The sequence below is a fragment of the Pezoporus flaviventris genome, unplaced genomic scaffold (assembly GCF_033815535.1).
Source record: "Pezoporus flaviventris isolate CSIRO_AGI_PZ_B2104156 unplaced genomic scaffold, CSIRO_AGI_Pfla_v1 ptg000007l, whole genome shotgun sequence".
Taxonomy (NCBI): domain Eukaryota; kingdom Metazoa; phylum Chordata; class Aves; order Psittaciformes; family Psittacidae; genus Pezoporus; species Pezoporus flaviventris.
In genome coordinates, this window is record NW_026892555.1 from 8,826,703 (window position 1) to 8,898,204 (window position 71,502).

At 41.7% G+C, this 71,502-nt stretch overlaps 1 protein-coding gene and 1 long non-coding RNA gene across 4 annotated transcripts; both read left to right on the forward strand.

The window, feature by feature from the left end:
* Positions 1-3,326: 3,326 nt before the first annotated feature.
* On the forward strand, positions 3,327-44,542 carry CYRIB (CYFIP related Rac1 interactor B). 3 transcript variants are annotated; one of them, XM_061447721.1, is made up of 13 exons: positions 3,327-3,407; positions 15,803-15,839; positions 27,058-27,140; positions 28,176-28,258; positions 34,013-34,134; positions 35,800-35,905; positions 36,931-37,067; positions 37,719-37,796; positions 37,890-38,006; positions 39,138-39,217; positions 40,185-40,311; positions 41,080-41,150; positions 43,738-44,542. In XM_061447721.1, exons 4-13 carry the CDS (start codon positions 28,186-28,188, stop codon positions 43,799-43,801), a joined length of 975 nt encoding a protein of 324 aa, XP_061303705.1. In that variant the 5' UTR covers positions 3,327-3,407; positions 15,803-15,839; positions 27,058-27,140; positions 28,176-28,185; the 3' UTR covers positions 43,802-44,542. The 3 variants fall into 3 exon arrangements, with proteins under 3 accessions (XP_061303705.1, XP_061303704.1, XP_061303703.1); XM_061447720.1 differs by lacking the exon at positions 28,176-28,258; XM_061447719.1 differs by lacking the exon at positions 27,058-27,140.
* Positions 44,543-62,054: 17,512 nt separating this feature from the next.
* On the forward strand, positions 62,055-64,745 carry LOC133266297 (uncharacterized). The gene is made up of 2 exons (XR_009742305.1): positions 62,055-62,704; positions 63,320-64,745. It is a non-coding gene; the product is annotated as an uncharacterized LOC133266297 (long non-coding RNA).
* Positions 64,746-71,502: the final 6,757 nt, after the last annotated feature.

The window sequence follows — 71,502 nt, forward strand, 5'->3', positions numbered from 1 at the left end:
AGCTCTCTTGACAGGTTTTATCAAGTGAACCAGATTAATTTAGATCATGTACAAGGAATCATTGCCTTGATCTGGAGGGATCTTCCAGAGGGACCACATGTCTGCAGCTTTGTGTGCACCTTCACTTCAGCACATGTCCTATCCATGTATGGTGCTCCTGGTTGTTCCTGGGCAGCACACCTGTGCAGCAGCCCCTTTCCTCTCTGGTTCCTCCTGTCGCACTAGGCTTTACTCTCTGCCTAGCACTGGCAGATTGCATGGTTCCTCTGTGTGTGGATGTTTCCATGACCCCTACTGTACCTACTGCTGCACTGCCAGATTGACTTTTCCTATCTGGAATTGTCATGCAGGTGTAGCTGTTGGCACTCACTTCCCTTTCTCACCTGAAGGCCAGTCTGCAGGAATGGGTTGTCAGGGAGGAACTGCAGCATGGGAGATGGAGTAATGCAGAGCAGTGTGGGACTGCAGCAACACGAGTTGCTGCACTGCCAGATTGACTGATGATAGAACTTCTGGTGTGAGCAAGCTCTCCTATATCTGAAGCACGCACTATTCCCAATTGGAGTTAATAAATAACTGTAAAAAGAGTGGTCTAAGATTCTGTCCTCCTGTAAGACTTAAGAGTTATGTTGAAAACCTGTATTTTTAAGGGACATTCCTACACTATGCAACCCTACTGAGCAACAAATACTAAGTCCAGTGTTTGAAAGCTGAGATGTGGCACAAGAAGAGAACCTGTTCACAGCTGGAATCCTTTCTAGGACTTTGGAGTAATTAACAGAGGATTACTGTTGCACTGCTGCACTGCCAGATTGACTTTTCCTATCTGGAATTGTCATGCAGGTGTAGCTGTTGGCACTCACTTCCCTTTCTCACCTAAAGGCCAGTCTTCAGGAATGGGTTGTCAGGGAGGAACTGCAGCATGGGAGATGGAGTAATGCAGAGAAGTGTGGGACTGCAGCAACACGAGGGTCTCCAGCAGCCTTGGATCCTGCTTTCAGAAAAAACAAAATCCTGCATTTCACATAGCTATGAGGAAGTTTAAGCGTTCGAATGTGGCAGCATGATGATGTGTGTGTTGGTTCGGTGGAAGCATAACACAGTTTTTCTGCTTAATGAAATGATCAGTCATGTTTGAAAAAAATAACAAATCTATTCTTTGGTACTGGATAAGAAGCTTTTCATACTGCAGTGTGGCAGGGGAGAAGGAAGTGTTTTTGTTGAGTGTGTTGAAGGAAATTGCATGTGTTGAAATTGCATAAATGGTCACTGGCCCAGAAGCACTTTCAGCTCCTGTCACCAGGCGCTGCTGCTCTGCTCAGGGGCTTCCTGAGCAGCATGTGGGTCTGAGACCTCGTGGCTTCTGCTCACAAGTTTTCAGCTGAATTGTTAACTTTGTACAGTTGCTGGGCAAGAGGACAGTGGATGAAAGGGACTCAAAATAAGGTGGTGGAACAACTGTTAAAACAATTCCTGTGCTTTAACAAAGTGAATAAGGTGTCTTTGGATGCGTTTTAGGTTTCCCTTTCTACAAGAGTAGTAGTGCTTCATCCAACATTTACTGGGAAAAAAAACCTGAAACACTGATTTGCCAGGCACCACCTTATCTTAGATTCTGCCTTGACACAAATTAGCAAATGGAACCATTGGCTAATATAGCTGTCTTTTTGGGTTTGCTTTTGAACTGTCTGGTGCAACTGTGTGCTTCAGTGTAGCTGTGAATAGCATCCCTTCATCTTATTTGTCAATTCAGTTTTGCATAGCAACTCTTGAGTCCTTTCCTCTTCTCTTAGCTGGGCTGTTCAGGTCACAAGTTTTAATTTGTGGAGAGAGGAAAACAGAATGGGTGGTTTCTTTTGATGATAATTTTCACCATGACTAAAATCATTACTGCAAAGCTCTTCCCCTTCTGTCTATCCTTCCCAAGCTGGGACAGATCAGGAATACTGAGGCTTTTGTGATAAGGAATTTTATTGCCAAGCAGCATATTTTTGTTAAATGCTTGTTAATCAGGATTATCTGATGTAAGAGGAGCTGCTGGTAGCTGATTAAATACAAATAAACACTGGATATTTCATGCCACTTCAGCTGGATCTGCAGTGACATGACAGATTTCGTATTTCTCAACCAAGTTCATGCTAAAACCAGATGTGTTGCAGAAGGTGCTTGACTTTGCTATAGAAGCAAAGAATTGTAGTACAAAATGAGAAGATGACTCTTCAAAAGAAACCTTGAGATGTGACAGTGACATAGAATCATAGAATAGTTAAGGTTGGAAAGGACCTTAAGATCATCCAATTCCAACACCCATGCCATGGGCAGGGACACCTCACACTAAACCATCTCACCCCAGGCTCTGTCCCACCTGGCCTTGAACACTGCCAGGGATGGAGCATTCACAGCTTCCCTGGGCAACCCATTCCAGTGCCTCACCACCCTAACAGTATGGTGGAATCTGGCACCAGGAGCAATACCTGAAGTAGGAGCAGAAGTGGTTTTACCGGAGACAGGTTAAGTGACAACCCTGCAGTATTTATAATAGCTGAAATCGCTGAATCAGAAGCAGCCTTCAAAACCCCAGATGGAAAAGGCTTAGGAGCCTTTCCCCACAACAGAAAGGTGCCAGTTTTGGCCAGTTCATTATCTAGTAATTGTACTAAAAAAAGGGAGACTGCTTGCTGTATAAACCTACTCCAAATGAACTTAAACACCCTCTGAATGCCTGCGGTAGATCTCGGTGCTGCATTGCTGTAGGCAGTGCTTCTCTGTCTGACCATACAATTTTCTAACCTTAGTTTTGAAGCAGAAAATCTCAGAAATCCTGGAGTAAGCTCAGAAATACAAAATGTGCCATTGGCCAGGTTCGTCTTTAATTGATGAGAACTGTAGCAGTGAAGCATTTTCTTCTGTGTGCAGTGTATGACACTGTAAATAAAACTTGAACTGAGACCTACTTTTTTCTGCTGCAACTCTGTAACTTGGCTCAGTAACGCAGAGATGTAATGCTCTATTTTTCTTGTGCTATAAGTATATGTAACTCGGTAATGCTGCGATGCAATGCTCTATTTCTGATGCCTGTGGTCATGGGCAGCCAATTGCCTTACCGACTTACAGAAGAGTATGTAAGGATGTCTCTCCATTTGCTTGTAATGTCACTGCCATAAAATCAGAAGTGTTTTTGAAATGGGCATGTCTAATTTGCATTCCTAAAGAATTATGTAGGTTCCTTGGCACTGCAGGCTTAACTTTGATTTACCCCTGGCACTGGCTTATGTTGTTGAAGTACCGTGTATTGTTTGTTTAATGGGATTCTTCTGTTTGTTCAGGTTGTGAAGACGAGCTGCTGCACTGAGAATCTGAAGAAATCTGAAGTCTCTGTTAAGACTGCAAGAAGATACTACCAACTGGTAAACACTTCCTTAGTCTTTGCTTTGCAGAACATTTCTTTGTTTTCCATAATATTTTAGGCCAAGGAGCACAAAGTATTTTGATCTATTGAAAGCAAGAAGTAGTTAATAGAGTTTTTTCCTATGATGAGCTGTAGCTTGCCAGACAAAAGGCTCAGTAGCAGTGGATGACATGGGGGTATTTAAGCAGCAATACCAAGTGATTACATTCCTACTTCAGCAGTAGGAGAGGACTAGTCCCTTTTTTCTGTGGTGGGATGTTAAATACTTTCTCTTTGCCTTCTTTGCTGAGGCTAATACAACATGTCTGTACCTCTTACTGTATAAAGACTCTTTGAAGTGTGATAGTACAAACACTGATGCTTCAAATCTAATCCTTCAGAGCCTCTAGAAAGAATAAAGAGGAAACCTTGAAAAAAATGTAGTTTAGAAGTTGAGCATCGCTAAGCATGCTGATTTGGGTGACCAGGTGCTTTGGAAGATACCATTAATGTGCTTGTCTTATTCTATGGGTGTTTGCCGCATTATCTTCACTGAAAATAATATATGATAATAAAACTAAGGATGCATCATAATCCACAGGTATTCAAAGTCCTCTGTAGTTTGCCTGTAGGTTTAGAATGATAAAAAGATCATCAGTGAAGAGCTGTGACTGCTTAGTAACATCTTTTACCTGCCCATAAGTTAAAACGTAGAGCAGCTACCTATTACAAGGCAATCACAAGAAAACAGGAGAATTGGGAGATCTGAGTATGTCTTGACACAGCTAAATCATATGCACATTGATAGTAGGTACCAGATTTACAGCTCACTTCTCAGATACTTAATGTTGTAAGTGAAGTAGCAGTTTTCAGTATGGGGGAAGACATCCCCAAAGCTGTAAATTGAATATCCATTCAGTTGTCATCTGTGACTGCACCTCACTATATACCTTCGGTAGAACTTGAATCCTACCCTTCTGTTTACTGCTGCCATTTGAGCTACAGGGCTAAGTAAAATCCTGTGAAGAGAGGGTTCTTAACCTGGAATGGGAAGATGCAGCTGGGACCAAGGATGAACGTGGAAAGTGGCAGCATTCTAAGCCAACAAGGAAACATTAAGCTTTTATAACCCAGATATTTGCAGATGCTTGGTTAATCTTCGCATGCCAGTTAATTTGCCTAGATGTTAGAAGCAGTTGAGGATAACTTTGTGAAGCTGTGTTGTGTAGCTGTTGCTAATAACCAGGCTTCACAGAGAATATTAAGATACTTTGTTCTGTTGCTTTGACAAATACAGATTAATGATAGGAAAGTTTTGAAGGCTTGTGATGGTCAATAATGTGCATCTGTCAGCAGTGGCATAGTGAAAACAACGTCTGACTTCATGCAGTCTTTTTCTGTATAAGGATGACTTGTATAGTACAGCTATTTGTGAGCAATAATTTCAAGAGCTTTGTTGCTTAGCTCTGTAAAATAGCAACTCCTGAAACTAAACCGTGTGTGAGACACCTTCCCAAATACCCAGTTTGAAAATGCATGTTCCTCAATTTGCAGGAGAAAGAACCTGTCATGTAGTATGTCACAATTTGAGGTACCAAAACAGTGTATTACCAACTCAAGTTTTGAGTCACATTGTAATTACCTGATAGTAATTTTTAGGTTAATCTTTTGGACTATTCTGATCGTATGTGAATAAATAACGTGTGTCTGTCACTGAATTTAAGTGCATAGCTTGCCCCATACAGAAAGTTGAAAAGCACTTTAGCCTAGTAGTGAGGGGTCCTCTGTCCATTTCACTGCTTCAGCTCCTCTTCTCACCCCATCATCCCCCCATCTGCCTTTGAGAGAAATCTTACAGGATGGGTGTGCTGAATGAAACTGGGTAAATCTAGTAGCCCTTTGTCTGCAACTGTGGTAAAGTATTTGTCTGAATTCAGCACTTCCTCTTGGACCAAGAGCTGAGATCCTGCTGTGCTGTGCTGCATTTTAGACCTGAGCCACGTCTCAGCTCAGCCACTTAACTCTGGAAGTATGCTGAAAAGATAATGTGACAGAGGGACACTGCAGACAATGTGTTTGGGTCTTGTATGATGGGTACTAAAGTGAGAAATATTAAGCCCATTGGACCTTGGTGTGGTGCAGAGTAGCCCAAATGGTTGTACAGGATGTGCATGCCTATCTTAGAATCATAGAATGGTTTGGGTTGGAAAGGACCTTAAGATCATCTAGTTCCAACGCCCCTGCCATGGGCAGGGACACCTCACATCAGACCAGGTCACCCAAGGCTCTGTCCAGTCTGGCCATGAACACTGCCAGGGATGGAGCATTTACCACTTCTTTGGGTAACTTGTTCCAGGTGGTATTTATTTTGGTTATGATGTTTCATTATCTCAGAAAATGAAGGACATAAAACATTTTTAATGTTTTCCCAATTTTTCTTGCATTAGCTTTTTCATTAAGTTAATTTGTATGGGATTATTTTTGCAGACTATCAGTCATTCAGAAAGATCTTGATAATTATCTCCTGCTTTGGCATATAATCTTTGGTAATTATTCATTCTTATTTTATAGCCTTATCTCTCATGTGCAGCTTGAACTTGTCTGCATGCTTGAAGCTTTAAAATCTTGCCGTGCAATTTAGGATTGTTCTCCTGTAATGCTGCTGATGGGGAGGTGTTTAGAGCTGATTAGTAGGTTGTGGAGTCCCTGTTCCAACACAGATACTGCAGTGTTTGTGGATTAACAGGTTTTGCATTTTGGGCTAATTTTAATAAATATGGAAACACCTTCAGTATTGTGTTTGCAAAGTGGAAGCAAATGCATAGCTGTCATTTTCTTACTAAGTTTGGGAACTCTTTGTTGTGGCTTGTGTAGCTCTTTGTAAGAGCAGCATTTGTCTGGCTGACACATCTTTAAATGTTCTGCTTCCTTGTGGGGAGAAACTTAAAAATCTCTTTGGTAATGATTTCAGGCTTTTAGTGCAAATTCCTTCATGTGTCTTAGAGCACAAAAAGTTTATTTCTAGTTGTCCCCATCCCTGTGTGCCTGCAGAAGGTTAGAAGTAGAGATACTCAGAAGAGATACTGTGTTGAGTAAGGCCACATTGTACATGCTACATATGGGCTTCTGTAGGGCTTTCACTGTCTGGGAAAGTCATATAAAGTCAAATGGTGCTGCAAGAAATACAAAGCAAGGTTCTGTTTTGTTTTGCTCAATGCCAAAGGTTTCCTTTATTGAAGAAGGAAGTAAGTACTTAAAAATGTCCAGCTTTTAGTGTGTGCTTCCAGGCTGGTTTCATTTGGGAAAACCTGTGTAACCAACATAGAACGTGATGAAGATGCTTCTGAGCAACTTGAAAAGCTTTTACTGCAGAGCCTGCCAGATACCAACAGCATCAATGAGGTTATATACTGTAAATACGTGGGGAAAACTGAATGTCTTTGACAGCTGAAGCCATTTGTACTTCCCATTTGTGCCACAAGTTAAAAGCCATCTCCTTTGGTTGGGTTGCTTGAAATATATTGCTGTAGGTTTGCCTATAAATTCTATTTGCAATTCAGCAGAGCTTCTTGAGGTGCTCTGTTGTCTGTGTGAAAGTGGTTATGTTGTTATATGAAGGTTAAGTACATTTTGTGCTTTTGACACTCACTATATATTTTTGTAGGAATTCTGAGCATTTTACTGATATTCTACCAGCATGCATTTATTTTGTATTAATGCCCGTATCTAAGCTCAGAAAGAGGAAGGCTGGCAGGTTTTTAGGCCAAACTGAGCTGTCTCCTATACTTTCTTGGGGCTTGTTTAACTTGGCTGGCTGTAGTGGCATGGGAATAGATTGAGGGGCTAAAAGCTTTTGGGCAATCCTGTGGTTTTTAAAGTCTAATAGTACATAATAGCAATGAGTGTAAATATTCTGCCTGTGCTGGCACAATGTGGTGTGGTATCTTTTTCTCTCACAAAGGCCATAAAAATACTTAAAACCTTGACTGAAGATGGGGGTAATCTGCAGGGGATCAGTGTCAGGGTTTATTATAATCAAACAAAATTCAGTGTAGAGCTCTTCCAAACTCTCCTTCCCTTACATGCAGTAGTCCTACTGCAACAGTTAGTAGAATAAATGTGAAAACTGAGGTTTGAATCTGTTTTAATGGCTCATTTAGTAAAAATTCTCTTCTGCATGAGACTTCATCCATGACAATTTGTTTATAAAGGTAAAGCTGCTGTTTTTCCCCATGAGTAAATAATTGCTCAGGACAACATGAACTGTTTAATTCTGTTTGGCCAATGAGCCTTCAAACCAAAGGCATTCATCAAAGGGTTGTTTGGACTTTCTGAAAAGTCACTTTTAAACAGACCAGGAAAATATGTAAACTTTTCTCATCAGAAAGACATCTGACCTGAAAAGCTCTGTGTGTTGGGACAGGTGACTGGACTTCACATTACGTTTTATGTGGCCTGTTCTATTAGGCTTATGTCAGATATTACTTATTTCATTTCCTGACCTACAGAAGGACTTGTAAGTGCTTGTTAAAGCACATTTTTGGGTTTTATGGGTCTTTTTTATTGTTTTTTCTTTGTTTGTTTGTTTGAGTTTGTTTTACCCCTGCAGGGACTTGGACTGCTAACGTGTAGTCCTGCAAATCTGGTTAATACTCAGCTTGCTGCTTGACCACATATCTGCAGTTTTATTACTTAGAATCATAGAGTATCTCAAGTTGAAAGGGACGCATCAGGATTGAGTCCAGCTCCCTGCTCCTCACAGGACTGTCTAAAACTAACCCAAATGACTGAGAGCATCATCCAGACACTCCTTGGGCTCTGACAGGCTCACTGCTGTGACCATGGCCCTGGGGAGCCGGTTCCAGTGACCATCCACCCTCTCAGTGAAGAACCTTTTCCTGATGTCCCATCTGAGCTTCCCATCATGCATCTTGGCTCCTTTTAGCTCATTGTGGAATCAATTTTGGAAATTATTAGTCAGAAATAGTGTGCAGCTGTTGTGACTGAGTATCACTAAATTTCATTGCAGGAATTAAGGCCTTGTTGTATTACTTTTAGGTGTGGGGCTTTTCCTGACTGCTGAACAAAGCTGTTGAATACATGTGGTCCCTTGGAGCTGGGCCCAGATATCTCTTGTTTTTTTTACCCTTTTTACTTTTGTGCATGCTTCCATCTTAAATGCTACCCAGTAAGCATTTGAGGTCACAGGTTAAAATAACACAGTTAAATGCCTCCTTTCTGGACAGCTTAGTGATAGATGCAATGGTTTTGAATATTCTTGTTTATCATTTTTACTGGCATATCATCACCTTTGTAGGCTTAGTATGAGAATAATTTCAAACTCTTGTTACTAGAATATTGCTGCTTAGCTGATCTGAAAAGCTGCTCCCATTCTTTTTCTTTATTTTTCTGTACAGTTTAAATAGTTTTTATAAGTCTTTTAACGTAGTTGAAGCTCAAGGCGCTCCTGGACTAGCTGGAGGCACTTTCAAGAGTCTCTGTGCTACATCACAGTTACTCTTGCTGGAGCAGAGCTCCCCTGTCCTCTTCAGCAGAAATGGCTGCTTGTCACAGGGGTCTTGTCAGGGAGTCACTATTGCACAGTGCTGTCTCCTGGTTTGTGCATGAGTTAGGACTAGAGGAGATGCTTAGTGAGGCTTTGGACCTTGGAGTGGGGGAAAGACTTAAAATAAGCTGTGTGGGTATCCCCTGTAACCTCCTCAGCCTTCTGTCCTGGTTTTGTGAGAAGCATGTGGCAAAACTTACGGCTGTTGGTTTGAATAGGAAGGGCTTTTTAGGCTTTTTAAGAGGTAATCTGTTCTTTGAAATCTGGAATAAATCCAAATGCCTCTGAGCAGTAGAGATACTGTCTGTGATACTTCCATAGCTGTAGTGTAATCAGCTTAGCTCTAACTTCATCTTTCAGTTTTACCTGTTGGAGCATTCACTAGGGCTTCAGCTTTCAATTTCTGATATTGCTGAGGAACCAGTTTATGGTTAGAGCTCACTAAACCCAGTAAAAAATGTTTTAGATGCTACCCATTTCTCTGTTTGGTTTCCTTTTGTGATAGAAGTTCCTCTCTGTTCATGTGACCTAGTATAGTCTGGAGGAAGGTGGGTTACCCTGAGTGTAGAAATCTACATTGTAAGAAATAAGGGCTCCTCTGTTTAAGCATTATTGAATAGTGCTGTGAGTCTTTGGGTTGCTCAGAGCTGATCATACATTCATAATAATGTTGAATGGAAAAGCCCTTATGACCTTTTCTTATCTTGCTGTTTTTATCATGCAAGTGGGTGAGTGTTGCTGCAGACTTCCTGGGACAGGGGATGGTTTCATTTCTGTTACGCTGCTATTGAGTCAGAACTGTCTTAAACTGTTATATTCCAAAGAAATTATATCATTTGTATAGCTTAGATAAAAAAGCTGTTGATTCACTTGCTTGGTATTTAGGATCACTTCACAGCTGGGTGTTAACAGCATGACATCAAAGGAAGCATCAACTGCAGAAAAATAGCAATGCTGAGTAGTCACAGGGAAGTTAAACATGGAATAGATGAAAACAGCAGTACTGTATAATGTTGTAAGGTACCTAATATCTCTTCCTAGGTTAGAAATACTTAAATACTTATTTGAGGAGTGAAAACCTGAATGTTAGAGAGTTCTTCAGAATTCTGCTCATGTCATATATCCAGTACTAAATCACTTCAGGATTTAGATTTATGAAGGTTCACAAGAAATACAGGAGTTAATGTGCTACTTGAAATAGCAAGTTCAGTTCGAATCATTGCCTGTCAGGCACAGGGCTCACTTCAGTGATTCTTGCCGGCTTTTATTTTTTTCCTTGCAGTAGAACAGGAAGTTTTGTAGCTTGGACTAAAATATCACAGTTCTGCCCCCGTCCAACCACCAGAAATAAAAAAAGCCCCAAACAACCCCAAATTAAACAACCCAACAAGTCCCACTTTTGTTTTCCTAAAGGTCCTTATTTGTCTCCTGGATACCCAACATTTATGACCTCTACTTGTTTTGAGAGGTGAAAAAGTTTATTTGGCAATATTTAAATTAACTTTCTGATTTGGCCAAAAAATCCCTTGTACTTGGTGTTCAGCTGGCAGCTTTTCTTTCTATGTAAAGCTGTGACAAGGTGCAAAAGTGAGGCTTATGATAGTTCATTTTACTGTCTTCACTAAGCCAAAGTAATGGTTTATTGTGGACAACATACCTGTAGGTGGATGAAATAAAAATTATGCTGAATATTAGTCTTCTGTATGTGTGACTATCCTCTTACACCACAGAAGCTTTTCAATTGTCCATGGTTTTTCCTTTTTTCATTAGTATATAGATGTAACCTTGTCGCCCTCTTGTTAATCTGTAGTGCAGCATCTAAACCTTCAAATACTGTCTTCAGAACAAACCTGATGGCTCTTTGCTACATTCCTCTTGAAGCCAAATCTTCAGGCTAAGCTTTAGAGAAACTGGATCAGTGCTTTGTGGACCTCACTTGGAGCATGCAGAGTAATTAGTTGCACTCTTAACTTAGCACAGGGAACTAAGAGTGCCACTTTACGTTTGGATGTGCAGTGTGAAGAGCTGTTTGCCCCTGTAGTTGTGCAGAATGTGAGTTCCGTTGGCATGAATGCATTTTGATCTGTGAATAAAGGACAGAAAGCATAACATGTACTGTTGGCAGGCGTCTAATACAGGTTGAAAACTGCCAAGAAACCTTTCATGTCACATCACTGTTTCTATCATTTAATTATAAACCTAAACCACAGGTTTGAGTGTAGCAAGTAATACAAGACACTGACAGAACTGGGAAATTATATAGGAATTAGGAAGGCTTAATATGCACATGGACTTCTAAGATGCAATTCAACTTCAGAAGGGTAAGTTTAAATGAGAAGAAAGATCAGAGCTGAAGCTTTCTACAGCCAGAAGTCAAAAAGGTGGTTTTATAGCAGGCAACCCGTAGATTTGCTTTCTTATACAGGCCTGATGTCACTTTGCAGTAGTGATAGACTGCCTTTACATAGACTTAATCTAATGTTTGACGGCCATACAGATACAGAATAATCTTCTTTTAGAATTCATGATGTTAACGTTGGAGTTGGCATACATTTAGCATTGAACCCTGGGCTCAGCTGCCCTGAAACTTCCTTTGAAACATGATCTTGGCTATGATTTATTATTTTATAGCTTAACCATCTGTTATTGTTACTAAAGTAAAAATCAAGTTTTATTACTGAATATTTCTTAGTGTCCTTTTTTTATTAACCACAAAATGTGGGATGTATTTGACTTGTGGTTCTGGTTTGGACTGGGCTTGGTTTTTATGTTTTAATTTGTGCTTGTAAGAGCCAACCAGGTTTTGGAGTGGTTTCCTCAAACTTAATTTGAAGCCTGTAACTGAAGCAAGAGAGCAGGAGTGACTAAAAACTGCCAGAGCAGTGCTTGAACTGTTCAGCAATAGGCAAAGGGCAGTTAAGGTTTGTGGACTGAGAATATCTGTACTGTAGTCCACCTCTGGCTCACACAGAGTTCAAGTTAGTGATGCTTACCAAGGGGAAATCCTATTGCAAGCTGGGCCTTCTAACAAACAGTTGGAACATTGGCTCTGTGAAAGCAGCAGAGTGGATTGTGTTTAGAAGATGACTACTAAAGCCTTGGTACCTAATACTTCATGTGGAGTACATGAATCCTGTGCAAGCTTTCTTTAGTAAGTGTTGTAAGCTTTCTGAAGTAATTCTTCGTGAAGTTCCCTGACAAGCTGAGGTGCCAGTTGAGTACACAGAAAGTAATTGAGATTCTTATTGCAAGTTTGTTGTCAACTCTTTCTTTCTTACTACTCCATGTTTTCAGTTCTAAATAGGCAGAAGAAGGTGAGTGTTGGAAAGCCTGCAAGATCACCAGTCTTGTAGCAAATCTTGACTGACGGTTTCTGATGAGTCTGTGATTGCGTGTAGAGGCTTCTCAATTAGTTCAGTCAGGGTTGGGCAGAAGACACTGATTTCATACTAGAAGTTAATGGTTTGCTTTTCTCTTCTGAAATCTGTACTGCTGAGTTAAGCAGCATTGGTTCAATAGGAGGTGGATGCCCAAACACAAGGCTTAGTGGTTAACCAGTTACTAATTTTTCTCAAATTTCATTATCAACAATGATGCCAAGTTTACTTGGCGCATCTTTTGTATTTGGGTACCATTTGACTTGTGTCAGCTACAGGCTTTTCCTCAAGCAGACTGAGTGGTGGTTGGTTTTGTGTTCTGAAATGAATAGCTGCAGTGTAGATGATTCACTGCCCCACTCTAATGGCTGTAGACGTTTTTCCACATTTGTTCTCCAACTGTTGTGACAACTCTTTCAATTCCTGTTGCAGTTGGCCTGAAGCATTAGCATATGCTTTGGCCTTTTTTTGCTGTGGTAGAGTTAGGCTGCAAGTCAAGGGAGGGAGCTGTGTGTGTAATAAAGATTCCTAGGATGGGATGCATTAATCTTTTTGCTGTTTGACTCCATAAAATGGTATAAAAGATGACTAAACAAAATCAGTGAGCTGTTAATCCGTTAACTAAAAGGTAGTTTTCCTGCCCAGAGCAGCTTCTCTCTGTAATATAACATTAAATACTTGGCTGCCTCAGAATCAGAAGCAATTGAAAAACTGCTTGGTTCTGTTATTTAATTTTCACTATGTATTAAATTACATAGTATATGTGTCTCATCTTGTGCCTGTTGGTCTGTATCAGTCTGGAGATCCAAACCTGGAGAGTCAGTCAGAAGGAAGCTCACATGCTTTGCAGGTCCACTATATTAACTCAGGTAGCACGCTCTGAACTTGACAGTAGGTGATTGTTCATTTAGATACTTATGTGTCTGAATGAAGGTGCACCCAAAGTGCAAAAATCATGTAAAGAATCCATCACCCCATTGATTTCACGTGTGGCCATTTCTAATGGATCCTCTGGTTATTTGCTTCTGACTGCTGGAGACCTGCCAGTCAATTCCTAATCCATTTAGATAGTGCTTTATTAGATTGTGTAGTGTTAACCTCTGCATTTAAAATACCGTGTGAGGTCATGTCACACTGTGTAAAAATCAAATATCTATCAGCTTGCCCAGTATAAACCTAGTTGATAGCATCAGTCTGATCTGTTTTGCCTGAAGGCATGCTCATCAGTACTGAAAAGATAGGAATCCAGTTAATGGATTCTTTTACTAACATCACTTTGCTTGGTATTGATGATCTCCTGTGAGGAAAGGCTGAGAGTTAGGGGTGTTCAGCCAGGAGAAGAGAAGGCACCAGGGAAACCTTATTGTGGCCTTTCAGTTCTTAAAAGGGGCCTATAAAAAAAGATGGGTAAAGACTTTTTAGCAGGGCCTGATGCAGTGGGATGAAGGGTAGTGGTTTTTAAAAGATGGCGAATTCAGGTTGGATGTGAAGATTAAAAATTCTTTACAATGAGGGTGGTATAATACTGGCACAGATTGCTCAGAGAGGTGGTGGATGCGCCATCCCTGGAGATACTTAAGGCCAAGCTGTATGTGGTTCTCAGCAACCTGATCTAGCTGAAAATGTCCCTGCTCATTGCAGGGGGAATGGACTAGATAAGCTTTGGGAGTCTTTTCCAGCCCAAACTATTCTGATTCCATAGTCTAGTTGGCCTGTAATTCTCAGCTCTTCTGGTTGCTTCCCTTTTGCCTCATGGATTTTCTGGGACTCTTTTCTCCTCTTGCCTTTATTATCACAAGTAGTCCTGGAAGACTTTGTTAATTATTAACTTTCACCGATTTATTGAAGCCTTCAGGACAAGCTACCTGAGCACTAGCACACTTTCTTTGCAGGTGATAAGTGCTTGTGCCTAAGTGCAGGATTCTGCCTGGATAGACCTGAGCAACTCTAGGATATTTTTGCTCTAATAAATGTATCAATTGGAAGCTGAGACATTTCTGTTTAGTAATGAACTAATAATACTGTTAAGAAACATTTTAGAAGTCCCAAGCCTTGCAGGTTGTTTTTTTTCCTCTATTACTTTCATATTTATTTCTATAGTCTGGTTATTCCAATGAATTTGGACTTCTTTTTGTTTATAATTCAGTGAATTAAGGTGTAGTCCAACCCAAAGTCATCTTAACTAGAGCTCCTGACAGCCCCCCAAATTAAATATATATATTTTAAGTAGAATTTTTTAGTGTTCTTAAATGTTTTTTCCTATTGGATTTTTCTTTCACTTTTTTTTCAGGAAATCAGCTTTATGCGGTAATGTTGGGTTTAACTTTGATTTCAGTTTCTCTATTCACAGTATCAGTTATGTTCATTCCTGGCCTGCAGGGGGTCATCATTTTCCAGTCGGTGTTTGGTTTTTGTTGCTTTGTCTCAAAGCATGAATTGAGAGGTCTGCAGTCTTAAGGAGGGAAAAACCCCTCATATTTAATACATGTTTAGTGAGAGTGGGTGAGTTTTAGGGAGTTGCAGCAGCTCTTATGATGAAGGTGGTGCTGTTAACCATCTTGTCCTGTAGTACTCGGTACTTAGTGCTGGAGCCAACTGGCAAAGGAAAGAGTAGTGATACTCAAATCCTAGTCAAGGGGTAAGCCTCATTGAAAGAGGTGTGGACACTGGAAGGTATGGAGGGATAGATTTCTACAGTTGTAAAACTGGCAGACAGTTGTCATCTTGATTATGTTCAATGCTCTGGGGAGTCTTTCTCACTAGGGTCTCCACTGCTTCTCGGCTATAGTGCTGTAGATCTTCAGAGCCATTCCTAGCTAATGTCACAGTATTATTTCCCATGAAACTCCCTGAGATGCTCTAATAGCCTGTATCTTCTTCCAACTTTACTATTAACATAATTATTTCAGCAGCCTTAAGATGGTGTATGATAATGTGACTAGCAGGCTGAGACGGTCCAAGAACACCTATTTTCTTTAAGCAAATGGTTTTCAGTGGTGACTTGAAAATGTCTTGTCTAGGGGTCAGCATTCGAGAGCTGATTTTTGGGGTTGAGTAAAGAATCTTGTCTTACTCAAAGCAACGTAAAATAAAATGCAAGTGAAACAAGTTGCCACTGCTATTTTATTGCAGCTTTGACTCTTTAGTAATTAAATTCATTACAAAGTATGTGTTCTTATGGATTATCTAAAACCAGCAGCCTTTTTCCCTAAAAACATGTTTGTTGCCAAACAATTGTTCCTTATATGCCTAGAGATAAGACACAGCACTTCATTCTGGTTTCCTTAACGTTTTCAGAAGTCACAGTGGCACATAGATCCAGAATGATGTTTATGAAGTAGACCCAGAAAAATAGTGTAATGCCTGGAACAGATGTGTGTTTGCTTTGACAAGGTCATGTAGCATTCGTTGCATGTAAGACTTTTGATGAAAAAGACTTAATTTTCATGATCTCTTTTTCTTTTAAAACAGACTGGAGGCCAAGAACAGAGTGCAGCACTGGCTGTAGGTAAGAACTGAAATTTAACCTGCTTGAAAAATCTCCTGATATCTAAGCAGCAAAAAATACCCTATAAAGGGAAGAAAATGGGATGGTGCTGAATATTAGCAATTTTCTCTTCAGGGACTGATTTTCTACCATTTGCTTCTCCAACTTTGGAAATTTGGAGTGTTCACTGAGGAGTCCTGATCTATAACCTCATTCATGCCTCTGAGATTACAGATGCTAAACCAGATGCTTGAAAATGTTTGGTTCTCTGCACAGCACCTCAGCACACAGCCTGGTGGTGACTGTGGAAACCCCTTCACTGTAGTGATGTGAAGAAGCCCCATTGTTTCAATAAAGGCATTTTTAGCGTGCACAGAATACAGTAGCTTGGCCACATTTAAGAACTTTTCTGGTAGATTGTGTCTAAACTGCTTGGAAGATTTGAATGAAGAGATAATGTTTTGGTGGTTTTTCTTCCTCTGTCTCTTCAGTAAAGTTACTGTGTAACTGGTCACCTCTCCTATGTAAACAGGCTGAGAGAGTTGGGCTGGTTCAGCCTGGAGAAGAGAAGGCTCTGTGGAGACCTTAGAGCAGCTTCCAGTGCCTAAAGGGGCCTACAAAAAGCTGGAGAGGAACTTCCTACAGGGGCATGTAGTGACAGGAAAAGTAGGAATGGCTTTGAACTGACAGAAGGGAAGATTTAGATTAGATATTGGGAAGAAATTCTTCCCTGCAAGGGTGCTGAGGCGCTGGCAAAGGTTGCCCGGAGAAGTTGTGGCTGTCCCATCTCTGGCAGTGTTCAAGGCCAGGCTGGATGGGCCTTGGAGCAACCTGGTCTACTGAAAAGTGTCCCTGCCTGTGGCAGGGGTTTGGAACTGGGTGAACTTTAAGGTCCCACCCCAAACCAGTCTGGGATTCTATCAACTTTACCTCTTTTCTGAAGCAGATGCCTTATGCCAGAAACCAGTATTCTGAACTGGCTTGTAGGACTAAAGAGGTAGCATGTGGTTTTAGCTTTCAGTTTCATAACCTGTTACTTGTCATCTAAGCTACTGTACGGAGTGTCTGTGTTACATTTCAAGTTTATTGTGCTGTGCCAGCAGAGCAACTTATCTTCTGTAAGACTGGGAAGGTAATGCCACTAAATGGGAGGTAGGATTTGTTTTTCTTCCATTTCAGATTAATCATCAAAAAGCTTTTAAAATTCTGCAGAGCTGATTAAATTGATTTGTTATCAGTTTTGTTGACAACTGTAGAAAACATTCCCAAATGCTGTCCAAACTACTTGAATGCTCCATTCAGAATTAAGAATATGTGACATAATAAATGTGTTAGTAATTGTCCTGATTTTAGTGCTTGATGGATGTATTAAAATAATTTGTTTCATGCAGTTGCTGGGTTCGAGATTTATATCCCATTTTTGTCATTCTTAGAGCTTATGGCAGTGCTGCACCAACAGTTCTTCCAGCTTCTACTGTCTTGCCTCTCTGGGTTATGGAATAAGTCTAGGAACTGGGCAAGCATACGGCAATGTTTTTCCAAATCTGCAGTAAACTAATGGGAAAATGTGCAGTATCAGCAGCAGTACCTTTGTCATTTGGTAGCCTTTACTTCCAAAGTCATGGGTAAGTGTATTGGCAAAGTTGCAATTAGAACTTAGTGTAAACTTCTATTTGCAGCATCCTGTGCATTTGCAAAGGATATACATTGTAAGAGTCACTGAGCAAAGTCAGACCTTGGGGTCTGTCTAGCCAAGTGCAGTCTCCAGGAACCGCCCTCTTCCCTCTCCATGTGTGCACTTGGCATTGCCCATCCTTTCACACCCTCCACTCAGTTCTACTAGAACAGCGCTGCTTCTTCTCAGGAGAGAGTCATCAGGAAAGCTAGCAAAGCTCAAGGGACATTGCTGGGTGTGGCACTGTTTGCAGAAGAAGGAAGTCTGTCCAGTGAACAGCTACAGCACGTGACAAGAAACTTGTTTTCTTTGAAGAAACTCTGAATCGGCAGTATTTTGGGTTTGGACAGGAAATTGGTTATACTCTAAGGTGGTGTGGTCCACTCCAGCAGCCCTGAAGTTCTGGTGTCTGACTGCTAATGCTTTCACCTTCTCCAGCTGGGAATTACCAATGTTGAGGGGTTTGAGGCCCTACCCAAGCAACACTGTCAGTAAGAAAGCACCAGTAGGCTGACAACAGTAAAGATCTGGATGCTATTGAAAACTTTGGTTAAGCTTCAAAGGATGGGGCAAACTGAATGACATGTTGCTTTCTGAATAAGGTTAAAACTTGAAAAAACTTAATATCCAATAAAACCTGAACCTTCAGAGGTAAGCAGATGCCTAGGGAGGAGTGGAAACAGGGAGAGCATATATTGGTGGTTCTTCTAGTATTTTCAGATCAGTTATTCTGAGCCAGGTGTGATTATTAAACATGTTTGGTATTCTTTAATGGCTTTCTGTTCTGCATGTGTCCCTGTTTTTTCCCAAGCACTCCTGCAAACTCCTTGTGAGACATGAAGAACTTGCATATAACTCTGCATAGTGTTCTGCATACTTGCGACTGATTGTAACGGATTGCAGGTTGTGTATCACTGGAGAATAGCAAACGTTCCTCCATATTTCCAATAGGTGGTTGAAAATAAATTGATTTACGATACTTGACACTTACTGGACATCTTTAGTTTGATTTTAAGAGTAAAAGAAAGCTTGAGGTGTGTTGGGAGGGTTGGAAAATGAGATAAAAGATGACCAGATTTAGCACAGCTAGAGGAATCTGCACCAATGTGGTTTGGGTTTTTTTTTCCTTTGGTTTATTTACACTTGATTCTAACAAGAGAAACTGTCCAGACTCAGAAGTAGTTGATACTATGCCTCATAAGGCTATCCAGAGAAGTAACTGGAAACAACAAAGATGGCTGTGGAACCTTCATCTTGCAAGAAATCTCTTGTAAAACTTCAAAGCATCAAACCACTGTGTGGGGACCAATTTTATTCCTCCACCCTGCCTAATGACCGTCTGTTTTTGTTACTACTTCTGAAAGCAGATGGGATAGGAAGAAGTATCATTTTGCTAGTCATTTTGTGTTGTACCATCAGTTACTTGATGTGTTTCATTAGCCTCCTATGTTCTACAAACATACTTTGACTGATGTCTCAGAAAAAGGAAATGTCACAAAATAATGAGAAGGCTATCCTGCAATATGGAAATCTGCCCTTCCAGCTGCAGCATTTGGAAGGCTGTAGGACTTCCCTTCCTCCTTGGTAGTTCAGAGTTGGTGTGTCACTTGACTGAATTTGCAGACGGACAGATAGTGTGAGGTTCATACACACAAGGTTTGTGATGTAGTACTGTGACAATCCCTCCAGAATCCTTTGAGATCAAATATGGCAATGAATATTTATATCCACCCACTTGATACTGGATAATTCATCATAATATTAGTGTAGGATTTGCAAGCCGAAGAGCAGTTTGGAGCCAAGCTGAAAGAAAACATTTCATTTGAGTATTAGTGATGCAGCTGATTGTAGTCCTTGTCCTAGTATATTAGATGGCAGTGTTACAAAGGCTGCTTGTCAGAGCTTCACTGCAACTGCATCTAGCTTGGGTACTGAAACCAATGAACAGGAGTCTGATTCTTACAGATGGGAATTCAGCTACATTGAAACAAAACTTTTCCTAGTAAAAGTAAGCTTGAAGAGGAGCGCTTCTTCACAACTGAAGCAACAACTAAAAGGTGGCAGATCAATTGGACTAAAGTTAGGGATTGAAAGGATGGGGATTTTTTCCTAGCAGTTAGATAAAACTTGCAGGTTTGGTTTGGTTTTTTTTTGGTGTTTGGTTGTTGGTTTTTTTCTTTAAGGTGAAAATCTGGCAGAAGGAGGACTTACACAAATTCTTGTTATTGCTGGGTTTGGGTTTTTGGAGACAAGAGCTTGACAACTGTTAAATTACAGGCTGACATCCTTGAAATAGGAAAGCTAGTAATGTAGTATAGCACAGTTCCAATAGGCATACCATCTTCTGTACAGCAGGTTTGTCTGTAAAATCCTAAAAGCAATCTGTAAATCTACCCTGTCTGTTGTTAAACGGCTTTTTGGATCTTTATGTACCTGATAAAACCAGAATTCTCAGCTTAGACACAATTCAAAATCAGGCACAGTTTCCGTGATAATGTGACGGTGTCATGGACTAAATGTGGTATTTGGGCTGGAGGAATATTGCTGTGTCTCGGAGCTGTAAGGCTTTGAGGTAGTCTGAACATGGTTGTTACAAGGTCCTCTTTCTGTGGAGGATCAGATTGTAGAGTAGTGACCTCTGCTGGAGCAGTTACAGCACTGCAAGAGGCTTTTAAGAGTTCAAACGGGAGAAGCATAAAGTGTAAATTACATTGAAATGGAAATGTCCCCGAACTAAAACCAAAATGCCTCTTTTTTCCTGATGGTTGCGCTGTAATTGTACTAAAAAGAGCATTATGCAGAATTAAGTTAGAAAGCTTGTTGGGCTTGTATCATTTTGAAGGAGGGAAGCATATGTAATTATTTTTTAGCCCTGGATTTACTCCTGAAAGAAATGTGCAGTTACTTGTTGAGGGGTAAGTCAGAGCAGATTTTTGGAGCATAGTCTCTCCCTTTTACAATACAAGTTCTGTTTTAAACATAAGAGTAATCCTTCCAGACAAATTGGGGTTTATTCCAGACAAATCGGGGTTTATTCCAGACACGTGTGGGCACGCTTAGTTATTTGGTTGTAGCCCCTGTCAAATAAGTTATTCAGTATCAGTTGTGCCACTAAAATATTCCCAAATTAACAAAGCTTCCAGACTGTCTCTCCTAAAGGAACTATGGATTCTTCAGTACCTTTCCTTGATTTCCTCTAAGTGGAAAACCGGACTGAATAAACACTGACCTGACCGTGCTTTACAGTTCTGGTTTTGAGGAATGTGAGCCTTTTTTCGCTAGTCTGTTTTCCCTGGCAGGCCTCCACTTTCCTGATATGACAAGTTTTGAATTCGGTTTTGTTCAGAATGGAGACATTATTGATGATGTGTGAGCTCACAAAAAAAAATTCAGTTTCAGCTAAAACAGTTTATTGTATCAAAGTCACTTGAGCCAAAAGAATTGACATCAGAGGCAGCTTTAAACAGCTTTTATAGCCTCAATACTTTGCTCTACAAAGCCATTTTCTGTCTGGCTGTACACATTGTTTTTCCACTGTGCAGATAAGATACTGATGGTTGAAGCCCAAGAATTCAGAGGTGTGTTGGTTTTTGGCAGGTTTGGTTGGGATTCTTTGCTTGCATATATTTTCTTTGCAGTTTATTTGCAATTAGTGGCTTGTGGAACAGTAACCACTAGGTGTCAGGCATGGAAAGCAGTGCTCAGATCCTTGCATAGCTTTAGACTGTGAGGTATGTCATAAAAGTGTATCTAGAAGCTGATTAAATCAACAACTTGTCCAGCAATGAATGAAATTGCGTGCTTTATGCACAGCTGGTGACTGGTGTGGCACTTCATATATGTTTGATTCAACAGCTGGATGTCAGCATCTGAATTTGGTACCTTTTAATATTTAATAATATTACTACACCTATGATCTGTCCTGAAAAAGAGACCAGCTTATTCAAAATCTAACTTTTTTTAAGTTAAAAGCACCAAACTTCTCCTTCCTAAGTCTCAAGCTGATAATTTCCATGTGATGCTCTCTGTTCCAGACTATTGAGTGAAAACTACTACAGTTTTGCTATTATCTCAGTATTATTTCTTACCCAGACAAAGTGTTTTATTACTTTGGAATTCTGTTTAATGACAAACCTTTATTACTTTAAATACCACTACTATCAGTAATAGGAATTAGTATGTATCAGAGGGCATCTGTGCTTCTCTAGCAAGAGAAATAAACGTGCATTAGACTAGGAAAAGCATGTTGGGATCCAAGGAAAATATTATGTCTTTATGAAAGGAGTGATTCCTGCACTGTAGTTTGCAAGCCTGTTTCAATCTCTGCAGCACTCCCTAGCTTTTAAGGTTGTGGGCAGATATATTCACTGCCTGTAAAGCTCAACTGCTTCACTGGGAGAGAAAAGAGCACTCAATCCAATAGGCTGTTCACTTGCTGATAGCATGTGTTGCTAAGGGCTGCCTGGGATTCAGCTGGTGTGGGCAGCCACCTATTCAGTCTCCCCCCCTTCCCTGTTCGTGGCCAGATACTATAGGCAGAAAATGTTCAGTAAGCCTTGAAACAACTGCCAGGCTGATAGGATTATCGTTCTAGAAGAACGGTATAGTTCAGCTAGGTTTTTATGGAGTGACAGTGTTATAACACTGTACTGTTACACTACAATGTTAGGCTTTCAGAGCTGTATGTGCTTTTCACTTACTATTTTAGCAAAATATCTCTGAATCAGAGGTTTATGCCACATGTACGTAACCAGTTGAAAATTTATATCTTGACCCCTGAAGGAAAATGTTTGCTTTTCCATTAGATATGGAAAAACATAACAGTATATGCTCTCCATATACTGTTAACTTACTGTGCTTAACTTCTTCCTCCAGACTCCAGAGGATGGGTGCAAGGTTTTCGTGGCATACAGTTTTCATACTCTGGATGTTCCTGTTCAGTCTTAAGCTTCATTAAATATAGGCTTGGGAATAGCTAATGCTTTCCCAAAAGGTGAGGCCATATTTTCTTGAAGCAGGCATTCTTCAATGGTCACAAACACATTTTTTATCTATTCATTTAATGTGTTTCTGATTAGTTTACAGGTGTGCTATTCTTCCAATAAAACAAAGCTAATTTAAAGATGTCATTAACGTCTTCGTAGCATTTTACCTATAACAGGAGAAAGTTTTCCAGCTGCTTACCAACTGCAAGCAAAATTCTTGTTAATGGACAGCTTTTCTTTCAGGTGTGAGAGGGGGAAATTTTAGTGTTCAGCTGAATTTAGTTGCATCATGTATTTCTATTACATCTCCCTTGGGATTAGCTTAGGGAAAAAAAAAAGGGGGAAATGTGTCAGGGATGTTTTCAGCACGAAGGGCATGCGTGCAAGGCTTGTTTTGAAAATATGCCTTTGCTTTCCGCTTGTCTGATCATGACACTACACGCAACATCATACAACCCCATAAGGCTGTAATGGGCCAAATCATTGTAATCAAATGTGGCATTCCGTATGTCTTCCTCTGCAAGTAGGTCAAGTTTGAAACACGTTTTTGGCTCGTGCTCTCATTTCCCATTACCTGCTCCACGTGGCTTCAGTGTTGTACTGGAGTCCAGAGCATCCCAGGAGGGATTTTGGGCAGCTTCACAAGGACAGTCAGTTTTTGGACAGAGACTAGTGGGGTTTTTCTGCTCTGATTTCGTGATGTTGGATTCATGGTAAGGGAAGACTTCAGTGGCCTAAAATGTGCTTTTACTGAGTCTTACGCTGTCACTTCACTTAATGAGTTACCTTTGGACAGTGCATTATAAAATCAGTAAGACCCTGGTGGGAAAAAAAAAAAGCAACAGTTTCCAAGTTTTGAAGTGTACTGTATTCCAAATGCGAATACCAAATAAAGTTGGACAGAAGTTGATAATCTGAACCTGTGGAAGAACAAAACAGTAGTGACTTAGTGTTTGTCAAACCACACCTGGAATACTGAGTTCAGTTTTGGTCCCAGCTATATAAAAAAGATTTGGACAGGCTGGAGATGGTACAGAGAAGGGCCACAAAGATGATAAAAGGACAGGGAAGCTGTGTGTGAGGAAAGGCTGAGAGAGCTAGGTCTGTTCAGCCTTGAGAAAAGAACCCTCAGGAATATCCCCATGTTCCAGTATTTAAAGGGTGGTTGCAAAGAAGACAGACTCCTCATAAAAAGGAAAAGACATGGGGTAGTGGGTACAGGTTTCTTCTGGAGAGATTCTGACTATATTTCACAGTGAGAAAATACTTCACAGTGAGAGCAGTCAGCCATTGGAGTCATCTCCCCAGAGAAGTGGTGGACTCCCCATTGTTTGACACTTGTAGGATGTGGACATCTAGTCTGGGTCATGCTTTGCCAAGGAAAGTTGGGCCAAATGATCCTCGAGGTCCCTTCCAACCTGTGATTCTGTGATTGAACTGTACTTAAGGCTAGATATGGAAATACTCTGATGTTGGTGGTTGCAATATTCTTCTTGATAAGAATTACAGCTTCGGTATGGATTTTGTTCCAATTGCGCTGGAACAGTTTTAGGTCAAAAGGTGTGTTAGTACCCATGAAAGTCACTGCTAGTCAGTGTTCAGAGTCAGCTGTTTGGCTTTTGCACAAAACCCAGCTGTAGGATATAAAATACAGTCAGTAGTATGCACGCCTTTGGCCTTGTTACAGACTCCTACCTTTCTTGAACTGGGACTGACTGATGTGGCAGTGTGCTCAAGAAGGATGCAGATAGTACTGGAGGATGTCATTGACTAAGGAAGTGTAATTCAACCTGAGGGCTGGTTAACTGGAACCGCATCTAGCTTTCTGAAGTGTTAAGTCTGCTTACTTCAGCTGAAGTTGTGGGCTTCCACGGGAATTGGAAAAGCGGTCATTTTCATAGTTCTTAAAACACAACAAATCTTCTGGTACTAAGCAACACTTGAGATCCTTGAGTAGCTGTTAGAATTAATCTTGATGCACGTTTAAAAAATACTCTGTTCAGCTTATGCCAGATTTCTAATCATTCATAAAACCCAAATCTGTGGTGAATGTTTTGCTGCTAAGACAGTAAATTTGATAGTGCATCTTGTATGCAAACCTATGACATGGCTAAAGTTTAACAAAATTTCTTCAGTGTGCTGAATGCACAGGGGAAGATGTTCTGTTATGAGCTTCATTATGAAGAAGTGTTCATGCAGCTTTGTATTCTGCATGTATTCAGTGTAAATTGAAATGTTGTCATATTCTTGTAGTAGTTGAATTAATCCATCCTTACCATCCTGAGTTCCTTTCCTTTTGTCAGAGACTGTTCACTGAACTCTTACCATTAGGGTATTTCAACCTCACAAGCATACCCCTACTCCAACCATCAGAAGTAATGTTATCCAGTATTTAAAATACACGTGTGACCCTGTAAGCTTTTAGGAGACTAGTTAATATCAAAGACAAAACCTGTACAGAGGCATTTACTTGAGGTCTTGAAAATACTTTGGTGGAGGATGGAATGGTGCAGCTGAAGAGCTGAAGCGTGGCAGTAATTGTAGGGATAGTTATTATCTTCGGGCAGGTAACACTGTTCAGTGCTATGTATTTGCTGTTTGCTTGTTAGTATGGGAATATGTTTGCTTGTTAATATGAGAATATGTAATGCACTTTCTGAGACTGAGGTTTGTATTTTAAATCAGAATCTACAGACTCAGTCATCATTAGGCAGCTTGTACTTCTGGCTTTTTACTGTTTCTGTTGAAAGTATTTGTTTAAGTATGCGTCTGTGTTTTAGCTTTTTCCCCATTATGAATGCCCTCATTGTAGGGGAGTGGACAAAGTGGCTTATTCAGTCATGTGTTACAGAACATGCTAGCTAGACACGGAAAGGTAATTTCTCTGCTTTCTGATGTTGCTTGTTTACACAGCATTGGTGCACGTGTAGCATTTGAAGACTTCACTAAGCTATGGTATAGAAAGCTCTGGAAAACCTGCCCCTCTGAAGAAACATGTTTTGATGGATTGGTTCTTAAAGTGTCTAAACTAGGCAATCCTAATTTAAAACTTCCTTAAATAAGGGGTGTTTTTCACAGGCTCAGAAATCAGGCCTGACTTTCCAGAGAACTGAGTTCACATGCTTAGGAAGCAGGTCTTGCATTTTCTTGAGTTTTAAGGAGAAGGTTGAATGTGCAAAAAAAGCAAGTAACACACCTAGTGATGAAGTTCTGTGTGCAGAATCACTGTGATTGTTTGGATTACATACAAAGATGCTTTGATAAAAATCTGGATTTTTAACTGTTTGAGCATTGTTGGAGCAGAGACTGGGTCATTTTCAACAGTTTGGGATTAATTCCTCTTCCTTCTCCAGCTTTTGTTGATTGTGTGAGTTATTACTGGTCCTTGTGGATCCTGGAAAATAGACTGTGTGCTGTTCTTAGTTTGCTTTTCCCTCACGCGCCAGTTGTGCTTTCCTTATGGAACTCAAGATATCTGTCAGTGCAGGTTCTGAAAACTTGTTTTGCCAGACGGCTTGTTTTGACTTCACATTCCTTCAGTTTCATTGGTTCCTAATAAATTAATGGTTCTTACTGTCATGCTACCTCACTCCAGGTAAAAGAATCAGGGGGAAAAAGGTCGTATACTGGTAGGTTGGTACAGTTATACTAATTTGAAAGTTGGGTTGTTTTTTTTTAGACCTTGAATTCAGATATCAAGCTGTTGGTGTCTTCTTATTCTTCAATAATTTTAAATCAGATTTTTGGGGAGCATCATGTGTCTGTCTTGCAGCAGCACTCCAGTGAACTCCTGGTGTTTCAGGGCAATGCTGCTTAAGTGTGTATTCAACCTCTGTAGAACATGGGAGGGTCCTTGAAAAAGCTGCCATGTTATGAAATGTGTTTTTCATAGTCTGACCAAAGGTATTGATATCTGAAACTTATGGTAACATTTAAAACTGCTTCACTAATTTATCTGACTTCAAGCAATCTAATGACTATTTAATTTTTCTTCCACTTTTAGCTGGGATGTTGCAGCAAGCACAAGAAGAACTGTTGAAACTTGATTATCTCCTGGTTTTGGGAAAGTCTAACTTGTGTTTAACTCATCACTGTACATGGTTTAACAGGAAAAACTGTTCATTGGCCACAGATGACTACTGAAAGGCATTCCAAAATTTGTTTTGGATTACGGAGAGATAATAAAAATACCGACTTATGATGACACCAGTTCCATTTGAGGTTGCTTTTGTCCTAAGTAATAACGGCTGCTTTCGCTGTGGGTTGCTGCAGTTATGAGAACAATTGCTCAGTCATCGTAGCTAACATGTTCTGTAAGTGTATTAAAGACGAAAAAGAGCCAGTAATTCAGATCTTTATTTTTGTCAAACCTATAACTCTGTTTTTCATCTGTCCCTCCTTGCTGAGAAGAAGGGCAGTGGAAATGTGTTGTACTGTGCACATTTTCTGCTTCCCACCGGAAGGTGAGGAATCCAGTGTGCAAAACTCAGTGGGAGCCCTACTCCAGTGAGCCCCAGGCGTGTACTTAAAATAGGAGATGGTTGTTGGAACTAAATTATCTTGCCATTTTTATTTTTAGGTTTGCTGGCATGGGTAATCTCATTAAGGTGCTAACCAGGGACATAGACCACAATGCAGCACATTTTTTCTTGGATTTTGAAAGTAAGTCTCTCGGCCCTTCACAGCTGGTGCATTTAAAATGGTAACAGTAGGGTTGCTTATACCTGCTGCAGTGAAGGCTATAGGGGACTCAGTTGCAAATCTGCAATTTGAAAGAGTTGCATGTTTTGGGTTATTTTTTCCATTCCTCTGTTTTTTGTTCTTCTTTTTTTTTTCTCCTTCCAGTAGTAGCCAAGCCACCATCATGCTACTGTGTAAATTTTCTTTCCTTGTGCTTAGTCATTTTGGATCTCTGTGGTCAGTGATGTCCATCCATCTGCCTGCAAATCAAATAATCATATCATGAAAAATTCTGTCAGTATGCCATAGTAATCTGTGCTGAGCAGTTGTTCACTGTAATCCTGTCTTATACAAGAATGAGTACGAAATCATTCCTGATCCTGGTTTGCTTCCTCGTGATGCAGTTAATGTGCATTCTTTTTACATCCAAAAATCCAAAGTGGAGTTGTCTGAGGTTCTCAGATGTTTTGGGCACTTTGTGTAAAAGATCTGTGGCATACCTGTGTCAGCATTTTCTGCACACTGAAGTGATGTATTTTGATGCCTTTTTCCATAATGGCTTTCTGGCAAAATTAAAGGGCTGACAATTCAAGCTCTTTCCTTCTGCTGTCCCATCAGGTAAAAATCTGTAGCATGGCTACAGTGTCAATGCTTGCAAATATGCTGCTTGGCCTTCACCATGGTACTCCTGCTCAGGACACTTGTGCTAGGGTGTACCGGGACAGAATGAGTCACGGCAAGGCCTTTGGTTGGAGTCCTGCCTCTCTCTGAAGGGCAGCTCTGAAGATGTTGGTGACATAGTCACTCCTTACAGGAAAGCTGCGTTGCATCTCTGGGACCTCCAGCTGAACGTCCTTGATGGGGTCTCCCTCTACCCATCAGGGCAGCAACCTGAAGGATGGGTTCATGCCTGATGGAACTGTCTGGTTTTCTTTCCCCCACTGCTTCAATCAACTACATTTGGTCTGTTCCGTGTAAAAAAGAAATTTGTCTTTTCTCTCATTCTTGTCTTGGCAGGTACCTTAACATGGGGAACCTTCTAAAAGTTTTGACATGCACAGACCTTGAGCAGGGGCCAAATTTTTTCCTTGATTTTGAAAGTGAGAAGTTGATTTTATATATCTATTACTCTTTGCCTGCAGTAGACTGCATCTGTCATGTACTAAATGTATGTTTTCACTTTGCCATCCTTCTAACAGCTTTGCATGCCTGAGCTATGGATAATTGTTTGCTGAACCTTTGTAGAAAACAATCTAGTTTAAAACAACCTCCATTTCCAAAATGTAATGTATTTATTTCAGGGAGGGCTTTCGAATGATATTTTATTGTTGGAATCTGATATGGTTCTTGTTTTAAACCAAAATGCTGTCTGCATTTAATCAAAAAGTTTGAATTATTTGAAGATTACTTGAAGATTATTTGAAATTGCAAGGAGGTGCATGGAGGAAGGATTAAGTATGAAGCCTCATTGTCTGTTCTTCACCTCCGATGTGCCACTGAATAATACTGCATATACAGATTGGCTCACTACAGCTATTCATAGCTCTCCAGCATAATCATGTTAAAGGTGTATATGTGAACCTTGATTTGGCATTGAAATTTGACAGTTAACCTCATCCCTTCTTTAAAGGGGGCTCTGAGTGTAGAGATTGCTTTTGGAAAGAAGTATATGGCTTGACTGGTCAATGCCAAGTGTTCTAGAAAGTTCACATATTGTTAGTATTTCTGCTTTTAGTTTTTGTTGCATGACATAGCCTAGGAATGGCAGGTAAGTGTTGTTGGCTGCTGCTTTGCATGTTTAATTATTTTCTTTTGGATTATGCTATTGCTTTGCCCAGCTGTACATCAGCAAGCGTAAAATAAAACTAATGTTCAAGTGCATTTTGACCATGTAATAAGATACAATGGAATAGCGTAATAAAAAAATTGATGAAGTATTGTGATATGGATAATTTGAGATTCATTATATCTTTTTTTTCCTCTGCCAAATTATTTTTCAGTTGTGTTTGATGAAACAGTAGCAGTTGGTTATATTAGTTCTAATATGAAAGCAGATGCATGGAGAAATATGTTTTTGATTCAGTGACTTTTACTGTTATGCCTTCTCTACTTTACTGTTGATGTTATCAAATCTCTCTTCTGAATATATTGATATTGGAAGATGATAACAATAGAAAGTCTTCATAAAGGGAAGATAATCAAGGGCTGTATTCAAAACTGTTTAAGACTTCTTCAAATCTCTCATCAGAATAGGCAAGACATAGTGAATTGGGAAAAACTTACATGGGATAATGTTGGAGTTGTGAAGCTCCAGCTTAATCTGCAAATGCTATTTAATTGGATTAAATTAAATTCAAGTTACCTGGACTGAATTAAACTCCAGGCATAATTCTGAAATCAATTGTGATAAAAATTGCTATTAAAAATCAGTTCTTTGGCTATCAATTTTGCATGTTTTGAGCATGAACAAGATTTGGCATGAGAGTAAGCAGGTTGCTGATGTGAAATGTTTACATACACAATCAAATCAAGTTACTTATATTATGGCTGAATTGTTAGACTGTTCTTTATTCATTTTGGACCCTGTCCTGCATTTGTTTCTGCTGCTATACTGTGTATCCATGCTTCTTTCTACTCTGTTTCAGATAGCTTGCCTTGACAGGATCTTGGCTTTGACACAGTCAAGATCTTTCTTCAAGACTTGGCACTTAATCTTGGTATATTGAACGTTGTGTTTTTATGTGGAAGAGCAAGTAAGCTCTGTATTAAAAACAAATTTGCCAGTTCTGTGTTATGCCTGGCCCAATAATACGCAGTTTGAAGTCTTTTGTTCTTAAATCCATATATATCTCTGGAGAGAGCAGGCTAGGTGCAGGTTTCTTGCACAATACAATAAAGAGCTAAAAATCTAGTGTCACAAAGCTTTATAGGGATGCAAACTCCAAATTTAGAAAGGTTTTTAACTGGCTTCTAGGATACCTATTTTTTCCCTAGATACTTATCTTGGTGTTAGATTCTAATGATTTGTGTAACTGACTGTCAGAATTCATGCAAAAAATACTGCAGTAAACGATACAATGGGCTGTTGGCTTTTCCTTGCCTTAACACTGGTTAAGCTTATGTTTTCTTTGGTCATTCGCCTTACCCATTTGACACAAATAGTTGGCTTAAGTGTTCTACTAAAGTCTTTGCAGTGCCACTTTAACATGAGCGGAGGAAAAGGCACAGCTTTGTAAGGACACTGTGTTAACATAAACCAGCCACCTACAATGTGGGAAACTCAGAGCTCAGCATTTTGGTGTCGTTACTGTCACAGTGCAAATCCTTTCCAAATTTACTGATTTTAATAGGAGCTAAAATACAGAGTACTTTTGGTTGCAGATGGTGATCTCAAGCTAGCGCTGGAAGTATTCTGCATTGCCTCCAAAGAACTTGGCTGGGTTTCAGAGGAGCCGCAGAGATAGCATTCTCCATAGTAATGATGATAGAGATGAATAAATGGTTTCATCTCCAGCAGTCTGGGATTTTTCTCTCCCTTGCTTGTGAGTTTTTGTCCTAGCCAGTTTCAGATGACTTGATGTGTTCTTCCCTGGGAAAAATCTCAGTTTGAGTAGTGTTTGCTGTGCAGCATAAACTTTTAACCCCAAATTTCTCTCCCTACTAGCTCTGTAGGCTAGCCAAATATATTTTGAAATAGTCACTAAATGTGTGTGTTCCCTGCATGCAATATGTTGTCATACTTCCATAGCGTTTAGTTCACATAACAGCGTTTGTATATTGTTTCAAGTCTCCTCTTTTGTCTTTAATACGTTATTGTGTGAGCTTTCTGAATTCTAACTGTATATTGCATCTAGTTCTGGTTAAAATTAATTTAGAGATGAACTCCCCATTTGCTTGAGAGACCTCACTTTTCTTAAGATTGGATTAAAATGGGAAAGTTACCCTGCATCAGCTCCCTTGGCAACAATATCAAACCTCAGAACATGTCAGTGAGCTGTGCTGACTGCTATTCTTTCTATGGGAAACAGTGCTTGGTAAAGGCAAAGCTTTTTCATAAAGTTGTAGCAGAAGTTACATCTGCAGAAGGGGAAGAGAGAAACCCCTCCTTCATCCTGCTCTTTACATGACTGGCATTGCAGGTTGCTTTTTCTTAGCTCTCAAGACTAACTTCAGATGCGCAGCTCCTTTTCCTGCACTGTGCACTCCACATCAAGGAAAATGAGTTCCACAATCAGAGATTCTCATAGCTGATCTGTACCCATAGCAGGTACCTACTGATGCAGGGGAATGCTACCTCCATCTATCCAACATTACAGCAGTGCTTAGAAGGAGGAAGCTTTCCCTCTTTCTCCACCTGTAATAGGCTTTCAGAATAGAGTGCCCTAACGAGCACTGAGAAGGAAGTAAGTTAATTCTTTTGAGTCAGCCAGCACGAGGGCTTGAACATTTTCCATGTTGTGCCCTTTAGATCTATCCTGATGGCTGCACAATACATTTATGATGTTAATATAGAAAGAATTTAGGATTGTTTCTTAAATCTGAGCTCTTTTGTAGGTACAAGAGAATTACAGATGGAAGAGGAGCTTAGCTGGGACAAGCCAGGTTTACAGATTACTTCTGCTGGAGAGGACTAGGTGTATACATACACCTAGTATATAATATATTTATATCTTTGGAAGTATAAATTTAGAAGTTTGTCATAAGACAAGCAAAGAACCCCCAAGGTCACCACCCCAGCAAACTAAGTATAAATAATCAGTTTAGTTTTTCTGGACAATTTTAGGGAAGTGAATTACAGTAGTCCACTGATTCTATCCTAAGTGAAACAGGCTAACAGAGGTGTTGAGGATGTTGACTTGCATAGCCAGCTGCTCAGTGAAGACCGCTTAATTTGTATCTGGAAGGTGATTTTTCATTTCCGAGCTTGGAAGGTCATAGTACTGCATCTGTTCTGCTTGTTGGTGGGTTTTGAAATCAGGAGTTCTCACAAGCCCTTCTGCTGTGTCTCCCCCCACCCCATGATGAAAAATGAACTCTCCTTGCTAGAGAGGGTAAAGAAAAAAATGACATGAAAAATTAAATAGGCAAGAGATGTACTCAGTGTGAGATGATCCAAGTGGCAAGTCTTGATTGCATTATTTAACAACACAATCTGGAATGCTATAGAGCTTTACGGTTTAGTCTGTATTTCAGTATAGCATTTCATGTTTGTGCATGAACTGCTGCCAGTCAGCTGGTGCTTACCTGTCTGCTCTTCTCCCTCATTTTTTTGTCTTCATTTCTTACAGCAGTCTTCAGCAGCTTTCAAAATTATAAATGTGACCTTTGTGATGATCTGAAAAGCACTGGCCACTTTTACTCGATGCCTAATCAATGTGGTGCTCTTATACTTCTGGTTTTTAAAGGAGTCACCAGCTTTTTTTACCTCTGCTAATTCTTGATGGTTATCAAAATACCATAGTTAAACTGTTGCAAGGTCTATATTTAGGCATATTTGCTAATAATGCCCACTCTCTATGCATTAAACGATAAAAGTGATAAGTGTAATGCAAAAATTACAGCAACATCCAGACAGGCAATGCATGTGGAACTTGCTTTCTTCTAGCGTAATTTGTTTTCTAATGTTCTTTTTTTTTCTACTGTATAACACTAGGATGCTGTTATTTTTAATTTAATTTGTTTTTAATGTAAGTGTGTAACTTCCATCCCTGTTAGAGAGAGTTATATTGGTTGTGGAAAGAACACTTTAAAAAAGACATTTTCCAGACTCTTCACATTACACAAAATCATGAGGAGGAAATATTGTCCATAGATTGTTTTTATTTGTCCCAGTAAGAAAGAATCTGTTGTTAATACCCTGACTTTGGAATTGAAAATCCTGGATTAAGGTATTTGATATTCATTTCATAACATATTTTGCCCACGTAAACAGAGAAGTGTATTTTTAGAACAGCTTCAGCAGCAGCTTCATTGACTAATTTTTTTCCATATCGGTCTAAAAGGAACTAGCCTTATAGCTGCCATCAGGAGTTTGAAAGAGAAATTGATCTCATATCAGCTAAACCAGATCTGAGATATTTGTATAATGTGATTATTTTTAAAACATAAAGCCTTTTATTGATTCCTCTCAAAACATACTTCTCACTGAATCACACTTCATTAAACGTGTGTGTAGCTTTTCAGAAGGTTGATCAAATACACTTTTGGAAAGTCTCTAATTACAGAAAACCTGAGACACAGCGTATGTTCTTAACGAGGGAGGATAAAAAACCAACACCAAAACAGTTTTACATAAGATCTTCTTGTCGTCAGCTCTGATTTTGCAATAATGCACTTAAAGAATACGTTTTGAGAATTAAATATGTTTAGAAATAAAAGAGTAGGCTCCTTTCCCAGCCAGTAAAAGGGGAAGCAGGGAAGATGGAAAATAATCTGATGCAGTGTTTCTAGATAACAGTAAACATTGCACCTCCTGCAATATCTGCAGTGAGTGTGTCTTTGAGTGCCTTCCTAAGTCTCTTTCACAGAGCTTGTACTGCACTTCAAGGTGAGATTGATGTGGTAGCCATAAAGACGATTTGTCAGGATTCCTTCTCATAACTCAATTCTAAATCGGTCAGGAAGGATAGTTTCCAGGTGGATTTCTGGGATGCTGAATGAAGCTAAAAGACTACTAAAATGAATACCATTACTTTCTTGGAGTTCCTCATACATCATAGCAGCTCTTCTGGGAATGAAAATTCTTATTGAGTTGCTGCATAAAGAATTTGCCCCATAGGTGATGGTGTGCCTATTGAATTCCATATTGCTGTTACATACATATATATATATATTTAATATGTTCTACTGTTTAGATGCCCAACCTACAGAATCTGAAAAGGAAATTTATAATCAGGTGAATGTAGTGTTAAAGGATGCAGAAGGAATACTGGAAGACTTGCAGTCATATAGAGGAGCTGGCCATGAAATACGAGAGGTGAGCTAGAGCGTTATGATTGTGTACAACCTGTGGTTGTTCATTGTCTGGTCCTAACCAAATACTGCTGGGTTTTAACTTTGCTTGCAGGAGCTGTTCTGGCAGAGCATGTTGTCTATTAAAATTGCTGTCTTGAATTTCTGCTCTGGAATGTTCCTTTTTAACAGTGAAACAGATGTCGCTTGTTTGAATAATATTAATGCACATAAGTAATAGCAAATGATTCTTCTCATATGGAACTATTGCTATTGATTTTTCTTTATATTCCCACATCAGCTCTTGAGTTAGTGGTGAGTTAGGAAAGAGCCTGGCGTGACTGCAGCGCAGTATTGAGTAGTGTCAACATCTTTTTGTATGCTAATTGGAGAGGTCTGATGTGTGGTAATCCTTACACAAAAGACATCTCATTATAATACTCTTGAATTGGCTTTTATTTACTAAAGTAGATACTTGGAAGAGAAGTTTCTCTACAGCATGTCATGCCATTTCTCCTTTGCCTTTGACAAAGGGTAGGATAAATATTCTTTCCAACCTATTTTCCTTCTTCCTCAGATGTGGTAGTGGAGGCTGCTTTGCTCCAAAAGTGAGGAGTTACCCACTGTAACACACTTTCAGAAATACTATTAGATAGGAGGAATCTCTGCTCACTCCAGATGAATTTGAAATACTCCCAGCTTTAGTTAAAGTACATTCAGCTTTAGTTAAAGTACCATGAGTTTTTCCCTCTGTTGAATTTGTAAGGTAGGTTTAAGAAGGGTAGCTGTGTCACACAAAACCTTTAAGAGGGGAGATAACTTGCTTGCTCTTCAAAGAAGAGGCTTCAGGATCAGGAAGGAAGCCTGCAGCTCCAGTCAAGAAAGAGGAGGGATGCTCCGGAGAGGAGGTAGAATCGCAAGAAGGAAATGTTCTGGGGACTAGAGAGAGTGTGCTAAGGCTTACAGGCTGAGGTTGACTGAAACAGATTTTGGATTTGAGTACTTGACTGTGAATGCATCGGAAGAGTGATGAGCATTTTTATTTCTGCTTTCTGAGTAATTTTCAGTTGCTAAGTAGTTAATTTCAGTAACCTGGAGACATTGAATTTAAGAATTTATCTGTCTGGGAAGTTCACTGTAAAGATAAGGTCTATACATACATACCTCAAAGCTCCGATATACACCATGTCTTGGTGGTGCTTTATGTTTTTGATTATGCTTAAATGTTCCTACTCTAATATTTAGCCTGAATTTCACAGCAGATTTGGGGTTTTTTTTCTTTGCAAATTCAGAAGTTGGCAATGGACACCAACGTTAGGATGAGGTTTTGATCACTAAACTTTTTTGCTTAGAAGTATCCCAGTAAAGTTGTTGATTTTAATAAGCCACGTCTGCTTATGTACATTTTCTTACTTGAGTAGCTTTATTTTTAACGGTTTCTTAATCCTCTCTCCAAGTTGTTTTTCTATTCAGGATACTTACTTTCAACACAAGTATTTAGAGCTTTTTGGAAAAGACGTGTTAGTACAGGCTTGTCTCTCAACTTGGAAACTTCTCAGTAGGTAGAATTGTCAATTCCTAGCTCTTCAGTTGTCCTGTATAGGTATTTCTCTTTTTTTATGGTACTGTATCAGTTATTCCTCATGTAAGCATACTTTTCTCCTCTTTTTTTTTTTTTTCTAATTTGAAGGCAATACAGCATCCCAGTGATGAGAAGTTGCAAGAGAAGGCGTGGGGTGCAGTTGTACCACTAGTAGGCAAGCTAAAGAAATTCTATGAATTTTCTCAAAGACTAGGTAAGTGGAACGGTATTAACTTGGGGGGGGGGGGGGGGGGGGGTGTCTTCATTGAGTAGTACATTTGACATATTCAGGTGTGATGACATCTAGGGCAAGCCCTTGTTAGTAGATAAAAGCAAATATTGTATATATTCCCTCATACACTGGATTGGATCTTATATCTGTGTGCTACCTTCTTGCATGGGAAAGCAAACTGGTTTAGGTGGATACCTGAGAGGGAGAATGGGAGCATACGTGTCATCCTCTTTCTTTACTGCTTTAGTAATTCTGAAAAGCACTAACCAGCTGATTGTTTTGAAAATTAGTAGACTAATTCATTGGGAATTAATTCTGTTAATGTTTCTGATACCAGTAGTACTTAAAAGTGACTGTTATTTCCCCAGAAATCCCACAAATAATTTGGTCTGTGGAAATGCCTGATCTTGGTTCCTGCAGGTGCAATACTAAAGATGGTGCTTCATGACCCTTACAAAACCAACTTGACTGATGTTGTGTCTAAATTGATAAAATCCATTAGACTTGATTTTTCTCCCCAAAAACTTCTAGGCAGTTATTAGCATAGCTTATGAAAAAAGGAAGGTTTTTGCAGGCAGGTTCCACTTTGTTAGGGAAGTAAAGTATTTTTCTCAAGATGATGAGCGGGAAATTGGATTATATATTTATCTTACCATTACTTCTGCTGATAGGTATGTACCTCTTGAATTCTGTGTTATCTTAAAGGCTGTAGTCCGCTAACACAGGTTATTGAACTATTTTACACAAATATTGCAGATAAAGCTCAACTAAAACTTTTAAACAAGCTTTTTCATGGCTGTCAGTGCTCATTAGACCTTGTCCTTACAGCAGTTCCTAAGTAAATATGGCAACAGTGGCATGTAGAAACAGTTCATCAAGGCCCATTATTATTAATTGCTAGGTATTTTGGCAGATGTGTAATTTATGCCTAGAATGCAGAGTATCTATCAGTAGAGACAAAAAGTGGGTGCAGTTGTATATTGCCAAATGTTTTCCTCTCACTGAAGAGGCAGGATTGCGAGGTCTGCTGGGAGCTCTGACAAGCACTCCATACTCACCAACGCAACACCTGGAGCGAGAGCAGGCTCTTGCTAAGCAGTTTGCAGAAATTCTTCACTTCACACTCCGGTTTGATGAGCTCAAGGTAGGAACTTGTCATTTTGTAAGCACAAAAGCTAGCAAAAGGAAAACGAGTCTGTTTACTGAAGCGGTCCGGGTCATGTTCTGTTCTAGATAGAGCATGCAGTAGATGCTCATATATCTACTGTGCTCGGCTCGTTTGCATGACCTAGAGTTAGATCAAACTGGAAAGCTGATGAAATATTGTATCAGCTTCAGGCACTTGTTATAGGTCAGTTCATATTAATCATGTTTCTTCACCCAAATTTGGAATATCTCTTGGGATAATGCTGCTGCTCTTAGTATATCCACACCCATAGTCCAGCTATTTTCCTGCTAATGTGCAAAGAACTAAGTTGAAATGATCTTCATTTGCTGGTCTTATCCTAGAAGTGCAAACAGCATAGCCTTTTTTTTTTTTTTTTTCCAGCCTACTAATTTCAAACTCCTCTTTAGGAGACTGCTGCTTTTCTTGTTCTTGTTAGATCTGGTTCTGAAAAATCAGAGAATTTAGCCAGAAAGCTTCATGTTCTACGTACCACTTCCCAACATGTCACAAGGCTTTTTAGCTCAGAAGGGTGACTATTTTCTTATTCTCAGTATTGTATTTTATGAAAACTTACCTACATTTTTTTCTTGACAGTGTCAAAATTCATTTGTTTTTATATCTATATAGATGACAAATCCTGCTATACAAAATGATTTCAGCTACTATAGAAGAACTCTGAGCCGTATGAGGATTAACAATGTCCCAGTAGGTAACCCTTGGAAGAGATTAAGTGTAATCTTATACTACCACCTACCTTTTTCATGTGCAGAACAAATAAATTCTTCTTTCCTTTTACAGGCAGAGGGAGAGAATGAGGTAAATAATGAGTTGGCAAACAGAATGTCTTTATTTTACGCTGAAGCAACGCCAATGTTAAAAACCTTAAGTGATGCTACAACAAAGTTTGTGTCAGAGGTAAGAGTATAAATTTATGGCTTGGATAGTGTACATCAAAGCACTACAGGGCCAGACATAACTTTGGAACATAAGAACTCCTCTACCAGGCTTAATCTGACATGTAGAAATCAAACTTTTGGGTTTGGAGCCTCAGAACACATGAAGTATCTTTCACAGATGCTGTAGAGGTTAGGGTAAGTTCAGCCAGCCACCTTGTTAGATATGTTCCAAAAAGTGAACAGGTAGCAGCATAACAACGTTGGCAGTTGTTATCTTTGAGGAGGAAGGTGGGAAGAGGTATGTTGCCTGCAGTTTGGTGGTGATTTAGGGGAGAAACTTCAGAAAATTGAAGAGGAAATGACTTGATTCTCTGGGTTTGAAATAGGAATTGAAACATAGCTTCCCTTTCTCCTTGCCAACGCACTTCTGTTTTAGCTGTGTAAAGTCAAGTATATTTACATTATTGAAGAAGAGGGAAGGAGCCTGAACTATAAAACTTTCCTGGCATGTTAACACATCCTTCTTTATCCTTAACTACCTAAACAAAAGTGGTAAAATCTAGTTATTACAAGTTTTGCACGTGTCTTCTGATAACTGTGATTTTTGTCTTACATGACAAAGATCCACACTATTTCTTACTAAAATAACATGTAAATTACATCATTAATACAAATATACATTTGTCTTCTAATATTTTTCCTGAGTTCAGCTTTCTACTTGAAATGCCTTGAGAAAAAAATCACCTCTTATTTTGCATTTCTTTGCAATGTTTGTCTGTAACAATGTTAAATCTTGCCATTGCAGCAGATGCATGTATTTGGCTATAGAAATTTCTGTCTTTAATGAGCAGGTTAGATAATTCCTTTGAAACTTTCCAAAAGTCAGTTGTATCAATGGTGTATTTCTTTGACTACGAACAAACAAGCAAACCCTAGATGGTAGGCTTTGCTCTGTAAGTTGCTAATCTATATTATAATATTGTCACAAATCAGTGCAAGACTACCTGACCTACCCAGCTGTGTTGGTGTTTTTAATTCCTCTACATTTGCCATGCCAACAGATCACTGATTTGATGTAGGTTTTGTAGTGTAATATTTCACAGTAATTGAAGTAGAAACTTTATTTTCTTCTTCTTATCTTCTTCTGCAGAATAAAAATTTACCGATAGAGAATACTACAGATTGCTTAAGCACCATGGCTAGTGTGTGCAGGGTCATGCTGGAAACCCCGTGAGTATAAACTGAGCTTGTATTGTCTATGAATTATCTCTGTATTTAAGACACAAGTTGTGATGCATACGGTGAAAGAAACATAATTGGGGTAATTAGATGCTTTCTTTTTACGAACTTAGTTGTCTGCCTTGACATGAAACTAACTTGTCTCATTTTGCTAGCCATGCAAATCATGCGGTCTGCTTTTCTGAACATATTAATATTTAAAACCAGAACGGCTATAAAAGCTAGACAACCTCTTGGCACTCTTTATAAATGGCTTTCTCATGTATAATTCAGGGAAATACACTATTTTAGCATGATTGCCTAGGGCCTCCTGAAAGAGAGGTTATGAGCAATGCATTGGATGGTACTTCTTGCAACTTGGCTTGCCTGATGGGTGGAACAAAATGACAGTGCCCCTGCCTGGGGAATTATGAGACAACTGATAGGCATGAAAGCAGTCTGTTGTCTGCTGTAAACTTGAGAGGCACTGGGGGGGTGCACAAGAAGTCAAACTAAACTTTGGGCTGTTTTATCTGTTTCTTCTGAGTTCTAAATAGTTTCCCAGTAGTAAAATTCAATAAGCTTCTGTCCAGAAAACACAGTATATCTGTTTTGGAGCACATTAAGAGCTTTTCTTAACCTGAGTCAGAAGTTAGGATTGCATGTATATCAGAGGATGGAAGGGAAAAGGGTAGGAAGCACTGAACGCAAAGTTAGTATGTATTGGTTAAATTTTTTTTAGTTTGAGAATCTATATTAATCTACAGAACTCTTTAAGCAGTGTTGTGGCTTGTAGGCAGGTTATTGAACGGAAAAAGGCTGTGGGCTTGGTGGATTTGGGATTTTTATTCGGATTGTTTTGTTGGGATTTTTTTCCCGTGAGGATTTATAGTAGGATTTTTCTCTTTAATCTTATTTGAGCATCAGTAGTGTGTGCTTTTGTGTGTCATGGATAATAATCTGTGTTTTTAAATTGCAGTGAATATAGAAGCAGGTTTACAAACGAGGAAACAGTATCATTCTGTCTGAGGGTAATGGTGGGTGTCATTATACTCTATGACCATGTGCATCCGGTGGGCGCGTTTGCCAAAACTTCAAAAATTGATGTAAGTTTCTTGTTACTAAATAATCTTTTGAGTACTTAAATTGTGTGTAGGCTCCTTTTCTGTCCTCCAGGTTCTGGTAGCATATACACATTTTGGATGGTGGTAGCTGTTATCAAACCATATGCATAAGTAGTGAGAAATGTAAGCTAAGCCTTCAGACATACAAGTGATGATTGTCAGGTCATGAAAAATCTGGTTTGATGAAATTTGGCTAGCATCTTGCAATACTTGTAGACAGTGGTTGTGTTGAAAGATACAAATCAGAATGACTGGAAATAACAGTGGCGTCTAGCTTTTTCCCCAGTATATGGTAAAAAGCTAGTTCACCATCCACCAGCCTTCAAGTCTTCAACTTTCTGCTGTTGTTTGACTGCAAGTCTATGGAATACATAGTGTTACTGAATGCCACTTCCCGGTGGTTTTATATTATCCCATTGTGTTAGCTACAGTTTGTCATTATTTCACTGGCTGAATGCAGTTGTTCTTAATGGATTTATGATAAACAAAGATTTTTGTTTACAGTTCCGTTTTTTTAAGGTCATTAAAACAGAGCTTGACATCAAAACTGCATTGTCTGAAGATACGCAGATTTTTAAGTAGCTAAGCCATTCTGTCATAAGAAAATGTAATACTGAAAGCTTAATTCCTTTCTAATAGCAAGAAAATGTCTTTGCTGTAAGTTTTAAATACTTATTTTTTTCTTTGACAAACTAGATATAAACCACATCTGACAGCTTAGAATTTTTTATTATAATTTTTTATCTCCAGATGAAAGGATGCATCAAAGTTCTTAAAGACCAGCCTCCTAACAGTGTAGAAGGCCTTCTAAATGCTCTCAGGTACTCTTATTCTTTTATTTGAAATCTTTTACATGATGTTTCTTAACTTCATAACTTCCAGGGCATTTCCTTCAGCAGCAAACTATTCACTCAAGGTTACAGGTAAAAGGTGAATATGGTTATTGCAGGCTTCTCATCCGATGTGTCTTGAGGAAGGGATGAATGAAGAAGCTCCTATGCCTTAAAAGCCAAGTTGTAAACTTGAAGTTGTTAACTCTAAGATAACTTTTTGTGTACTTTGCACACAGATTAAGAATGAGTCTGTAGAGGTAAGACAGGCTAGGCGTTGTACCTGAAGTTAAAGCTGGTGACAAAATGTAATACATACTAAAAGAAGACTGGAGATTAACTGTGATCACATCTCCTGACTGAACAACCAAGCAAGTGAATGAGAACTGCAGCACGTGCACAGTGACTTGTGCCAGTTTACCAAAGAAATGGCTGGATTATTTTGCATTGACCATATCCTCCACTGTGTGTGGTTTAGCCATAGCTTAATGATTTTATTTATTATTAGTAGACTATAAGGGTAGTTTCCCGTGTTCTGTTTCACACATAGCTTCAAATATACGAGGCAGGTAGTTTTTTCGTACGTAACTAGAAATCATTCCTTTCACAAGATATTTATAGGGAGGTATTTAAGGTAAAAGCTTCGGTGTTTTTACTGTAGAACAGATAAATTGCCACATTAATTGGAGAGATAAAGAAAAATTAGTATTCCATGTAGAAACCTAAAAACTGGTGATTTGGGTCATAAAGCTGTACCTGTAGTTGGTAACATGCTCTTCATTCTTGTCCTTTCTTGAAAAAGTATCATTTTACTTTGGTAACAGTTAACTGCACCTGGGTATTGTTATTCATGCCCCACTTTCAAATGTGGAAGCTTTCAAATGTCTTCCCTGAAAGTGTGGAGTTGTACTCAGTTTCACTATATAGAAGAAAAACAGCATTGATTTCATTTTTCCTTTTGTGTTAAGATGTGGTAAGAATTAACTGTACTATAAGTGGTTTCACTTGCAAAGTTTTTTTTTTCCAGATTATTAGCTAAAATAATATAAATCTGGGCTTAATTTGAGATGTCATGTGAGTATTTCCATGCTGAAATCATTCTGTTATTCATCTCCGAACCTCCTGTATGTGATCAGTCTTTGGAATGGTGATGAGTAAAACCACAAGCTTCCAGAGGGAAAATGCTGTATTAGCATTTGTTTTCTGATTGATCTATTGTGGTTGCAGCTGCAGATGAGCACCCACCTTTACTGATACCCTGGTTTTCCCCATCATGGTTGACACTGTTAATGTACATGGAAAGTGTAGTTCAGCTTCTCCCTTTGTTGTGTGTTATTTTGTGGTTGTTCATGTAAGTTCAGTCTGTGCTGTCATTCCACCACACCAACCCATTTCATACATAACTTATTTCAGCAGTCCTGGTTTCACTCGTCTGAATTACTTTTTTGGGTAGGATATTTGAATCTTTCTTTAAATCACATTTGGAGTTATTAGGAAGAGATGCAGAGGTGAGCTGCTGTGTGTGAGCATGGTGAAAACAGATTCAAGGTGATGTCATGAGAAATTAAGTCCAAATCTAAGTCTTTTGAGTCTGGAAAAGTGTTAGAAGTTCTCATGTTTTCTCAAGAGATAGATTATGTGTCTTAACAGCAAATGGAAGGTGGTGTGGATTTTGGAGGGAGAAATATAAGTGCTGTAATCATGTTCACCTTTTTCACATGGGCAGAATACCAAGTGCAGTAACTTCTGAATGTTAGGAAAACCTAGGCCTCTTGTTTGTGGAAAGCATAAATGGCCAAAAAAGACTGAAATCTATGTTGATACTGATTTCCAGAACAGAAGGCCATTCTTCAAGTGAACAACAAAGATCACTGCAGTTGTGGATAATAATGAAAGTGCTATTTTAATTTAAATTACATAATAAGTTTTTACTTGCTTTTAGATTAAAGTTAGGGAAGGAAGATCAGGGAAAACAGTCATACAAAGAAGTCAGCACTGGAGGTACACAGTACTTGCTTTTAAAATAAGAGATGACCAAGTTCTTTGTAGTGATGTAAAAATGTGCTCATGTAATAGAGAACTTGGAAGGGGGAAGGGGTTAGAATGAACACATGTATACTCCTTAGTTTTAGCAGCACAGTTACTTAGCTGAACAGGAAGTTAGGCTGAAAACCAATTACATCTATTCTCATTGAGGGATCTGGAAAGGTTTGGTCACTTCAGTTTTGAAGAAAACTTTGTGAAGCTCTGTTTTATTTGAAGATTTCTCCTATGGACACAGACCTCAGAATTGAAGTCTTATGTATAATTAGGTGGCGCAAGTGGTAACATTTACTACCAAATGGCCTGTGAGCAAAAAAACAGAGATCCATCTTAGGCTTATTTTAACTCCCCATGGTTTATAGTTTGGATTGATTAATAGCATTTTCTGATCAGGATATCCAAGCTGTGTACGTATTAATGGTGAGTGGGTTTACTCTGTTGCATTCAAGTTGAGCTGTAAAGAAATTAGAGTTGTTAAGCCAAAGTAAAATAGCATCTGTGCTTTTCTCAACTTGATTTTTCTTCCTGTGTTTAGGTACACAACAAAGCATTTGAATGATGAGACTACCTCCAAGCAAATTAAATCCATGTTGCAATAACAGTTACCTGGAATTCGCACCTGCTGTAGACAGACAGTATTCTGCAATGACTGAGATGCACAGAGTTGTTTTTTTTAGTGATTGCAACTACTCTCTCATTCATCCTTGCTTTTTATTTTCTCTCTTCCTGTTTACCCTTGTTTTTTTTTAATCACTTTCTTGTTCTTAAGTAAGCTCAGACTTCTTTTCTGTGCCAAATCAATGAAAATTATCAATTCTGGGAAGTATTTCTGCTTTCCTGAATAGCCATCCTAAGTGGCAGCTAATTATGCGTTGCATTTGGATTTTCTCTGTACTGGGGAAAGATTTGTGACTTGAACTAAATATTTTTAAACTTGTGGGGTTTTTTTCTTTTTTTGAAAAAACTAATATTTAATATTGCTTCTTCTGCATGGCGAGACTGCCTACTTCTGCTATTTAAAAATCCCTCGATGACTTCATTTTCTATTGCAGCTTATTTTCATGTGCAACCATGAGGAAACTAAGAGCAGATTTGTTTAAATTAACTGTGTTTGTACAAAATGGTACCCAACACAAAGGTTTTTTTAAATAAGTAAAAACTTGTTTTGTTGAACAGTTACGTTTGCATTTTGACTCATTTTTGTAAGGATGTATGTTGTATGTTTAACCTTTAATAACTAACGTTAAACTGTGGTGTGTGCGTAGCAAAATTACGTATGCATGTTCATGTCAAATGATTGGCTGTGGATAAGATAATAAAATCAGCTTTCATTTTTCTAAGTGTGGTTTGATTTACCAGTATTTTGAGTGAGATGTCTTTGTGCTCTTTGGATTTTTACAAAAAAATAATAAATTTATAAATTTTATATAGTGAAAAATCTGCTGTTTCATTACCAGTAACCTCTAGTCTAACCCACTGATGTAAGCGTGTTTAAGAGTCCTGGTTCTCTGCTTTGTGCTGCTTTCCTGTCCCTACAAATGCTATTTGTACAGGCTTTGGGAGAAGAACTTCTGTGCGATCCATGTGGATGCTGGTGGACGTTGCTGAAGAACCCTGATCTTGGCTGCTTGCATTGACATGTCAGTAGAGTCATCAGAAGTGAAGCTCCAGGTTAGGTTGTCGATTTGGCTCCTTCAGTACCAGTGATGGGGAATGTCTCTTACCCTCTACTGGTGTATGCTCTGGTGGATCCAGGTATTATGAACTGTGTGCAAAATCTGAATAATCTTAGCATCCTGATGATGTTTCCTGTTTGGCTAGTATTTTAGCACAACACATGTTAAGCTTTGATAGTTTGGTGAAGAAAACGGCTTTTTGAGAGGGGAGGAATTGAAGGTGGGAGAACAAGAACTGAGAATTACTAAAAAGCATCTGTGAGAAATAAGAAGTTTGCTTCAATGGGCCAGCATTGGTGCACCTCATGTGTGTGGTGCTGTTGTGCTTATGCCTGAAATGCATTGTCAACGTTGTGGAAAGATTTGAAACCTGCAGGGAAGCATAAACACCCTCAGCTTTATTTGCTGGACATGTAGTGGATTATACTTCTCATGGCACGCTAGCTCTAGGTATAACAAAGCAGCATGACTGTGCTGGGTTTCTTGAGGACACCCTTTCTGCACCATCAGGACAGATCCTCCTTTTTATCTTTTGGTTGTTTTTGGAAATCTGCAAAATTTTATATCATAACACTTGAGGAAGAGTTCAGAGACAGTACAAGTGGGTGCATTGCTGGTACTTGCACCTTCTGCTTGGTTAGGCAGGGTAACACTTACTTTATTTCCTGCCAAAGAGGCTTAACAAAGGTCCCTACTATGGAGAAAGCAAACCATGTGCTATGCTGGCTGCAGGGATAAAACACTTGCTCTGACATGATACCCCTCTCCAATCCTTTTAGCAGCATCACAGTTGAATCCAGCTGAGAAAGGACAAAACTTGATTTTATTGCTTTCTTAAATCTTTCCCAGAATTATGACTGTTACAAACTGGTACACCCAACCATTTTGCAGGTATCCAAAGGGTAACTGTCCTCATGAGTTCATTACCCATAGGAGGAAAACACAGTTTTCTCTCAGCCTTGTTAACATGAGTACAGGTATCAATAACCACAGGAGGGGCAAAATCATACTTCTGTTCAAGGAAGTAAAGCTTTCTAAAGGAAACCTAATTTACAGAGATTAGTTTTTAAGTAGAAGCTTAGGTATTTGACTGCTTTTATTCCGAGTCTTGTTAGAAAACATTTAGAAACAGCAAATCCAGCCTGGGTGCTGTTCCAACAGAAGTAGCCATACAGCAAGTTTCTTCTTCGTCTTGCCTCAATGGCTGCTGACTAAAACAACACAGGATTTCTGCAGTTGACTGTTTTGGACAGCTCTTCCTTTCTGCTGCCCTGCCAACATCTTTGCTTTTAAACATCGCTGTTCTTGTGGTCTGAGGATAATTGGAGCTTTCCCTTTATTTTTTTCCTCCAGCATTTGTGTTCTGCAGTTTCTGTGTACGCAGCTGGGGAAGGAGATTAGAGCTGGCGTGCCTGTGAGCTGGCTGGCCACAACTCCACAAGCTTCCCTGCTTGTGAGCTTTCCAAGAGCCAACGACAGGCCTTCAGTGCACCAGGCATCAGCTGTTTGCATTTCTGAGCTGAAACTGCTGAGTGTCCACTGGGTGTGCTTATTCCTTGTGAACCTACTTGTTTAATCTTCTCCCTCTCTGTTTTACTTGTTATGCGTGGGTAGTGTGGGCCACCCTACAAGCCCACACTAGTTTTTTTCTGTAGTTCTTCAGTACCAGCCTGCTTGTGTGATGTTGATTTGGTTCTTAACATTTCCCATATAAAGGGCACAAATTATGGAAATGTCTGTCCTAAAAAAGTATCCTTTCCTGTTCCAATCTACTCCAGCGCATAAACCACATCAGGGGTTGCTTATTTCCTAGTAATTTTTATGGCTGAAGCAAGTCTAGAGAGAGAGATTCTGAAATGGCTTGTTGCAGGTGGACTTGGAGTGTTCCTGGGTAAACATCTCCTTCTGGATGCACCACCCTCTGGCTGCTTTCTCCAGGCTCACAAATCCAATGCCAGCTATGGTGGCTAGGGTTTAAACCACGACATCTTCACAGCAGGGGTGTGGTGACTCTTTAGGCTCTTGCTAAACTAGGATGCTCCTCTTTTCTTCAGGTTTTCTAAACTTACTGTTGGGTTTTTCTTTCTGAAAAGACAGACCTGTAAAATAAATGTAAATAACAAGGGGTGGTTTGTACGGTCGCTGAGAGTTAATAATTAGTTGTGGCATTTCAAAAGTGTGTCTGTGTGGAAGCTTCCTGTGATGTTTACCGGACACGAACAAGTCCTGCTTGAGGCAGGAGTAGTCCTTGAGCCTGCCTGTGATGATGGGGTTACTTGTTTCTTAAAATGCTGAGGAATGCCTCTTTGTGAAGCAGGATCTTTTATCAAAATAGAGAGCTAGCTCTGAGTTGCCAGCATGTTCACTTGTACTCTTTCTTCTGGTCTCTACTCCCCTAGCAAAGTTTATTCCCTCCTTTTCCCAGTGTAACGTTTGCTGGCTGATGGATAGCAGCAGCTCTCTGTCTGTCCGGGGACAGTGAAGCAAGGACTGAAGCAAACCCAGTATAAAGTTCATGCTGCCAATTTGCATATGAGTGTTGTAATGAACGGAATCACATGGGACAGTTAAAAATTAGGTGATTGCATCCAGCTCGGTGCCCTGGATCCGCAGCAATGCTTTGCTTCCCCCTCCCCTCCCTGCCCCCCTTCAGTGTAATGCCCCTTTCAGGTTGGTCTCATCCTTCTATTCTGGTGCTGTGATGATACAGGGTGCCTGGACAGGCTCATCGCATCTGTCAAAGGTAGGACACCAGAAGGGCTGGTGATCAGATATGATCTGATCCTGGCTCTTGTATCTGAGCAGCCTTCTGCTCCCTCTTGGTTGCAGCTGCAGTGGTGTGCAGCGGGTGTGTGTGGAGTTACAGAGGTGAACTTGCCTGATTGATGTGGGGATGTTACAAGACTTGGGCAAGTGGATGAATAGAGTTTTTCAAGTGTTGTAATTATTCCACCAGCAAATGCTTGGGTGAATGGTAGGCTGGTAGCAAGTTACACAGACTTAATGTGTTATGAGCATTCTTACTGAGGTTGTCCTCTTGTGAGTGGTCTTGGAACTCCAGGGGCCATGCTTACTTGCAGCCTTTCCTTGGCTGCCCTGCTCAGCCATGTGTGTGCATCTCACAGTTGCAGCTTCACAAAAGACCCTTCATTTTCCTTTTGGAAAGCATCCCTCTGACATACACAGAAATGCGTTGGTGCTGTGATCTTCTATGATTAGGAATGGTTGAAGACAGTTCCTAGGATGGCTCCAGGGTCCTCAGTTTGTGCAACAGGTGGGAATTCAGGTGTTATTTGTGGCCTGCTGTGAACTGCAGCAGTGTGCTACCTCCTGCAGGCTCCTGCCCTGGGAACCTGTGTTCTCTGCTCACGCTTCAGCCTTATCCATAGGCAACACGTTGCTGTAGAGGGTAGAAATGCCCAATAAATGAGTTATAAGCAACTGTGATGGTGAAGAGGGACGCTGGAGAGCTGTGCCTTCTGGCTCCTGCCATGCAGTTCCTGGTTGGTGATGGTAAATCCCTTTTGATCTCAGTATCTCTGGAGGTGCATCTCTGTCTTCTTCCTTTCCTCACCATTCAGGGTGTATTGGTGATGTCCTTCTCTACAGAAGCATGGAGAGCTCCTGATGCAGATGACATCTGTATGTCTATCATGGCTTTGCTTCCTTGCTGGTAATGATGTGCACCATGAACTGACTGAGGCAGAGAAGTGGCCTCTGTAGTCATGGGAGTCTGAGACAACCCCAAGCCAGAGCTGGCCTGGCAACAGCATGTGTCTGGCCTGATCTGTGACCCATCTTTTCTTTGGATGCAGGGAGGGAAAGAACAGAGCTGCTTATTTTATCCTGGCTTCTCATTTTCCTGCATTGCGTGATTTCACATGTGCCTATTGTGTCAAAGTGATGCTCGAACACTGGCCAAATGATGGGCCGGTGTCCAGGCTTGGGAAAGGCAGATATGCACTCATCCAGCTCATCCCATGTGACTGGAAATACTCATCATGTGAAGGGGCCCAGGAGATGTGGCTGATTGCAGGGTGGAGGGAGATGTTGCACTGTAAAACTGATGTCCCCGTAACCAGCTATGTGACCCCTGATCAGCATTGGTGTAGTTAAAAGCAGAGTGGGAGAGCATTGGCTGAAAGACTTGAGCTTAAGTAATGTAGAAATCTTAACTGTATTTTGCTAGGTTTTAAACAATTGCCTTTATCATATGCAGCATCCTTACTGTTGTTTTTAAAGTGGCATCCCCTACATTCAACACTGTGCATCTTTGAAATGGCTTGTGCCTGTGAGTGAAATGCTGCTTTGAGACCCAGGCCAGAGGTGCTTTCTGTGTTTACCAGATGATTGACTGTGTTCTGGCTTGAAGAATGAGGATTTCATGCCATGGAAGGAAAGTTGGCTGATGTCATGAGGAGTTTCCTAACACATCTCTTACGCTAATATAAATATCTTGAAAGAGAAGTGGAAGAGGGTGGCTTCTTGAGGACACTTCAGCTGGACTGAATAAAAGGCAAGAGGTGTCCATCAGGAGATGTCGTTGTACTGAAACAGGCTGAAGTGACGGACAGGTCGTTTCCATCTTAAACTGAAGTTTGCCCCGGAAATGATGCTTATGAAATGTTCCTGTGGGCAGTTTGAGATGTCAGATTTCAGAAGCTGACAGGCACTATACCAAACCGTCATTTTGCAGAGCATCAATAATAACTAAGAATTTAACTTTGGATAGAGTTGCAGAAAACGCTTTGGTTTGTATTGCATAAACCAAAATACGCTCTGGGGGAAGCTGATGCTACATAGCAGGGAAGAGAACCCGGCTGTCCTGAAGATGGCAGTGATGCTCTTCTCAATTGAGTCATATTTACTGGCTGAGTGCCACTGTTCTTTGAGAGCGACTGTCCCACCCACCAACTCTCCCTTCTATCAATTACTGCAGTATTACTTTTCCCTTCAAAGACTCGGTGATCCATTGCTCTCTTTATTTCTCCCCTCATTTCGACACATTAGCACAACTTGCTTCATGCTCCGCAAATGAGGAGCAATTGATATCTTGATGTAATTGTGTTTACAAGGGGGAGCTCATTTACAAAAATTAAAGGCCCCAGACCTCAAAGTTGTGCCTCTGCTCATCTGCAGGTCCCTAAAGAATTCTGAAATATGCTGTTAATCAAAAGCTAATTAAACATTTTAATAAGTTTTTACCAGGTGGGGTTGGTTATGGAGCGCGCTGTTCAGGTCTGTGCGACACGGGAAGCTCCTGCTTAGGTAGAGCAGAGCAGTAGGGTTTCAGTCAGTCACTTTGAAGGACCTTCAGCTTTGAGGCAGCATTATCTTCAGTGTGTGTCCCTTAAACTCAAGGGGAGATAGCTGTCCCTCGTCAGCGAGGCTTTGGGGTGATGCTGTTTGCAGGGGCTGCAGCGGCTGCTTTCATCCAGCCCAATGTCTACTTAGAGCTCAGTAAACTCACGGCCCCTTCCCACGCTTTGGACTCACACGTACTCTTCGTGTCTGAGCCCTTGGCCTCTGCAGCCCCAAGCAGCTCCCCGGTGCAGAAATGGCTCATCCGAGGCTTAGGTCTGGAAACCCTTAAAAGACAGATCTGAGGAGAGAACCAAGCCCAGCCCATCTGCCTGGGGATAGATTGCTTCTGGAGTCTGGGGGCGCCGGAGATCAGACTATGGGAAATCTCTGTGCTCTGAACCTAGATCAGCATTTACAGCTATTGCTGTGAAGAGCGCTCTGTGCATCTGTGTGCTTGTTTATCTTTTAAATAGCCTACTGCATCACTACTGTAAATGCTATAATTTCACAATAAACCCTTTGTTACAGGTAAGGGAGGTGCTGATATTGTGCACTGCAGTGATTTCCTCAGTCTGCTGCATCTCTCCCCCCCTCCCCCAAACTCAGCTCATCTGGGAGTTTGGCTGTGTTCTTTCTCAAATCTTTTGCTTTCATTTTATTTCTTTATTTTTAATAATATCAATAACAACAGACACAGCTTGAGGCTCCAGCCGATGCAGAGACATTTCTGGGGTCCCATTAGCCCAAGGCTAGGAAATATCCCACACTCTATTTCCCTTGTAAAGAACAGTTTGGCTCTCTGGATCCTCGCTGCCTTGTTGGGTCTGAGCAAGCGGCCAAGGCTGCTCGAGCCACCCGGGGAGTGGCTCCGAGGGGCTGTGTAAGGGGATCGGAATTTGGTCAGTCTGCGCCGTTTCCTCTGCAGAAGGCGTTGGAGATGGAGGAGGGCTGCCCGGAGAGAGCGCTGGGCTGGGGCTGGGGATGTGCTGGAGGAGCGGCAGTGGGCAGCGGGCGCTCTGAGCACCACTCTGGGTGCAGCCTGGTGCTTTGATACAGCAAGCAATGCGTGAGCATCAACGTGCCCAAACGGTGTCTGTGTGACAGTCACTGGTGAGATTTGGGACACGCTTTTTAAGGTGATTTTTGTGCGAGGATAATGTATGTGCTGACAAGCACAGGGTGAGCTGTAAAGGGGGAAGGCAGACAAACTTGTATTGCTGGAGTTTCTGAGGATGCTGAGCAAATTGCATCGGGAGGCAGAATCTTTCTTTTCTTCTTCAGAAGTGATTCAGCCTCTCAGCAGTCCTGTCACCTCTTCTAACTGACGGCCTGTTGCCAGAAATACCCGTTCCTTATCAGTGCTTGCTGAACCTCAGGTTTCAAACATGGGCTTTGGATTCAGGCCAGGAGAAAGGGCTGGTAACTCTTTAGCAGCATCATTGGAAGATTATCACGTATCAGATCTTGGAGCAAATGTTGCTTCCCGACCCATCGGTGTCTATTAACACTGCTGACCATGAGGTGCCACCTCGCCTGGGAGGAAAGGGAATCATTTGAATGTTCACGGAGGGGTTTGCACCATGAGGAGCAGTGCCAAACAGACTGCCCAGGATTGGTGTTACTGAGCTTGCCAAGTCCCACAGGCACTGCACTGAGTGCAAGTCATGTTGCATGGTCTGTACCAAAGACAGACCATTGCTCCCAGTGTGTCTGCTCATGAGTGGATGTGCACAGCCCCAGCAGGCTTCACCTTTGGTTTGGAGGTAGTGGCTCTTCACGCTGGCATAGTTGATGTTTGGTGTTGCTCTTGTATCCCCTCGTCTGTTGGCCATGGCGCTGCCTGGTCTGGCTCAGAGGGCTGGTGCTTTCTACGCTTTGATTAACTCCGTGGGCTGGGCAGATCCCAAACAAACCTTTCTGCTCCTGTTTTCCTCCAGTGCATCCGTGGCTTGACAGGGCCCCAAAAGGAGTCTGAAGAGGTGCAATAAGCGAGCAGCTCTGCTGAGCCTTACCTGCTCCCTGTATCAGCACCACCTGATACAAGTGGTTGGGTATTTGTGTATCTCCTCTCTGCAGCAAGAGCAGACTTGCCCTTAGTGATATTATGGATATGAGGTACACCTGGCCCAGCCTGCAGCACGTAGGTGGCTCTCACTAAGTCCGAGATGTTGCCATGTGTCACTGGTGTGGTGCTGGCTGCCACAGCTCATCTATTCTGGCTCCTGCCCAGTGCACTGCTTCCCGGCAGCATTCCTTAACTTACACCTTCTCCAGGGTATGGATGGGCAGAGGTTTGGGGTTGACCATTAAATTCACTTGGTGACCTGGTATGGCAGGAGGCAAAACGTTCTTGTGAAGCTGAGGACCACCATCAAACTTCCCGGCTGTAAGAAGCATCTCTTGGCCCTTCTTTGTATAAACCAAACCCAGCTGCTTCCACAACAAACCACTGCACGTTCCTGCCTCAGCTGACTGAAAGCAGAGGGGAGGGTACACGTATCTGTGTGTGTCATGAGAGATGTTTGTGTTAAAGGACTCAGTCAAGGCTGAAGAGCTGTTGCTGTGGCCATTACAAAATAGGTGGTGAAAATAAATTTCCCAAAGAAAGAAACAATGAATGGATCCAGCACTACGTGGAGGAAAGAGATGTCAAGCAGGCTGCACACAATAATTGGAGTTTCAATGAACTGAGAAAATCATATTGTGTATCAGTAAGTACTAGGGTCTTTGCTTGTTTTCTGTATACAGTTTATCTGTAAAAGTGTTTGAGCTTGAGTCTCCTGTGGTGGGAAACTGGTTTCCCATTCTAGCTTTCTCATACGCTAGAAAAGCACTGTAACAAATAGTTTGCAATTCCTAATTTATGTGCATATACACATATTTATAACATATATAAATAAACCCCAGATGTTCATAATGGACAAACTAATAACTGCAGCTCCTGGGGATAACCAGGAAGGTAACTATGGTAATGTTTTGCCTGTAACAAAACATCTGATTTTATATAATAACATGTTTCTGTAATTTGTACAGAAAATCAAACGTTTGTAATAAGCAAAGTATAAGTTACAATTGCTTTTCTAGGAATTTAGGGGCTGCTAAACTCGCTCAGACCTACAACCCTTCTAGCGCGGGGTTCCGACGTTGACCAGAGAGGGGCAGACCGAGGGTGTTCCACGAAACCCTGTGACAGGCAGTTAGGTGATCCCTTACCTTGGAAAAGTTTCCATTCCTCCCCTTTCCTTTGTAATCAGGAATCAATGCCTCGGACAGGGAGAGCTGACATCTTTCTAGAGACTTTGCTTCAAAAATAACTGTAAATATTTACTCCTGTACCTCTGGTCATGCTCGTTACTCATTGATCATGGTTGGAGTCTCGCCAGGGTTTTGTTGTCTCTCATCTTCATCCCATGTTCCTGCTGCATGCTGAGAGCAGTGATCTGAGGATGACCAAATAAAGAATGGGGAGAGTTTGGGGAAATTGCCGGAAATGGCAGAGTTTTCCTATACATAGGTTTTCCATTTCATGTCACTTACTGCAGCAGGAGCAAAAAAGCACAACCATAGGCTTTGACACTGCAATTTGAGATCATTTTCCACCCTGATAACTCTGTGTTGACGGAAACCCTGACGCGTGCTGCACAGACCTGGCCTTTCCTGATGGAGCTGTGATGTCCTGCTGCCTCAGGGTTACCTCAGGTGCTGGGTCCGAGACCTCCTCATCCTTTTCATGCACTAAAGGCAGGTCTTGGAGGGCAGAGCTGTAAGTGTTGCCCCACAGGAAGCAAACAAGAGGACCATTGATGACCCAGGCACAGGGATATCTGGGGACATGGGATCTTGGAGAGCCTGGGCACAGCATGCTGGGGAACTCGTGTCATTTGAGGCAGGTAAGTCATTGCCAGCACAGAGGCAGACGAGGCCCTGAAGGGTGGCTTGATGTAGACGTGAATCAGTGAGACATGGAGATCGTCATTGTGACAATATGAAGTGAGCAGGACACCTCCAGTGTGCCCGGGAATGTGGGATTTATCTTCATGCATGCATCCAAGAGCTGTTTTTTTTCTAATACATAGTCAAACGTCATGCTTTTGCTGATACATGGTCCCAAAAAAGCCCATGGCCATGTCTGTTCTTCCTATGAGCCATGGGCTATGGCATTACATAACAGATACCTTTGAGTATGCTCTTTGAGAGCATCCTCATTACAGCAGCAAGGTATGAAGTGATGGTGGTTCATGTGCAAGAGAAACTGTAGCTGGTAACTCCTTATACCAAACAGCTTTCCTGAGACACTTCTGGGATTAGCCTCGTGGGGTCCGGACTGGTCTCTGCCAGGCATGCTGTTACTTGGATGGAAGCAAGGCACTGGGGAAATGAAGCAGGGATCTGGTGGGATGATAACCTCGTCACACACTCCCTGTTTGGAGTTTGTGATGGAGGAGATCCCGCTGATAAACTGCAGTGATATTATCAGGATGGATCTCAGTGTTAAAAGCTGGTTTGATGTAGTGGAGTTTGATTTCCTTCTCACTCCTACCGCGGTGATAAGACAGTGATGTTAAGCTGGGATAAATACTCTGCTGTATTCAGAGCCTGTTTTTTCTTCCCTTTATTTGTATTAATAGCATTTCTTATTATAAACGTATTATTGCGGTCAGGAGGGAATTGTGAAATTGGCAGTTGAGGAGCTGTCTTGCAAGAGGGAGACAGCTTCTTCTCAGTCTGAGTGAATATTTAACCTCGGATCCATCCTTTCCCATATCTCTCTCCATGGTTAAAGCTGTTGAACAGAAGGGAAAACAAATTTAATCTGACTTTGAAAGTTCAGTGAATATTCAGTAAATAACATACTCACTGTGGAGGAGGCCTTGCATTTGCTAGAAAAATTGAAAGGCCTTTTCCAATATTGGTAGTTCAGAAAGCAAAACACCTTTCTAAGCATCTGCTAACAATATTGGTGTATTTATTGGTATTTAAGTGCAGATCAAGGAACCTCAGGACCTTTGATTTAAAAATTGAGCCTTCACAGTGCTAGGAGTTGAAGAAAGAAATAAGAGGAGAGTTGCTGCTCTGGTCAGATAACATAGAATCATAGCATCATAGAATAGTTAGGGTTGGAAAGGACCTTAAGATCATCTAGTTCCAACCCCCCCTCCCAGGGACACCTCACACTAAACCATCTCACCCAAGGCTCTGTCCAGCCTGGCCTTGAACACCACCAGGGATGGAGCATTCACAACCTCCCTGGCCAACCCATGCCAGCACCTCACCACCCTTACAGTAAAGAACTTCTTCCTTGTATCCAATCTAAACTTCCCCTGTTTAAGTTTTAACCCCTTACCCCTTGTTCTATCACTACAGTCCCTAATGAAGAGTCCCTCTCCAGCATCCCTATAGGCCCCCTTCAGATACTGGAAGGCTGCTATGAGGTCTCCACACAGCCTTCTCTTCTCCACGCTGAACAGCCCCAACTTTCTCAGCCTCTCTTCATATTTGGGATGCAACATGAAATGGCAGGGACAAATGAACTGGAAGAACTGACTAATAAAATGAAGTCTTTCAGAAAGGACAATATCCTAATTCACCCACCTGTTGTCTTCTGGGCATGACTTACTGGTTCCTGGGTATGATAGGCATCGTGTCATGATTTAAAGTAGGGCAATGTGGCCATGTAGCAAATTTTTATGGGGATTTTGCCAAGAAGTGGGAAAAACTCGACACAACAGTCAAGTCTCCCAGCTCTCAGGGGTAAGGAATGATATGCCAGATGCCTTGTAACCTCCTAGGATGCCTCCGCAAACACGTTGAAGGTACTGCTGCTGGAGAGGATGCCCACGAGTGAGGCTGAGGCTATTCTGGATGTTGTTTTTATCCCATCTTAACCATTGCTTAAGTTCACACTTGTTCTTCAGGCTTCAGTTACTGCTGTAGCAGGCAATTTATCTGAATGAGCAAATAGCAGCACGCTCTTTTCCTTCAGCTACAGCTGATTCAGATCCTATTAGTGTCTCTGACTACTTGAAATTGCTCTCTGTCGGATTCATTGCCTGGTGCTTTCCTGCATGCAGGCACAGCGGCTGATGCAGCTGCAGTAGGAGACTTTGGCCTCCATCCCCAGCGCTCCTGACAGGCTGAGGTAGCACATAAACCCATCCTCATGCATTTAGATGTCTTCATCAGCAGAGAGCACCGTTGGGGAAAGACCCATTTAAAAATCTCTTTGTTGGGTTTATAGGTTCTTCAAAGCCACTTAGTCATTTGATAGCGGGTTAAAATTAGTCCATATGAGGGGAGGCATCAACACAGCCTTTTCCCAAAGCTCCTTATTAGCATTGATTTTTTCAGTCAGGAGAAGAGTCGAATAGTGGAAGATTAAATTAATGATACTGCGGTCCCTATGGCTTGCCTGGAAATGCCTGGCACCTTGTGCAGGGACCTTGCCACATGGTTTTCAATGGTGCAAAACCTGAGGATTCAGCAAGAAGAACAGAAAAAGGTCATTCCCGCTTTTAGGGTGTTATTTTGGCTGGGATGAAAACCATCTTCCCCCTGTCTTTTGTTTCACTAATACTTGACATGGCCCTCGTTTTTCAGAACTTCATTTAGATATTTCCTGGTGATTGTGGTCTTTGACCTCATGTGTGTACTTGGAAATGGTGAAAAATCCAGTAATAATAATAATTTGGGGGTGGGTTGTGTTTTTTCAAAGCCACGTGTGAAGGCATGCTCTGCAAAGTGGTGTGCTGGAAGGATGGGATGCACTCCTTGTGCCTCACTGCTCGGCTGTTGCAGCCAAAAGAGCTGATGCAGTATCTGTTGAAATTAATAGGGCTCTTTCCCCTTGGGGTTGGTGGGCAGCAGAGAGGTTTGATGGGAGGAGGCAGCACACCCTGTACTCCTCATGCCAAGAGAAGCCTGTCATTACAGATGAGGATCCATGCGCTGGCACCCTGCAGTATATGCTGGAAGGAATTAATTGTTAAGGAGATGAAGATAAAAGGGTCTAGAGGGTAAGGATCTCCTCCAAGCACCTTAATTTCTGGCAAGTCTGTTTGTGTTGGGCTAGTATACCCAACACATATATACCTTGAATGATGCCAAAGCAGGAGTCCCATCTAAGGCCTCTTGATAGAGAGTGAAAGAGTTAAGTGTGTGTCCAGCTTGATTAATCCTGTCCTAACATCTTTAGATAGACAAGGTTAACATCCTCATGCGGGTATCTCCTTCCCAGTGACTACAGAGAGAACCTAAGTGGGCGTGTTTATTTCTGAGACAGTCAAGTTGTGTCAGGTCAATCCTGGTTTTTATTGCTGTCTTTCTCTGTAGGGCCACACTTGAGCCAGCACAGGTTCACTCATGACACAGACCCTCGAGTTGTAAGGTGCTTGCAAGACCTAAGAGGTCACAAAACTCTGGTGCAAACTCATCTTGGCATTTACTGTTTTCTTTCCTGTCTCCTGTGGAAGTAGCAGGCACTGGATAGCCTGAAGTGTGTGGGATGCCAGGTGATTGGAACATAGAGCTTTTTTGGGGGAAAAATCTGGAGACAGGCTTGTTTTGCACTGGTGAACTCACCAGAACTATGCTCTAGTGCAAAGCTGGAACAGCAACCTTCTTAAATGAGAACAGTGATGACAAAAAATGAATCATGAGCTTCTTCTGACAGCGTTCTCCATAAACCCTGTCAAACACCTGTCCTGCAAAAAGTCCTTTTTTGGCTGGTTTGTTTTCTCTTGAAGCATTTCACAGACCCATTTCCCGTTCCTTGCAGCCCATCTCTGGTTGGTCCACACCCCACTGGGAGCTTTGGGAACTGGACCAATGCATCCCGTGGCAGGAGGATCTTGGAGCCTATGGAGGAACTGATGAAGTGACTTCTTGGAAGGAGCAGGTCTAAAGGTGACCATAGAGGGGCTGCAGTGAGGAGCCCACCCTGTTTCTTACATGGCAGTGGGGTGATGGTGTGCTGAGCCCAGTGGGGTGGTGGCCTCTCTGGAGAGAGGGGACGGTGGCTGAGGAGAATTAAAAGGGAGGAGGGACTGGAAATAATGACTTCATCTCCCCTTTTACTCATTTAGTTTTGTGTCCAGGTTCTCCCTTAGAGGGGCTGCAAGTTTCCAAGACCAAATTTTGCCTTGTGGGAAAAAAAAACTTGTTCCAAGTGTTTCTTGGGATGCAGGCTGGGGTACTTGAGGAAGTTGTGACCCCCTGTCTCTGCAGCTTTATTAGCTCTCCTTCTGCACCTCCCCAAAACCATGTGTTTGCTGCAGGAACATCATGTCATAGACACAGCCAGTTACTTTACCCTATTTGAGAGGATATATAAATCAGATCAGAAGACAGCACTGGGTCATTCTGTCCTGACTGAAGTGATTAAGCAGATCTGTGCTATTAAATGCAGTTATCTCCTGAAAATGTCAGACTGCCTGCCAACATCTTGCCATGAGTTGAATGAGCATCTGCTGGCCAAGGATTCAGACACTGGACTGGAGGAACAGCAAAATGAAAACCCACCTTGCTGCCCCTCAGTGTTGTGGTTCTGCATAGAAAACTCAACATGCCCAGCAGTTTAGTCCAAGCTTTATGGGTTTTGTCCAGCTGAGATGTCTCATGTCTGACAGCTGTGTCATAGGGGTGGGTGTGAGGGGAAAGGAGTTTTGAGGAAATATCATTGTAAAAACACAGGACTTTTTCTGTGTCCTCGCTGAAATAACTCGGTGGCTTCCCCAGACATCTGGCAAGTATCGTGGCTGCGACTGGGAGATCTCAGAGAAGGAGCCTTTGCACTGACATTAAATGCAGTACAGGAAAACCGAGAGGAGAAATTGCTGCTCTAAGGAGGGAGAACGTTTGCAGCACTGCAGAATGGCACAGGGAGCTTTCACTGAAGGCTGAGATGGGATTAGCATCCCTGCAGCAGTGTTTTGAACTACCTCCTGGCTGTCTGGAGGTCGTTCAGGACCCGCTGCCCCCCTGCTGTGGCAGTGCCGGCCGTTAGCATTCTTCATCCACAAATGGATGCTGGCTCACACATTGGCTCTTTAATAGTTCCCTTTAGCATCTGAGGACATAAAGCATTAGGAAACTTGCAGTGGTGCAATAAAAGGCAGCAGGGATGTTTGATAAGACAAAGTGTTAGAGGTTTCCTCCTGCATAAGTAGTCTGTGTACATATATATCTCTATATACATAAACACAGACACATGCATGTGCTTCAGGTTGCCTAGGCAGAAAGTCAGGACTTACCACCCTTTCCTAGGTTAGGGAAAGGCCACTGGTGTTCCTTACACATGAAAACAGGGCTGATGATGAAATTTGTGTATTGTTTTTCATTGTTGTCTCAAGATTGCTTTGCAGCCATATGAGGATGCTGCAGAAGTACGGATGAAGTGTCCTTACAACAGAAATGCCTTTTACATTGACAGTGGGAAGGAAGGATTCCCAGGTTTTATTTCTCTTGGACTTTTGTCTTGCACGTTGTGCTCATGGACCTCCAGTTAACTGTGTTGCTACAGCGGGAATTTCCCTGGTGCTGTGAGGCTGCAGGAAGCAGACCAGACTGGTGGGACAGTAGGAGAAGGACCATTTGCATTGCTTGGCCGGTGTCAGTGTCCGAGCCTGTCACTGTCCCAGAACATTTACTACCTTTACCATTAGCTTTGCTTCCAGTGGAAGGATTCAAAACTGGAGGTGTTTGGAAGAGCGTGTTTGCTTGCAGGCAGTTAAAGCAATGGCATAAGGTCACTGCCCCTCAATTCCCAATCATGATTTAATGGCAAGGTTCGGCTAGGTTTTCTGGCTTCAACTTCTTGTTTATAAGGGTGTCTGCCTCAGCGAAGGAAGAGCATCTTCAGGAGCATCACAGCAAGAGCTTTGGAAGAACGATTGTTCATGGTATCTGGGATGAACACGAACAGCAGCTCCTCTATCCCACGTTGTCCTAAGGGAGGTCTCCCACACGATGCCTACAGCATTAACCCATCTCTCCAGGGGACGGTTTTCCATCTGTGAAGGTAACAGTACTGAGCTGTGCAGGACACATTTCTTTCCTGCTAATTCAGCGTTGTGCTGGGAGAATTGGCCCCTTGTGGGCTGGTGTCAGTGGCTACAGGCATTTCCCCTCTCAGCATGCTGCAGCCATATGGACACAAGGACACACGCCGCGTTCACAGCAGTGGTGCTGCTGCAGCTGACTTTGTTCCCTTTAAAGTTCTGATGGCCTGTGATAATACTCTGGCTCAGAAGCAGTGTGGCTGTGATGATCCCTGCTTGTTGGCCGTAAGAATTTATTTGCTTGTTTATCACCCACCCTTGTAATACCTTAAGCACAAGGTCAGGACAAGAAAAGATTAAAAAGCCCATTTTATGGGGTATGTAAATACCAGTGCTACCAATGGCATTATCCCAAAAGGATGTTAGATTCTTTACATACGGTTTTGAAATAAATTCCCAAAATAAGGATATAGTTCAAAATCGGTTAATTTTCTGTTTCATTTTATTGATGTTTTGCATAACTTTGTTGACATTCACAAGGAGTTAAAGCTGTTGTGTCACATCCTCAGCTGCTGCAAACTGGCACCACGCCACTGATGTCAGAGGGGCAACAATGATTTACATCAACCAAGGCTTTTGGCATTGTGAAGAGGTGAGGAGGGGACCCAAATGGCTTCCCCACACCAGGTCCCATAGTGAGAGACGTTCTGTGTCCAACTTAATGGCAGGTTTAGCGTTTTCTTTTGTTGCTTGGCACTTTCAGTGTAACCCCTTTTCCCCGCTTCTCCCTGCCAGAAGTGAGAGATGAGTCAGGTCTCCCTCGCTCTGGATGCACCTCAAAATCCCTTGGAAATAACGTTACTGCATTCTAGCAATAGTTGGCATGGATTTTTTTTCCATCCATGGCATGTGGCTACTAATTATAGTCCTGCCTCTCAGTCAGTTGTAGAGGGCTGCCAGTGGGGGTCAAGAGCATCTTAACATCATTCATCGCCATCACAATTTGGGGCTACAGATGTTGTTTTGTGAAAGATTACAAAGAACCCCAAAGTTCACTTTGATGGGGAGATGGGGGAATTCTTCTTCCATTATGGGTTTTAACAAAGTACATATATATATATGTATGGACTTCATTTTCTTGTATGTTTTTCATCTTTCTCTGGTTTATCACGTACAAATTGTCTACCCTGAAGTTCCTGGAAAAAACTTATTTCTTGACCATGGAATTACTTTTAACCATGTATTTATTTCCTTAAGGACATCCACCTACCAATTATTTTTTGCCGCTTCCTCCCCTGTATTTCTTTGCTTGCCACAAACAGACTCATTCCCAACCACTAATATCCGTGATAGCCAAGAGTAAGACTGAAGTTAGTGCAAATTTGCCAGATTTTCACTGATTTCTCGGGGGAGAAGGAATGGAGAACATTAGGCAGGAGATGTGGGTGTCCTTTAGCCTCTTGTATGAGCAAAAGTGCTTTATGTGGGCTCAGGCACCATGGTGATGGAGCACAGATGGGGCCTGAACACATAGGTATAGAGCAAGGAACAATAGGGGCTGATACCACGACCCTTCACTTTACCTACAAGGCTATGTTGCACCTCACTTCAGTGACAAGTTCTCACCTCTTTCATAGGAAAATGTGTGCTGTTAAAGGGAAGCTGTTTGCTTCTCACAACTGCCACTGTCCCTCATGTGGGACCTCCTGAGGTTGGGCTGGTGATGGGAGAGGAGATGAGGTCAGGTAGAGAGTGAAGCCAAAGGAGTCTGCTTTACATCAGCATCTCTCACCTGGTTGATCTGAGCCACTTCTATTCAACTTTTGAGGGCTTGTTGTGCTAGAGCTAGAAGCCCTCAAAGTATTTTAGATAAGGAAAAGTTGCAGTGGTTGCATCTCCAAGCTCAGGTTGACCTGAGAACCTACTAGAGTTACAGGCATGCTCAGCTTGGTTTGCATGGAGCAATGAACTATTTTGCTGCAGTCAGATCATGTGTACACCATATGCTGTGGGTGAAGAGAAGGCAAGTCATACCAGGTTAAAGTATAGCCTTTTCATGTGCTTTCTTCCCTCCTTCTGTCCCTCCCCTAAACAGGAGTCTTTTTCACTCTCCTGCCCTTAACCTGAGCTCTGCAGGACACCAGCTAAGGGAGCATTCTCTCTTTGCACGGTGAATTAATGAGTTCAGATGGTCACCTTACACAGCAGAGATGTGTGGGAAAGAAAACCTGTGTCAATGTGAAACATGTGTGCGCCTATCCCAAGGACGAGGCATCTGATTCATAAATCAGTGGCAGGGAGGTAAGGAGAGATGTGTGGGTTTGTTAACAACTGTTGGACTTAAATGGTGCATTTTACTCTTTTTCATCTTAAGTCTCCCAAGAAGATCATATTTTTGACTTATATGTTTTCTTTCTGGTGCTGACCACAGTTTAAAGCATCCAGAAGGTCAGTGTGTTCCCGTTTAGTGTTGTCTTGTGATTACCAGTGATGCTCTGTGCACACAAGCATTGCCAGGATCTGTAGGGTATGTGTTTGCAGGAACAAAGGAAGGCTGGAAAAGCTGTCCGAGAGCTGTGTCTTGCCTGCCCCTCTGGGCTGCTCAGTCACCTGGAGTGTGTTAATGCTGCAGCGAGTAGGACATGGGGAAATTCAAATACTGTTTATCTATGCTGGAAGCAAAGACATGCGGATGTGCCTTAGAGGAGAACATATATTGTACTGCTTATACCAATTGCCCATTTAAGAAGGACTGAACTTACAGCAGCTCTTAATGTCAGGCAGGAAGTTGTCCCATTGTAGTGAAATCTGCTGCCCAAGAAGCTGTCCGTGTACCTGAGTGGATGTGACTAATGTGGGTCTGAGATCTAAAACTAGCTTTGGGACTGAGCCTATGGTTCATAGGATCTCCTTTTCCCTAATGTGGGTTCATGTTAGCTATCACAGCTGTAGTGGGTGTGGAGGTTGGGGAGAGCCTCAGACCTGGGACTCCATGTGCTAGCCTTGCCTATGGAACTAGGCTAAGGCAGGAATAGCTGATTCAGGTCAGACAGAAACCTGCCCATTTTGCCAGAAGATGTCAATTCCATCTGATCTTTTAGAAACACCTCCCCTTTTTCCCTTGCACTGTCTGCATTAGCAGTCTCTGAGCCTTGCTTTCAGGGCTGGAGGAGAGGAAGACTCTGCTGAAGAAAACTGCCCCGTGTCTCCTCCCACACCGCAAAGACCAAATGGATCCTTCTGAGAATCCGCAGTTCCTGCTTACGCCACGCGTGACATTCCCAATCCCTTCACCACTCATGGTCGTTTCTGTGGCTCTTCCTCCATAACTAACTCCAACTGGCACAGCTGAGACCTCAGCACGATGAATCCTTGGAGCACAGCCAGCTCTTGCTTTTATTTTGCACTTGTGTTGCTGATGTCAAGCCTTTGAACGAGGCCCCAGTTGCAGCATGGAGCAGACGAATACAAGGAGGGTGGTTCTTGTCTTGTGGAGTCGACAAGAGTCACAAGATCTCCAACAGGATGCCAGACTGTGAGCGTTTGTTGTGGTCCAAGCCACTGCTTATTTCCTCTGGTGACGCAAACTGGAGTCAGTCCTTTCTGGTGGTCGAGTGTGTGCGGAGGGCGATGCAAACCTCCCGGCATCTCTCTGCTCGTACATGCGCACGTGTTTGCGCAAACCCAGAACCAACAGGCTTGAATCAAAGACAACTTGGTGTGGTGGTTTGGTCTGTGGGCTGCTGGGGCTCTGCACCAGGAGCTGTTGGGCTGGAAATCTCTGGATGGAGATGTGGAAAGAGCGTGGGATGTGTAGCACCTCATGCTGCTGAGACCAGCAGAGGCTGGATCTTAACGTTCTCAAGCTGCAAGCAAGAGCTTCCCAGCTAGAGCTAAACATTTGCCGTAGACATCTGTAACGTGGGACAGAAATAAGATGCTATTAACTAGCCTGTGATAATAATCATAACCTTGGACATAAATACTCTCCTGCCAGTGGTTTCCAATGCAATCTGGTCAAAACAGAGATTAGGCTTCATGATTTCATGGCAGTGAATTTGCCTCCTGCTCTGCAAGAAGAAAGAAAAACTCTTCATAATGAATGGTGCCGACAGCTTTAGGACCTATAAGCTATCTGCCTGCTGAAGAACGGTTGTTAAGTCCTCAATACCTCAGCAGCCTCTTTCCAGTTTAATAACAACACTTCTCCTCTCTCATGTTGCTGTAGTTGTATGGATTTTAAGTCTGCAGCCAGGGTAGGACCAAGTGACAGCAGCAACAAAATAGTCATTGGTGTTGACTTGCATTGCCTTACTGAACGTCAGTAGTTGAAAATGCACCTGCACTACACATGCAACAGAATATCCTGTAGAACTCATTGTTTTCCAGGTGACGCTGATCTGTCTCTTTCTGACATTGTATGGCTCCTTGAAAGCAACATTCTGTTCCTGTAAACAAAAGCAGTTCTCACTGTGCAGGAGTGACAACTTGTACAGAAAACCTTTCTGATTTGGAATGCAAAATGAAGTCCCTTTTCTCTGTGGAAATCCAAGATTTAGCACATGCAAGTTCTTCCAAATGAAATTCATTTGTTTCATAATTATTTTTTGCTGGTTTTCCATGTAATGAAAACTTGTGGAATGCTCTTCTGGTTTATTATGCAGCAGGAAGGAGATTTCCTTGGACAAGTGCACACAGACTGAAGCTCTGACTTGACATCCTCACGCAGACACAGGACTACCTCAAAAGCCTGTCCCTAAGCTATTTGACTGTGGTGCTCCTGTGCAGAAGGATTCCGTCTTGCTGAAGTGGATGTGGCTTTGTGTCAAAAAGTTTTTCCAGTAGGAGCCTATTTGGGAGGGAATGTTTCTACAAAACTGAAGCACCAAGCGCTTTGATTTGCCCTGTTGTGAGATGGAAAATAGAAGTAGAATTAGTGTAAATATTTGTCTTATCTAATTTCCCCACAAACGCACTTTAAATATTGGCCAGTGTATTTCTTTAAATCTCAGCTCTGATGCTTGAAATACTTTATTTTGGCTGATTCCCAGAGGGTATAAAAAAATAGATTCTCTACTATTGCAAATTAATTAAACTACAGATTAGATTGGAGTGTTACTGCAGGTGCAGAAAGCTTTCCTCTGCCTTCCAAACTTCTCCAATCTTATTATCTGGCATGACAAATTTCCTACAATTGACCTACTAGCTTTCCGGCAGCTAAGTATATGGTCAGTCATTCTTCTTAGTGAAAATCAGCCAATCCTTTTTTAACATGGAATTAATGAAGTGATGAAAATTTACATCAGCAAAGGATTCATCACTGTATTTTACACACAGCCGTACTGCTGAATTAAAGACATTGAATGTTTCCATAAATACTGAACATTCATGATAATCCAAGATTTGAAGCCCTAATTCTGCCACTTTACAGTTAAGCTGATAAAGTATGAGAGAAAAAGAGGGGATTTTAGTTCAAAATATGCTTATTTTGTTTCTCCAGTAAAGAGAAATGATTACTTGAGCAAAAATTATGATCATGATCTAAGAAATCTGTGGGGTTTAGGCGAAAGGTTTTCACTGTATGCGACAGAAAGTTATTCTGGTATCCCTAAAGCTTTTCTCTTCTGTCTTTGCAGCATAGTCAAGTGTCAAATGTCAATAGGGCCAAACAGGCCAATGAATTCTCCTCAGTTCTTCCGTGACCCTCAAGTCTTTATTTCACTTTAATGAGTGGAAGCCAGAGGTAATTCCTATGGCCTGACAGCTGGTGGATCATCTATAGCTTAAATGAGACTTTGGAGAACATGTGTCTCCAGAAGGAAAGAACATGTGTGGTCATTGTGAACCTGCTCAGGAAAACCTGACAGTCCCAGAAATAACATTGATAAGTATATACTCAGCAATTGTTAATTCTCCAACGGGATGGGTGCCTGCTGTGTTGCTGTTGCACACAATTCCCAATTCTATCCTAGTGTGCTTAAAAAGAAATACCTTGGTTTGTGCTCTTCCCATTGGATGTAGGCAGTGTCTGTGTAAAGTAATCACTGGAATAGAGTGAGAGCATGCAGGTAGGCAGTGAGATAAAGACTGGGCACTACCTGGGCTCTAATTGAGCCAGATCAGGAGCCAGTGAGTGCTTCTGCACTAATAACCAAAGCCAAGTCCCGAATGTCATGATCAAACTCTTTCTTCTTCTGCCAAGCAGAGAGGGCATATCCAAATGGTCCTGAGAAAATGCTGTCTCCTGAACCATGACCAAAAGTCACCTGGGAGGAAGATTGCTGACACAGGTCAAACCAGCACATGCAGGGATGGATGTAAGGATGCTAACCAAGAATACTGATTTTGGACAGAAGGCAGGACTGTTGGGCATTGCAGTCGTTCAGAATCGGTGCGTATGTTCAAGGGCTTGCTTAAGAATATACTTAGATTTTATGACATGTGTTTCTGTCTTCCTGGCAAGTCCTAATTCAAGGTCCAGACATGAACTTTCTTGGTTCCAGAATGATGCTGATGTAATGCACAAACATGCTTTACCAAAAAAGACCAAGTCTTTAATATTCAGGACAATGAAGGATTTGGGTTTTTTCTTCTTCAGAGGTTTTACATCAAGACAGAGGCCGTCAATTCTCAGTCCTTCTGTCCTTTCAACCTCTGCAGCAGACTCTTCATCTCTGAAACAGACATAAAAGCTGCCCTCTGCTTCAACAGATAAGTGGAAGGGATGTAGGGGTAAAACCCATTCCCCCATCCTAGCTCCTGTATTTGTAGACTTACTCTCAGTTTGCAAGTCACTATTCATCATGATTTCATAGGAAAACAGGAGATGGGATAGATTTTTCATGTGCTTTTTATCTTCTCAACTGCCTAGGAGCAATCAAAAGCAAGACCTACATATCTATTCAGAAGGGCTGCTGTTAAATTCCCTTGGAAAAGCAATCCCAACACTGGACTTTTGCTATGTGCAAATCCCCACTGTAAACTGTAGAACTGATACATCTGGGACAACAGCAACTAGATCTCTAATGAAAGTGGGTGTTGACTGTTGGCTTCAGCCTAAAACCACATCCTTTTGGTGCTCCTCTGTTTTTTAGCACCTAGATCTGACCTTGATCAGAAATGAGCATAACTGCCCGAGCTAAGAATTGCCTTTCTGGGCCCCTGGTGCACAAGATATTTCCATGGCACAGTGATAGCTATATGCAATTGTGTAATCTTTCCAAGCCGACAGGGTCATCCACTTTGTGTTGTTAATGACTGTTACTCTCCCAAAGACAAGCCTGCAGTGGATTTACTGAACTCACTCGTGTTGTCAGAAGACAGTAGTGCTGAGATCAGCGTTCACACGGGACATGAGGAGAAAAGGTTAGATCATGAAGAACCGTTCTGGAGTTTTGCAAGGGAGAGGTATCAGCCCAGACTTGGCCCTTTGCAGGATATGAAAAGCAACCTTCACACTTGCATGACCCGGTGCTGCAGTGGAGTCCATGCTCTAGGGAGGAGGAGCTGACCACCAGAGCAATGAGTTTGGAGTAACAGGCTTTGTGTACTCAGAAGCTAGTAGGATTGCTGGAGGAGCAGGCTAGAGTGTTCTTGCCTTGGCCTTGTGGCAAGCCTGGCTTGTACCTTGGGATCAATGGCTTGCTGAGTGTAGCTCCAGCTTTGCTGTTGGTTTTGTTTCTCTGAGACTTGAGGGAAGACATGCACAATGTTTTCAGTTCTAGATCTAACCCTGATGTGCAGACACCTAAGCAGTAAGGTGGTGTGCCCAGTCATATTATCACTCTTTGTCCAGAGAAGGTTCAAGGTTCAGACCCTTGGATTCAGGGATTCACAGACCAAATCCCGGTCACAGGTCATCCTCGCCAGTGAAGAAGCTGCTGTTCCATGGTCACTTCTTTGAAGGCTCTCTTATTCTTTCTAAATGCATGTGTTCCTGATCTTTAATTCTGTGCTGCCATGAAGTAACTGAGAACTAAGTATCCTGTTTGTTTTCCTTTACCTTGAATTCTCCAGCTTCCTCAGCCTTGTTTGGCTCACACAGGTCTCTGCAATCCACCTCGGTGGTTGTAATGCCTGATGATGTGATGCAGTGGTTTGTGTCGGCAGTGATCAGCTCTGAGGCAGGTGTGGTGAAGGGCAGTGGAGTTAATTCACACAAGCATCTCTTGGAGCATGGTGTGTCCTTTGAAATACACACTTGCATTGGCATCCACAGAAAACACCCACTTGCCCTCTCTCCATATCCCTAAGAAACTAGAAACTACTCCTTTGCAAAGGTGAGAAACTAGCACCTGGGAAAATGGAGTAGTTGGATGAGATGGGGACAAGTGCCTTCTTGACTGCCACAAAGAGAGACTGGGAGGACTTGGCTCCTTTCTTGTCTCTCAGTGGTGAAAGACAGACATGAGCAAATGCCTGCATCAGGAGTCTAGCTTGGGCCAGATCAGGACAAGGGTTGAGCTCAGATCCAAATTGTTCTTACTTGGGTTTGGCTGCCAGTGGTGAGTATCTTGCAAGATCCAGTCACTGTATGAGCCTTTTGCAATCTTGGCTGGAGATGTAGTGCAGCTAATTCAGCTTCATGCTGGTGAAACAGGCCCTTTTCTGAAGCAGCATGTGTAGAAAACGTTTTCTGGAAGTGCAGGCACAGGTTTGGAGGAGGAAGGTAAGAGAACATTTTAACTCAAGGACCAGTCTGAAGTAGTAATAAATTGTGCAAATAGTCTAAGAAAAACCTTGGGCTGGAAATGAAAGTGTTTCTTTCTATCAGAATAAGCTGCTTTGGAAGAGATTCCTAGGGAGCCAATGAGCTCGTGGGCAGATTTTCCCAGAGGGAACTACAGCTTCCCCACTAAAGAACACCTAAGGAGCCTGAAGGGGTGTGATGCACCTGCAGGTCCTGAAGGAACTGGCAGGTGTATTGGCTAAGCCACTATTGTATTTGAGAAGCCATGGCAGTCTGATTTGCCTTGATGCTCAGATTAAGTAGGCAATTCTCATCCAGAAAAGGGAAAGGAAAGAGAAGGGGAAAGGGGAAAAATGGAGAAAGAAGGGGAGGAAAGATTGGATGTCTTTCACTGAAAACAGAAATTTGTCTGATATCTCATTTACTGCCTGAACATACCAGTAGTTTTGCTAATCTAATCCTGATCCTTTCATAGTGCATACTACTAAAGTGCATGCATTTGATTTTAAAAGGATAATCACTTATCATGTAAAAGTCAACCTTACATTAAGGTTAATTTTCTGAATTTGCCATTTATGCTTGTGCATATTAAGAGAGGTGGGAGCAAATATCTGTCTCTACATCAGCACTAATCTCATTTCTGAACTGGTGCTTTTACTGCAGAGCTAAAGTCCAGCCTCCAGTTAAATCCTGGAAAGTCCTCTAAAGAGACTTCTGCCCTTTTGTATCCACTCTGAGACACATGGAAACCTATTGAGAAAGCCCTTTCTGTAGGAATTAATGTTTGTTGTTATTTTTATATAGGGGTGGTGCTGTGACCGATGCTGCTGGGTACCGAGGGGAGGGCGGATGAGGGAATGCATCCATCTGCAGCATTAAGTAATTTAGAGTAGTACAGGGGATGCCTGGTCTTGACCATGCAGTGTCTTTTGCATGTTCCCTGAGTTTCTCCTTGTTCCTCAAATAACAGCAATCATTCCACATACAAACGCATGGATTAGAGGTGAGTATTTAGCGGCATTAATTCATGGTCTTTGTGAGAGCTCCTTCCTTCTTTGCACCACCCGAGAACAGTTAAACCTTCTCTCTGCCAAAATATAATAAATTGCAGGTCTGGCCCCGAACGATTCCTCGTCCGGGAAGCCAGGAACGGGGGTGATTTATCTCCCAGTGATTAAACCTGCAGACAAAAAGGGCGAATTGCCTGAACTAAATTACTCCCCATGCATTATTCAGCTGGCCGTGGGGAGCACTGGGAGGGGACAGGCAGAAGCCAGAGATTGCTATGGCCTTTGGGTGGGTTCCTGTAGGGTTTGTACCCCATGCTGGTCCCCATCCCTGTCCCATCCCCCTGGGAAGCCATGGGGCTGTAGATGGCAGCAAAGGCTGCGGGATGGGAAGGCACAATCAAGGCTGGGCTCATGTGCACAGAAGATGGCTCAAGCTTTGCTAGGCAGTGGGGAGAAGAAAGGTGAACACCCCACTGTTGGCGATGAGAAGACAACACTAGAGGGAATCTGTCCTCTAGACAGGAGCGAGGTGACAGGGATAGAAAAGCGCTCTGCATTGTGTGTTTAACCCTGTGTCTGACTGGAAAGCCCACTGCTCTGTGCAGAGCATCCAAATCCCATCTGTGCTTTTGCTACTATTGGCTGATGCTGCACGGGGCAGCTCAAAGGTATTTTCCTCCTCCCCAGGCACACAGGGACCTCTCCACTGCTGAGGGACGGGAGGGGACAGTGGTAGAGGTACAGCAGATCATCTCTCCAGCTCTTCTGTTCTGATGGCTGATAAATGACTTTTTTTCCCCCCAGTTTCAATTATAGTGCTCAACAGGATAGGCAGATGTTAAGATTTTGGTTTTAGAGGCAAGTTAAGGAGTGTCCCTGCATCTGTAGTACTCAGCCTCTGTGGCTCCTTGACCCTTGTCTTCTCAGTCAGACAAAGTTAATAAATGGGAGCACCATGATCTGGGGTGAACTCCCCCGTATTTGCTCCTAGAAAAGATAGGGATCCTAATTGAGCCAGAACTAGTGATCAGTGTGCCACATCTGGCACGAGGCTACACTAGGCTTCAGGGAGCATTGCTGGTGCCCATCCTGGCTTAGGGGTGAGCTCTGCTGGCTCTCCTGACTGATGATGCAGCCTTCATGCACTAAAACCCGTAGTACTCTTTTCCCTGCAGGGTAGCCAACCTGTGAGCCATCTTATCCTTTAAACTCACTGGGCTGAGAGATGCAGGTATAAGGGAATACACCCAGATAAATGCTATTCAGTGAGCTCAGATGCTGGCTTTTCATCCTGACCATTGTGTCCCTGGCACTGCTGCTGGAGAGCAGAGGGAATTTATTCACTTGGCTGCTCCTTTCTTAACTCTTCCCTGAACTTGCAGTTGCAATGCCCCCAAAAACTGATCAGGGGCCGGCAAGTGTATTTGATAACATGAAAAACCGTATTTCCATGGATAATACAATGAAAGATCCACTTTCAGTCTTTGGCAAAATCACCTGAAATCCTTTTCCTTTAGGCTCCTTCTAGCATTGCATGACGTAAGACTGGGGCAGGGGATGTGCACAACTGCTAAGGAGTGAGTGCTGCAGAGCTGTTCCCTGAAATAACGTTACTTGGCAGGCTAA

What these genes read in the sequence shown, in the direction of transcription:
- CYRIB (XM_061447721.1), top strand. Translation starts at nt 28,186, where the DNA reads ATGGGGAACCTTCTAAAAGTTTTGACATGCACAGACCTTGAGCAGGGG. An exon ending in CTGGCCATGAAATACGAGAG is followed by an intron (nt 34,135 to 35,799) that starts GTGAGCTAGAGC and finishes TCTAATTTGAAG; the next exon opens with GCAATACAGCATCCCAGTGA. An exon ending in TCCGGTTTGATGAGCTCAAG is followed by an intron (nt 37,068 to 37,718) that starts GTAGGAACTTGT and finishes ATATCTATATAG; the next exon opens with ATGACAAATCCTGCTATACA.